Source organism: Lactuca virosa, chromosome 2 (genome assembly GCF_052849685.1).
Source record: "Lactuca virosa cultivar CGN04683 chromosome 2, Lactuca_virosa_CGN04683_v6, whole genome shotgun sequence".
Taxonomy (NCBI): domain Eukaryota; kingdom Viridiplantae; phylum Streptophyta; class Magnoliopsida; order Asterales; family Asteraceae; genus Lactuca; species Lactuca virosa.
In genome coordinates this window covers 287,224,626-287,284,101 of record NC_136427.1, presented here as the reverse complement: position 1 = coordinate 287,284,101, position 59,476 = coordinate 287,224,626, and the positions used below count along the sequence as shown (strand labels likewise).

At 34.1% G+C, this 59,476-nt stretch overlaps 4 protein-coding genes and 2 long non-coding RNA genes across 9 annotated transcripts; 3 read left to right on the top strand and 3 right to left on the bottom strand.

Moving 5' to 3' along the window:
* The first annotated feature begins 13,648 nt into the window (after positions 1-13,648).
* LOC145161333 (uncharacterized) lies at positions 13,649-17,006 on the top strand. Its single transcript, XM_079080837.1, has 2 exons — positions 13,649-16,301; positions 16,386-17,006. Exons 1-2 carry the CDS (start codon positions 13,667-13,669, stop codon positions 16,751-16,753), a joined length of 3,003 nt encoding a protein of 1,000 aa, XP_078936963.1. The 5' UTR covers positions 13,649-13,666; the 3' UTR covers positions 16,754-17,006.
* A 2,725-nt stretch (positions 17,007-19,731) lies between these two features.
* Positions 19,732-22,912, top strand: LOC145161332 (uncharacterized). Its single transcript, XM_079080836.1, has 2 exons — positions 19,732-22,343; positions 22,424-22,912. Exons 1-2 carry the CDS (start codon positions 19,844-19,846, stop codon positions 22,789-22,791), a joined length of 2,868 nt encoding a protein of 955 aa, XP_078936962.1. The 5' UTR covers positions 19,732-19,843; the 3' UTR covers positions 22,792-22,912.
* A 1,421-nt stretch (positions 22,913-24,333) lies between these two features.
* On the bottom strand, positions 24,334-28,235 carry LOC145157085 (uncharacterized). Its single transcript, XR_013737080.1, has 3 exons — positions 27,959-28,235; positions 24,851-24,963; positions 24,334-24,736 (listed from the first exon to the last, which is right to left on the bottom strand). It is a non-coding gene; the product is annotated as an uncharacterized LOC145157085 (long non-coding RNA).
* Positions 28,236-29,176: 941 nt separating this feature from the next.
* LOC145157084 (uncharacterized) lies at positions 29,177-30,983 on the bottom strand. The gene is made up of 3 exons (XR_013737079.1): positions 30,848-30,983; positions 30,045-30,102; positions 29,177-29,422 (listed from the first exon to the last, which is right to left on the bottom strand). It is a non-coding gene; the product is annotated as an uncharacterized LOC145157084 (long non-coding RNA).
* Positions 30,984-35,380: 4,397 nt separating this feature from the next.
* Positions 35,381-36,808, top strand: LOC145157083 (putative LRR receptor-like serine/threonine-protein kinase At3g47570). Of its 2 annotated transcripts, none has more exons than XM_079076226.1 (2): positions 35,381-36,264; positions 36,387-36,808. In XM_079076226.1, the coding sequence occupies exons 1-2, from the start codon at positions 36,018-36,020 to the stop codon at positions 36,632-36,634; spliced, it is 495 nt and encodes a 164-aa protein (XP_078932352.1). In that variant the 5' UTR covers positions 35,381-36,017; the 3' UTR covers positions 36,635-36,808. The 2 variants fall into 2 exon arrangements, with proteins under 2 accessions (XP_078932352.1, XP_078932351.1); XM_079076225.1 differs by having other exon boundaries at positions 35,381-36,306.
* A 1,330-nt stretch (positions 36,809-38,138) lies between these two features.
* Positions 38,139-41,306, bottom strand: LOC145161331 (translation initiation factor). 3 transcript variants are annotated; one of them, XM_079080834.1, is made up of 10 exons: positions 40,916-41,306; positions 40,705-40,772; positions 40,532-40,574; positions 40,347-40,431; positions 40,060-40,250; positions 39,113-39,451; positions 38,957-39,003; positions 38,803-38,865; positions 38,583-38,715; positions 38,139-38,390 (listed from the first exon to the last, which is right to left on the bottom strand). In XM_079080834.1, the coding sequence occupies exons 5-10, from the start codon at positions 40,175-40,177 to the stop codon at positions 38,374-38,376; spliced, it is 717 nt and encodes a 238-aa protein (XP_078936960.1). In that variant the 5' UTR covers positions 40,178-40,250; positions 40,347-40,431; positions 40,532-40,574; positions 40,705-40,772; positions 40,916-41,306; the 3' UTR covers positions 38,139-38,373. The 3 variants fall into 3 exon arrangements, with proteins under 3 accessions (XP_078936960.1, XP_078936959.1, XP_078936961.1); XM_079080833.1 differs by lacking the exon at positions 40,532-40,574; XM_079080835.1 differs by lacking the exons at positions 40,532-40,574; positions 40,705-40,772.
* Positions 41,307-59,476: the final 18,170 nt, after the last annotated feature.

The window sequence follows — 59,476 nt, the reverse complement described above, 5'->3', positions numbered from 1 at the left end:
CCATGGAACTCCAGTTTGGACCATCCTCATATGAAAACCATCAAGCAAGTCTGTTCAAGCTAAGACAGACCTCCACAGTGCAGCCTATCAAGCCGAGTTTGAAAAACTCAGTAATTGTGTCGATGGCTTAACACCTATAGCCATTCGTAATTGTTTCATATCGGGACTTCACAACGACATCCAGAATGAAATTGCCCTGCACCACCCCATGTCTCTCCATCAAGCCTATGGTCTTGCTAAACTAGTGGAAGACAAGCTTCATGCCCACTTTCCATCGTCTGATGGTCTTCCCGACCACCCTCCACCAACGAACACACCTTTGTTGGTTGCCCCCCCCCTTCCCCTACCCCATCACTTCCGATCAAGAAATTAACCCCAATGGAAATGCAAAAGCGTCGCGCCGAAGGCCTTTGTTACAACTGTCTAGCCAAATATCAACCAGACCATAAATGCAACCCACCGAAATTCCTTCTCCTTCAGTCGGAAACCGATCCACCTTGGCCTTACGTGACACAAACTGATTTTGACCTTAAGGATAAGGCCATTCTTCAGGGGTGGAGTATTGATACATTCTCATCCGTAGATCAGCATGTGCATCAGTCAACCTAGAGGACTTGGTCTAGTCACGTGCTTGAAGACTTAGTCTCATTTCAGTTTCTAGTAGAAGTTAATTGTAGTAAAGTAGGATTCAAGTTTAATTTCAGCATGCATATTTCCATTCATTTTTAGCTAGTCAGTAACTCCATGTTTTCTATAAATTGTAACCTGCATTTGATAAAAAGAGGAGAGAAAATCGTTCCAAAGATTGTGTATTGTTCTTATTTTATCAGGAGATTAGTCATCTCAAAATAGTCATCTCGAAAGAGACTGTATCAGGTTTCCTATTGTCAAATCTATAAAAGTATCGAGTTGGTGGTGATGGATCTGATGTATGTGCAGCGTGTTAATTGATATATTGGCTTGTTCTTGTATAAAATTTAGTGATAAATGATGTTACTATGTTTTGACCTATATGTATTGTTTTCATATATTTGGGATAATGAGTTTGGTTGAAACAAGGCCGAGATTTTGGAGACCGAGATTTTGGAGACCTTGTTTGATTTAACAAAAAATATGCCCTAAAAATTGAAAGATCTCAAAATTTAAGCAAAAAAATTATAAATTTTAATTTTCTATTTCAAATACATAAAATTAAAATTTCATTCAAAATGATACACACAAAAAAAGGCTTCTACTTAAAAGAGTCATCCTCCTAATATTCGTTGAAATGAACTTTTCAATAACATCTTCATAAGTAACTTTATCCAACATGTTACGGTCAATCATCATCAAAGTCAATCCATTAAGTCGTGCTTGATTCATTGTAGATCGTAAGTAGGACTTCAAAATCTTCAATTTTGAAAAACTCCGTTCTGCATTTGCAACAGGAGTAGTCAACATAATTCTATATTCAATAGATGTAATAGGAAAACAAACACGTTTTAAAAACTATAAAATATCAATTGCTATCATTTTTTTCCTTAGACAAGAGATGTAGAAGTAATTTTAACTCAATATATAAGTCATGTCCATCAATATCCGATTATTCATCTTTCTTGAGTGAAGTTTCAAGAGACTTACAACAACACTTTAAGGTTATATCATCTAATGAAAGTAATTTTTAAGAATTAAACAAAAAACAAAATATTTTATCATATTGTTGATATTGTTCAAACCTTGTAGTTAAAGAAGTAATTGCTTTATCAACAATATAAATAAAATATTTAACCCCAAATTTCTCTTGCGCGGATTGTGAAACACTACAAGAAGTATCGTTTGAAATCTCATCAAAATGTTTTTTATTTTAGGTTCACGTTTTTTAGGAAATATTGGATCAATGCCCATTTCCAAGGCAATATCTTTTGCAATTTGTAAAGCATTTCAAAAACCAGTTTCTCTATATTCCATAAAAAACGAAATGAACCTCTTTATTTTTCCATAGCAATGTCAATAAGCATATCTTTTGATTGTAATTGTTTGCTAACTAAATTAACAGTATTTAACATTTCATACCAAACTACTAATGCCAATACAAACTAAAAGTTACCAAATTTATTTTTTGCTAAGGATTTAGCTGCACTTGTTATTTTTGGATCATTATCATTTTTAGCTACTTGAAATAAAGCTTTTTGTATATAAAAAATTTGAAATCTTATAGCTTTAACACTATCAACACGACTCTCCCAACGAGTATTTATATTTTTAACATGCTCCATACTAGTTTCATACTAGTTTCATGCTCTTTAATTCTAGTGTTAAGATGTATCTGACCCTTAAAACCCTCATTTGCTAATTGACCCTTTCCACACCCTTTTTGAAATATTTTACAACAAAAGGAAAAAAAATATCAATTTCTTTAGAATAAACAATTAAATATCTATCACATTTTACTCCATTTGATAAAGTTTTAGTATATTTTGTTGCAGAAAATCTTCTCAAATATTTATCTTTAATACCTTTTATAACAGATAAATTTCTTTTAGGACCTTTCAATGCTAAAATATTTATCATGTTAGAGTCAAGAACATCCAAATTTCTTCGATCAAATATATCAAAAATGTGAAAGCCATCATTATCATTAACATCAACATTAGCATTATCATTAACATCAACATTATCATTAGCATTCTCATTAACATCAACATCAACATTATCATTATCATCACGATTAGCTTCATTAACAGTTTGTTTTTTATTTTCCAGAAAAGTTTTGTGTTTTTTTGTTATAAACTTATCCATAGATCCTGCTTGAGTTTTATTAAATTCTTCAATTTTTTGTTTCTTCTTACGATTTTCATATCCAGATTCATATTTTTTTAATCTAGGAGGCATCCTAAATTGTAAAAAAAAAAAAGACTTTATTTGCGATTGGTAGATTTCTTCTTGGTTCTAGATTTTCGACACTTCAAATCAACAAGAAATGGTATCAAAACTGTAGAAAAAATCAGAATCCAAATCAGCATGATATATTTCATTATCAGGAAAAAAAATGATATGCTTCTAAAGAAAGCCATAAATCAGAAAATTACCTTCTGATTTTCGACACTTCAAATCAGAAAAACAATGATATGCTTATAAAGAAATCCAAAAATCAGAAATCAGAAACAAAATCAAAATTTACTTCTTAGTTCTTACCACTATTGTAAAAATCTCAACTAGGTCCCGATTAATCTCCGATTAGTCCCTAGGCGTTACCCGACCGACTAGAACACGCCTAAAGATTAATCCCTTCCTATAAAATGAGTGAAGTAGTAACAAACGATAAAATTTCATCACTTTGAAGAAGTTATGTAACATTCCAAAAATTCAACAAATTTAAAACTTTTCAAAACAACCTTTTTTCTAATAGTAGTGTTACAAAACCATTGTTTTCAAAACATTATTTAAAATCAGAGTCTCCCAAGATCAAATCAGTTGAAAACCAAGGATGTGTACGGTCACGTCTTCGCCTTGCCACGGACCACTGAAGTACCTGAAACCATAAACCAAAACTGTAGGCACGAAGCTTAGTGAGTTTCCCCCAAAATACCAACACACAAACGAATAACACATATACAATAACAACATACTATGGGTCCAATCAACCATCAGGTTGGAATACCCCAGGCCCCTCAACCATCAGGTTGGAATGCCAACATACTATGGTCCAATCAACCATTGGGTTGGAATACCCCAGGCCCTCAACCATCGGGCTGGAATGCCAACATACTATGGGTCCAATCATCCTCGGGTTGGAATACCCTCGGGCCCATTCAACCATTGGGTTGGTATGCCCCGGCCTGTTGGCTTACGTACAAAGTAGTGAAGCCTTAGTCACCGACCAAACATGTACACATATAATAGGTAATCATATAACAATCTACATCCAGTCAAACAGATCTACAGATGACTAAGCATAGCATCATCCTATATACCAGGATACCGATCTAACAGATCACTACAGTACAATAGCATGCATAACATAATATCAATCCAATGGGCCGACATTGGTGCCTTCGACCCGCAAGTACAGTGAGTAAAACTCACCTCATAGACTGACGAATAGTTGAACAAAATACTGCTCCAACACCAGCTCTACAAGTCTTCCTGAATACCAGACGTAGACCAAAACCCAATCAATATCACAAAATAGCCAAAATACCCTTTTTGGTCAAACTTGGCCAAGGGTCAAGGTCAAACGAGTCAATCGAGCTGAACCACTTCGAACGCGGGGCGTTCCATGCTTGAACGTAGGGCATTCAAGCCCTTGACCAAAATCACGAACTCGAACCGGAACGCGTTGCGTTCCTCCCACTTACGCGGGGTGTTCCCGCTGAATCCCCAAACTTTCTATTAAGGGCTTAATACCTTAAGTCCTTTCGTCCAAACACATATCTACGTCCAATATGCCACTGGGGGCATGCCCATTAAGTGCTTAAAGTCAAAGTTCTAACCTTTTTAACCCATTAAGACCATCTAACACATGCATGGGTTGAATACAACACCCAAGATTACATTTTTATGCTCTTAATATCTCAATAATGGATAAAGTTTCCAACTTTATCCATTAGAATGGTCCAAGAAGTCAAGATCTAATCTTTTAAGTTAACAAGGGGACCAAAAGTGCATCTTCTCAACTCAATCCATTAAGTCTAAATTTCCAACTTCCATATATGATTTCAAGGGACTTCTTAAGTCATAAAGTTTCCAACTTTATGACTTTGCATAACTCAATGGGACCCAAATCAAAACCTTAAATCCCAAACTTCATCAAAAGATTACCAAATCATGCATGGAAGATTAATACTCATCAAGATCCAAACTTTATGACTCCATAACCCCAACAAAGACCATATATGAAGTTCAAAGGTTCTGGAGTAACTTCTACTCACAAGAACCACCACAAATGGACCAAAACCATAACAAAATACCACTTAGCTAGATCTATATCAAATAGTTGTCAAGGTTGAGACTTTATACCTCCAGAAGATAGATCTAGGTGTACAAGGCCTGGATCCAAAAGCTCTAAGTCAAGCAATGACTCTTCAAGAAGTTCCTTCTTCCTCCTCAAGCACCAAAAACACACAAAATCACAATGAAGCTCAATAAATACTCAAATGGAGGCTAGGGTTTTGTTCTTAGGGTTAGAGAGGATGGAGGCTGAAGAAAATGAGGATTGGAGTTGAGTTAAGGTCTTTAAATAGGGTCCAAGACCCTAAATTAGGGTTTTCATCTGGCCAACGAACGCCCAACGTTCCCAATGAATGCCCATCATTCCCCAAAAGTGCTCGCGTCCACTTTTCCCATGAACGACATGTGTTCCCACCTGGTACGCCCTGCATACTCGGTTTGGTCCAATACCCTTCTAACTTCAAATGATCATAACTTTTGCATCCCTTATCCGTTTTCGACGTTCTTTATATCCATGGAAAGGTAACGAGAAGCCCTACACTCCTAACAACTCATATCGGCCTTAAGACCTTCCGAACAAAAATCTAATTTCCATAAAAGCCCGAACTGACACTTTACCGAAATACCCATCGGCTCCAAAACACGACCCGAACACCTGGATCACCTCCATTACACTACTCGTACCCAAATGGGTCTAGATCTCACCTTTTTAAAGGCCCTAAACCTTATGATGACCGATCTTCGGCCACAGCCTCGAATTAGGAATCGATTTGGAACAGGGCGTTACAAGTTATGTCTCAATAGAAACTATTTGAGGAATGATTAGTGTTGTATTTATCATATTAACCTATTTTTCTATAATATTAGTGGTATTTAAAAACTTTGTTATGATATTTGTCACATTTAATTTTTTAAAATTTAACGATTTAGTAATTTATGGTCTCCGCTTAATTCGTCGATTAATCTCCGTCTAGCCAATGAATCTCTTAACCCCAGTTCACTAACTAGGTAACGCCGAGCGTTTTTTACAACATTGGTTCTTAGAATTCAGAATTTATAAGAAATGAAAAGAAGAAATTGATTTGCGTGTACCTTCAAGATTCAGAAATTGATTTCCTCAATTCCTTTTTCCTTCTGAGATCTGATTTATGAAACCGATATCGTTGTTGATCCGATTTACCGATTTGGAAGCAGAAAAAAGAAGAAGAAAAATTGATCAAAAGTTAGAAATAAAAAAAACTAAGCAGTGATCAGAAATTTGAAAAAAAAAACTAAGCAGAAGAAGAACTTATCAGTAACAAACCCATGAAAAAAATCAGAAATACTTTAATGTTACCTTCTGATTTCGAAACCTCAAGCAGTTAACAAATTTGAAGCTTCTAAAATCTTATTTTTGAATCGGTGGTAAACTTTGTAAGAACTGAAATTGATTGATATTGTTGTGTCACATCCGTTCCGAGAAGGTTTATTTCTAACCCTTAACTCTTTAAGTTTGCATTCCTGGTCCGTACCTCATGCATACTCGGGGTGTACGCATGGCGTACTCATGCATGAGGAACGTGGGTTCACGCGTGTACGCATGCATACTCAGCATGTATGCGGTGCATATGTTGATCAGACCAAAACCCTAATTTTGAGGGTTTGCACCCTATATAATCCCCTTTATGGCCCCCAAGACCTTCACCCTCATCATCCTCCACCTAAATATCATCCCTCTAGCTAAACCTAATCGTGGAGAGTGCACCTTGATCTCATTTGTGTGTTTTGGTGGTATTCTTGGAGAAGAAGAAGAAGGTGGTGGAAGGACTTTGGAGCTTGGAAGAAGTTTGGATCTAGGATTCTCAGCTTGCTAGCAACCTTCAGGAGGTAAAAATCTCCCAGCTTGATCATCTTTTCTTATAGATCTAGTTATTCCTTCATTTAAGGCATTTTTGGTCCCAACCTTGGTGATTCTTGAGCATGGCATGCTCTTAACCAAATAAGTCGTCCTTTCAGACCCATTGAGGGTCTTGAGTCATTAAATTGAGATCTTGATGCTTAGTTCTTCCCCATGCATGCTCTAGAATGTCTTTAGGGATTAAGAAGTTAGGATTGTTGGTATTAAGCACTTAATGGACATGCAAAGTCATAAAGTTGGAAACTTTATGACTCTCAGTGGTAATTTGGCCTTGGATCTATAATTGGAATGTAAGAGCTTAATGCATTAAGCTCTTATTATGGAAAAAGGGACTTCGGTGCATACATCGTGTATAGCTTCTTAGTACGCCGTGCGTACGAGGTCAACGGCCTGATCTCGGTCAAGGCTCGTGTACACCCATCGTACAAGCTGAGTATGCCACACATACTCAGCTGAGTTGACTGAGTTGACTCATTGACTTTGACCTTTGACCAGAGTTTTGACCAAGTTTGACCTAGGGGTATTTTGGGTATTTTGAGCTGTTAATTAAGATTAGGTCCTTGGTATTGATTAGGTGATCGTTGAGCTTTGGAGTCGTTCACGGCGTTGTGCATTTTTCCTGTTCTCGTTTGATTGTGAGGTGAGTTCTTCCTCATTATACTTGGGGGTCAAAGGCACCAATGTCGGCCCGATAGATTAGGTATCCTAGTTTGAAGGATATTGATATGCTATAATGACCTGTTAGATCTATATGATTAACTGTATTAGATGTTTATATGTGTGTGTGTGTATATATATATATATATATATATATATATATATATATATATATGTCAACATATGTTCATTGGGTTGAGGTCACTGCTTTGTACACTAGACAGACAGACTGGGTAAATCCAATCAGGAGATTATGGGCCAGGGCAATCCAACCAGGAGGTTGTGGGCCAAGGTAATCCAACCGAGAGATCGTGGACCCAATGTTGAGGCAATCCAACCGGGAGGTTGTGGGCCCAACATGCCTTGTATATGTCTATTTATATGTTGTGTGTGGTATCTTGGGGAATCTCACTAAGCGTTGGGCTTATGGTTTTAGTTTATGTTTCAGGTACTCCAGATGATCGGGGCACTGCGAGGGCGTGATTGGGCTCATCTTCCTTGATTTGATTTTCTGGGTTACTCTAATTTATGATTTTTCTACTTTTGAAACAATGATTTGTAAACAATAATGTTTTGGGCTGTATTTTTAAATGAAAAATTTTTACTGTGGTTTTGGCATGTTACAAGTTGGTATCAAATCCCTGGTTTGAGCGAATTGGACAAACATTCGTGCGAGTCCAGACTCAAACTAAGGATCTGCAAAAGTTTTCAAAATGTTTTTATAAGTTGTTTTCAAAATATAACCAAGGAAGGAAGAGGTGTGCACGATCAGTCGGAGCAAGAAGTATACCCAAGTTACCCACACTATTGTATGATTATGGTATCGTGTTAGAATTTCATGCTAGATTAGGCTAAGGATTATGTCTGATATTGATGCCTGGTAGCCTAGGGATGCTTCTTGTTTGCTTTATGAAATTGACATCATTACTATATTTGTTTAGTGTATGCATCATAATTGTACATAACTAAGATATTATAGTCTGAGAATGTTTGATTTAGTTTTATTTCTTGTTCCTTATTTGGTTGTGAGTTTAGGGTAGAATCAAGTATTCGACTGTCTATGGGGTCCAGAGTTATGTATGATTAGCACACACAAGCAGCTGCAGGGTTGGTGGAAGTTTCATGAGTGTGTGATTTGGTGGGTCGAATGAGGATTGGTAGCCACTCTTAGGAGAGTGAGTATAGGGTCTATACGTATGTGGGTTTGGGTCTGTTTTGGGTTGTCTGTGATGATTCTTGAGACAAATACGGGTATGTATGGAAAGTAGTATTGGGCCTATACTACTAGAAGAACTGGACTCGTACGCGTAGCAAGAAAGTCACAAGCCCAAGGGTTTAGCCTTTCGTAATGCGTTGAGAGGATTTAAATTGTAGGATTTTGATATCTTTTGGTTTATTTTCAGTATGGTGCTTACGAGAGGATATGGATCTAGTTCGGGAGTTGGCGGCTTGGATAGGTCGGGTTTGACGGACGATCAGTTGTGGGAGCTGATTGTTGCAGAGGTGGCTAGTGTTGTTTGGGGTGCCACCCCAGATTTTTTTGGGTCTATCAAGACCAACATGATCAAGTTGTTTGATGAGCGGCACGTCGCGGTGTCTAAGGTTGCTGTTGTTGTAGCCACGGTGGTTGTGGCTGCGGCTGCAACTGGTGTTAAGGTGAGGGGCTCGTTTCAGTATCGGGACTTCAACAACACGAAGCCCTTAGAGTTTGATGGGGTCAAGAACCCGATTGTAGCCATAAGGTGGCTTTCTAATGTGGAGGATGTTTCTTCACCTACTCGTGCCCGGAGGACTGGAAGGTCAAGTGCGCCTTGAACCTTCTCTACCTTGGCATGAAAGATTGGTGGAAGTTGATGACAGGCTCCTAGACTCCAGAGCAGAGGACATCGGTGACTTGTAAGTTGATGACAGGAGTACTTTGGAAGTTGATGACAGGAGTACTTGGCCCTGAAGGAGACGAATGAGACGGTGACTAAGATCACCAAGATGTTTACAGAGAGAGCATTGTTCTGTCCTGAGTATGAAGCCTCGGAGCAGGCTCAGATGACCCGGTACTTGAGCATGCTCAAGATAGATAATCGTCAGTTTGTATCCACTCAGCGTTATGGTACTCTTCTGGAGCTTCAGGACACCGCGCAGCGGTGGGAGATAGAGATTGAGACTTAAGTTAGGGAGCAGCGACCGGCTCCTATTCAGTCACAACCTTCAGCTAAGCGGTTCAAACCCGTTGATTCGAGATCGGGAGGACATAGGGTCCACACTTATGGTAGGTGCAAGAGAGTTCATGAGGGGAAGTGCAGATCGTCGTCAACTTGCTGCAATTGCAGCAAGGAGGGGCATTATGCGAAGGATTGTCGCCAGCAGGCTTCGCAGTAGAGTACCAGGATTTGTTCCCATTGTGATCAGGTGTGCCATGTGAAGGCCCAATGCCCACATCTCGCTGCCAAACCGGTCCAGACACCTGCCCCTGCTACTTTAAGGATCATTGACGGACGTCAGGGCAGGGTGGAGCCCCCGAGGGCTCGGGGTCGCGCGTGCAGCTTACAGCAGAGGAGGCCAGGGCGACGCTAAACGTCGTTACTAGTATGTTTCCATTTATTATTCGGTCGATTTATGTTATTTATGTTTATGATTATGATTCTGATAGGTACATTCTTAGTGGATTCTTTTCCTGCTCTTGTGCTTTTTGACTCGGGTGTGAGTCGGTCATTTGTATCTCTATCCTTCAGTGGGAGCTTTGATAGGGTTCTCAGGGAGTTAGATTGTCTGTTGCGAGTTTCTATCGCCAAAGAACACGGGATTTCTGCGAGTAATATCTTCAGGGATTGCACCTTGGAGATTTTCGGGGTATCATACCTGATCGACTTGATCCTTATCCCTATGGGGGATGTTTGTGTGATTATCGGGATGGATTGCTTGAGCAGGTTTGGCGTTGTCATTGATTGTGAGGGTGTCGAGGATTTCGTTGTATATTGTGATGCATTCATTACAGGTTTGGGGGCGGTTCTTATGCAGAGGGGGCGAGTGATTGCGTATGCTTCTCGGAAGCTGAATCCGCATGAGGCACAATATCCTGTTCATGATCTGGAGTTAGGGGCAGTAGTGTTTGCCCTCAAGATTTGGAGGCATTACCTTAATGGGGTCCGGTGTACCGTCTACACGGATCACAAGAGTTTGAGGTATCTCATGGACCAGCCGAACCTGAACATGAGGAAGCGTAGTTGGCTTAACGTGGTCAAGGATTATGACTGCGAGATCCTTTACTATCCGGGTAAAACGAATGTGGTCGCGGATGCTTTGAGCCGCAATTCGGCATTGGTGCCTTCGACCCATGAGTACAGTGAAGAGACTCACTTCACAGTCTGAAAGAATAGTTGCACCGATCACTGCTCTAAAATCTATCTCTACCGATCACCTATACAATTAACAGGAACCCAAATCTCAAACTATAAATCAAATTACCGAAAATGCCCTTAGGTCAAACTTGGTTAAAATCCTGGTCAAAGTCAAATGTCAACCGGGTCAACTCAGTTAAGTACGTTGGGCGTACTCAACACGTACGTGATGCGTACTATGCCTTGACCAGAAGTCGAGGGGTTGACCATGTACACGTAGTGTACCCTTTGGTACATCCAGCGTACGCGGTTTCCATCCTCCCAATCCATTAAGAGCTTAATCATTTAAGCTATTTAGTCCAAAATCCAGATCTAACCCTCAAATGATATCCTTAACCATAAAGTTTCCAACTTTATGGTCTTACATGGCTATTAAGTCTTCAACATCCAAAAACCCTAACTTCTTAACCCATTAAGACATCCAAGACCATGCATGGAGGAAAACTAGGGACCGATGTCACATTTTTATGGTTCCTAATGACTCCATAATAGATAAAGTTGGAAACTTTATCCATTAGAATGGTCCCAACAAACAAGACCTAGACTTTATGTCTCAAAGGGACCAAAAGTGCATCTTTTTCAACTTTTATTCATTAAGTCTAAGTCTCCAACCTTCATATTTGAATCAATATGATGTTTAGATGGATAAAGTTTCCAACTTTATCGATAACAAGGTCACAAACTTTCAAGATCTAAACTCTATGCACTTAAAGTGACCAAGGTCTCATAACACCCAAAACTAGCTAGATCTAACACTTTCATCGTCAACATTCAAACTTTATACCTCCAAAAGAAAGATCAAGGTGACAAGGTCTGGAGCTACAAGCTCCAATGCAACCAACACTTCTTCAATGAGTTCCTTCTTCTCCAAGGTGCACCAAGAACACTCCAAAGACTTAAAACACCTTCTTTTTGCTCACAAGGCTCAAACTAGGGTTAGGGTTTCAAGAGAGGGTGTTGGAGAGGTGGAGGTTGAGAACGGAACGGGTTTGGGGAAGTTAAGGAGCTTAAATAGGGATCAAACCATGAAAATAGGGTTTGGGCACTGATCGCATACGCCCAGCGTACTCCTGGTACGCCCAGTGTACTAGGGATGCCCTAGTATGCCCGATGTACTCTCCGTACACCCGGTGTACGCGGCTAACCCAAAAATCGTCCTAACTTCAAGCGATCATAACTTCCTCGTTTCAACTCCGATTTCGATGATCTTTATATCCACGGAAAGGTATTGAGGAGCTCTACAACCCTATATAATTACTTTTGACTTCAAACACATCGAACTAAAATCCATAATTCATAAAAGATGTCTGAAACACTACTTTTCCCATTTTACCCTTTGACTCCAAATCACAAACCGAACTCTTGGATCACATAATCTACATGACCCACATCCAAATGGGTCTAAACCTCTCTTGAATCTGACCGAGTAAGAGACATATCAGAGAAGTTACTACCAAGTCAAAGGTCTTCTAAGTGTGATATCTTACAAAATCTAAGTACTACCAAATCAAGTCAGATTCAGCCTCTTACCTTACCGGACCTAATAAGAAGCATATCAAACAATCCTAAGTGTTAAATATCAAAATCGTATCCAAAAACAAAATACATAAACAACATGAATGTTTTTTGTAGTTCATTCTAAATTTTATACTAGTTTTAGTTATTTTTAATTTGATTGGTTCTTTCTTATAATCGCCCTTGGGCATGCTTCTATTCTTGTTGTGTTAACTTAACTGTAGTGTGGATAAAGTGTGCATGTACACACTACTAAAAAAAACACGTCTTTTCTGAGGGACTATTTCCTCATTAATTCCTAGGAAACCATTTTCCGAAGAAATACCGAGGAAAACTTTTGCATAGGAAAAACCCTCCTAGGTAACTTTTTGTGACGGGTTTCCATGGAAACTTCCGAGGAGATATCTTTTGTCGAAAGTCCTGAGGCATTTCCAAGGCTATATTTTTCCGAGAAGTTTCCTAGAATATATATTTATGAGGAATTTCTTAGGAAATGTTTTTCCGGAGAATTTCCTAGGAAACATATTTTCGAGAAATTTCTCAATACCATACCTTTTTGATAGTTTTGGTGACACTTTGGTGACAGAAGGCTCCTAGGAAATGTGCAGCTTAAAAAAATTAAAAAGGTTAAAAAAAATGTTGTATGAACAAAGAAAAAAAAATGCAGTACGAATAAAGATAACAAAAAAATGTTGTATGCATAGAAAAATTTTCTTTATCCATATGAAATTGTGACGTGTGTCATATTTGAATAAGATTAATAATATTTTAATATATTTGTCATCATTTCAAATGGATAGAAAAGTAGGAAGATATTTAATTTCTCTAAATAAAACGACTTATATATAACATATAATATATACTCACCATAATTAACGGATAAAAAGATCAAAGACGGCTTAAAACTCCAACATATAAATTCAAATAAAATGTGATTTCCATTTCCTTGCTTCTAAAAGGAAATGATGAAAGCAAATAGACAGAGTCACGATCGCTTTAAAAAGCAAGAATTATCATATCTATGATTTCAACATAAAGCAACCATTCCATTATCAAAGCTATGATTTCAACATACAACACGCAGTGTCAGCTTTTTCAGATTTCAACTGGCAGCAAACATTATTTGAGGAATAGGGTCCTCAATGTCATGGTCAAAGTTGATAAGGAATTTGTGGATGACATTCATTTCACTATTTGTGCATGTCAAGTACATTAACATGCAAGAACTAAAGATAAATTTAAACGCCAACAATTGCTCTTCCAATTTCCAAAAATGAACTCTCTAATTGCTTTCCTCTTTTCTTATAGTATCGGTATATTTCTGGTTACCACCACCATCTCTGCTTCCGGTGGTGGTAATGAGACCGATTACAAGGCGTTGTTGAAGTTCAAGTCGATGATCACCCATGATCCAAATGAAGCTCTAAGCTCATGGAACGCTTCCTTCCATTTTTGTGATTGGAGCGGTGTTATATGTGGGAAGAAGCACAGAAGAGTCATTGGTCTAGTACTGATCTCACAAGGCCTACAAGGCTCCTTGTCTCCTCATGTAGGGAACCTAAGCTTCCTTCGCATGTTTTCTCTCACCAACAACAGCTTTCAAGGAACCATCCCTCATGAACTGGGTCGTCTATTCAGGCTTCGTTTCCTCTATCTTCGCTTTAACAAATTCAACGGAGTCATTCCAACTAACTTGTCTGGGTGTTCTGATATGGAAAGGCTTCGCCTTCATCACAACAAGCTAGCTGGAAGCATACCCAAAGAGATCAGTTTTCTCTCCAAACTTATTTTGTTTAGAGTTTATGATAATAAGTTAACAGGTGGAATCCCAGCTTTCTTGGGGAATATAACATCAATGATATCCTTCTCTGCTTCCGGAAATCCGTTGGGTGGGAGCATTCCAGACACCTTAGGAAATTGGAAAAGCTTAACAGTACTTCAGCTTGGTGCTTGTAACTTGTCTGGAACCATCCCTCATTCCATTTTTAACCTCTCACTCCTAACTTATTTTTCCTTGGGTGAGAATCAACTTACTGGTAGTCTTCCCTCAGCCATAGGTGCAATGCTCCCGAATCTTCAGTTCCTCCAATTGCGGGATAACAGACTGACCGGACCTCTTCCACCCTCGATATCTAATTCTTCAAAATTACAACTTCTTGAAGTGAATAACAACAATTTTAGGGGAAAGTTGACAATTGATTTTGCAAAACTGAAAGACATATATTTCTTAAACTTTGGTAATAACGTCTACAGATTCAAAGAGGCTGATGATATGAAGTTTATTGATACTATGAAAAATTGCAGCAAACTAAAGGTTTTGCAGCTTTATAATTGCAAGTTTCAAGGAGTGCTACCCACATCAATCGGTAATCTTTCTGATCAACTCAGCCTTCTAAATTTAGGAAGAAATGATATATATGGAAACCTCCCTTCAAGTATAGGTAATCTGGTTGGCTTGACCAGTTTGGTTTTAGCAGATAACCAATTCACAGGAAAAATCCCCTCCACCATTGGTCAGCTTCAAAAGCTACAAGTTGCTGTACTATCTAAAAACCAATTTTCAGGGCCGATTCCAGACGCTATCGGGAACATATCTTTATTGTCTAAGCTTTGGTTATCTTTCAACAGACTGGAATGGCATATTCCATCAAGCATGGGAAATTGTCATCATCTATTGGATTTGCTCCTTAACAACAATCAACTCAGCGGCACAATACCTAAACAACTTCTCCAACTTTCATCTTTGACCATAAGATTAGATCTTTCTCAAAACAATCTGTTTGGGTCACTTCCAACAGAGGTTGGCGACCTCAAGATGTTAACTTCTCTAGATTTATCTGATAACAATTTAACAGGTCACATTCCTAGTAGCCTTGGTGGTTGCACAAGCCTTTCATTCTTATCCCTCAAAGGCAACTTATTTCAAGGCACCATACCATCCTCATTAACTTCTATGAGAGGAGTTTCAACACTTGATCTTTCTCATAATAATTTATCGGGCCAAATTCCTAGATTTTTGGAGCGATTTATCTTATTAGAATATGTAAACCTATCATTTAATGATTTTGAGGGTGAAGTACCAGTGCTATTAGTATTTGCCAATGCAAGTGCATTCTATGTTTTGGGAAACAGTAGGCTTTGTGGTGGCTTGGCTGAACTTGGGTTACCCAAATGCAAGGAGATCACACAGAAACATAAAAAAAGGGTTCTTGAGTTGGTAATAGTCATTCTAATTGTATCCACACTTTTTACTGTATTGTGTTTAGTGTATGTTTGGTGTAAGAAAAGGAAGTGCCAACCTTCTCGATCACCATCAAGGGCCGAACGATTCATAAAAGTATCATACGGTCAACTTCTGAAAGCTACCAACGGCTTCTCCAAAGCCAATTTGATTGGTGAGGGTGGGTTCAGCTCTGTATACAAAGGAATATTTGATCATGGTCATAGATTTATTGCGATCAAAGTTCTTCATCTTCAAAATCGAGGTGCTCACAAAAGCTTTATAGCGGAGTGTGAAGCATGGCGGAGTATTCGACACCGGAATCTATTGAAGATAATAACTTCATGTTCAAGTGTTGACTTTCAAGGCAATGACTTCAAAGCTTTGGTATATGAGTTCATGTCCAACGGGAGTTTACACGATTGGTTGCATTCAAGTGCATCTACATCCACACTAAACCTTCTCCAAAGAATTACCATCCTCCTTGATGCCGCATCTGCACTTGATTATCTTCACAATCATTGCCTGCCAACCATCATTCACTGTGACCTGAAGCCTAGCAACATTCTGCTGGATGATGACATGGTGGCCCATGTTGGAGACTTTGGTTTAGCTAGATTTCTTGGAACAAATTCAAACCAAAACAGCACAAGTGGCATTAGAGGAACGATTGGGTACACACCTCCAGGTAAAGTCCATTTATTCCCACTTGCTCATATTTATTTGTAGTATATAATAACCTTTTCCTAAAGTAAATGCTTATAAGTTGCAGAGTATGGTGTTGGGAGCGAGATGACAAGTAGTGGGGATGTCTATAGTTTTGGAATACTATTGTTGGAGGTGATGACAGGGAAAAGGCCGACTGATGACATCTTTAATGAAGGCCTTAGCCTTCATAAATTTGCACAAATGGCATTGCCAGACTATGTAAATGATGTTATTGATGATGACCTTCTAAAATTTCTTCAAGATGATGCTATTGCTACACAATCTACGTTAGAATATGCAAAGAAAATAAAAGAATGCTTGTCTTCAACAGTCAAGCTTGGAGTATCATGCTCCATGGAGTCCCCACCACAAAGGACAAATATCAAAAATGTTGTCCATGAGTTGCAACGAATTCTGGATATGCTTCAATAAACTTGAGGTGCCATGTTAATCAATATTTTGGTTATTAAGAGTATAAAGTGATGTCAGACCTCCTTGACAAATATTAGATTTTATGATACCTAATTGGTTCACAATTTTCCATGTACTTCTCATTTGATCTTATTCAATTTTTTATCATTCTCTCAATTGTGTCTGAGAAAACCTTGATCCATGTTCATCACCATCTATGCAAAAAAGCCTTGTACATTTAGACGAAATGATTAACATGCAAGCATTTGATCAAGTAAGTAGTCATATATAACTTGAGATACATTTTTAATACATTGAATTTCATTATAGAAAATTATAAACGAGGAACCCTAAATACACCTAGACACATAGTAATACCCGTTTGTTGTAAAACCGGATAAATTTGAAAAGTTCCCTTTTGCAGAAATGAGTAATCTGAAGGAAACAGTTCATTTTTCCTCTGTCTCTGCATATCGAATCTTCAAATGAAACAAAGCTAAGCAAATGGTAATCGACAGTCTTAGGTGTTGTTCCATATTAAGTTAATGGACTTAATGTACATAGAACTTAATCCGGTAAGTTATATATGGGTACATTGAAAGTTATGTACCAATTGTACAGGAAAAAGACGAAAATATTTAGAAATTTGCTTACCATGTATTGCATTCATGTTTCCTCCATCAACTGTGTTTCATGGACAATTCACTATCTTTATCTTCCCTTTTAACTTCAATTGATCCATCTTTCTTGGTTCTTGACACGGTTAGGTGTGGAAGATTTCCCTCAAAATATTGAAGTAATGGAGTATCCACATCTCTAATCATTCTGATTGCAGCTAGCATGCTGGGGATCAACTGAATAAAAGCACGAAGCAATATTTCTATCAAACTAATGAAATATTGAAGCAAACTATATTGTTATTCATAAGATTAGTATACAAAGGTCCAGGATTTGAATAGACCTTACACTACACGTCTACAAGTAGCAAGTTTGTATTCATCTACTCGGTATAGGGTTTGGAGATCATAACAGTAGAAGCTTTATGTTTTTATAAAACAAATTAACATAGTGTCCCAAAAATACTCAAGCTACTGTCTTTATTGATTCTAGTACAAGGCATATAGCTACATGTCAAGTTCATATGTTAACGATTACAAATTTTGACTCTAAAAGTCAAAATACAGTATCTAACCTTGGAATGGCCTCTGGTGCTCAGTAATTAGAGTGTCTGCTAGATCCAACAATAAGAAAAATCGACAAAATGATACTTTTGGCAATTTAATCTAAGCCAACTTCACTGTAGAAGACGTAAATGTTAGGTGAGTATAAACAAAATATAAGACAAGGCGATTACTAGGGTTGTTCATCGGTGGATATCCAAAGTTTTTTATACAACCGATCCGATCCAATCATCCAATCAATATTTTGATATTGGATATTGCCAACCGACCCATTTCAGTTACCTATGCCCAATTGAACCGATCTAATAGGATATTGGATTGATTCGGTACTTCGGTTTCAACATTGGACATCCAATACAATAACAATTGATGATATTAAAGAACAGAGTAACATATACAGAAAGCTTATCAGTAATCCCTATTAGCCCCTAATAAAGAACTGAGTAACATATGAATAGAGCTTATGCTCAGGACCATATAAGGTTGACTAATTTTATTTGTAGTATGTAGGTTTTTTCTATTTTTGACTTCAACTATCAATTTAGGAATTGAGATATCCAATTCCAATCTTGATCTAATTAATTGGATGTTTTTTGTAATATCTCGTTGGCAGTATTATTCTTTAATTTGTAGTTACTTATTTACTACTAGGTGTGAGACCTGTGTATTACACGGGTTTATTAAAAATAAAAAATTAATATGAATATATAAACATTAAATATTTTATAAAATAATGTTTTTCCATAACTAAATGTAATATTTTGGTGCATTTATGAAAAAAATCAAATCCTTTGGAGCATTTATGACAATTTATTATCAAATTAATAGATTGATAACATATATATATATATATATATATATATATATATATATATATATATATATATATATATATAACGCATTTGAATTTTTTGGAAATTTATTTTAAGAAAATTGAAATCCCTAAAAAATGACAAGTGGAAAATAACTATTTTAAAAATCTTAGAAAATGACATTTGTCAAAATAAATGAGAAGATGACAAGTGGCAAAAGTATTTTCATTTATTAGGTAGGATTGTCCTAACAGTAACTGTTGAATGGGTGACGGATTGGCGGTATTATGCTTTAATTACTTGTAGTTTGTTGCCATATTAACTTGGTTAATGGTTGATTGGTTGTATCGCTATTTGTTTTGATTTGATTTAGTCCTTGAAGTATTAATGAGAATACTGTTTAGTATCCAATTTTGCATATTTTTGTGACTGCTGTTATGATGTAGTTTACATAAGAAATTAAGAATTATCACACTTCGTTAGAGACATCATGGAGTACTGTTTTTTTTTCTTTAGAGCTCACTTACATAACATTCTCACCATAATTAACGGATCAAAAAGATCAAAAATGGCTAAAAATCTCAACATATATATTCAAACAAAATGTGATTTCCATTTCCTTGCTTTTAAAAGGAAATGAAAGCAAATAGACAGAGTCATCACTTTAAAAAGCAAGCATTATCATATCTATGATTTCAACATAAAGCAAGCATTATCATAGGTATGATTCCAACATAAAACAATCACAGGTATGATTCCAACATAAAATAAGCAGTGTCATAGCTTTTTTGAGATTTCAACTGGAAGCAAGCATTATCATAGATTTTCAGATTTCAAAAGGCAAGCATTATTTGACGATTAGGGTCCTCAATGTCATGGTAAAGGTGAGAAGGAATTTGTGGATGACATTTATTTCACTATTTGCATGTCACGTACATTAACATGCAAGAAGTGAATATAAATTTAAACGACAACTAATTTCTCTTCCAAATTCCAAAATGAACTCTCTAATTGCTTTCCTCTTTTCTAATTTTGTTATATTTCTGATTTTCGCCACCATTGCTGCTTTTGATGGTGGTAACGAGACCGATTATCAGGCGTTGTTGAAGTTCAAGTCAATGATCACAAACGAAGGTCTAAGCTCATGGAACGCTTCCTTTCATTTCTGTGATTGGAGTGGTGTTATATGTGGGAAGCGCCACAGAAGAGTCACTGCTCTACTACTAAGGTCACAAGGCCTAGAAGGCTCCTTGTCTCCTCATGTTGGGAACCTCAGCTTCCTTCGTCTGATTTCTCTCACGAACAACAGCTTTCAAGGAACCATCCCTCATGAACTCGGTCGTCTCTCCAGGCTATGTTTCCTCTATCTTGGCTCTAACAAATTCAACGGGGTCATTCCAACTAACCTGTCCCATTGTTCTAACCTTGAAGATCTTAGACTTAATAATAACAACCTAGTTGGAAGCATACCTAAAGGGATCGGTTTCCTCTCCAAACTTACTTATCTTTTACTTGAGTACAATAAGTTAACCGGTGGAATACCGCCTGGCTTGGGAAATATAACATCAATCAAATTGTTCAATGCTGCAACCAATCCATTGGGTGGGAACATTCCAGACACCTTAGGCCATTGGAAAAGCTTAACAGAACTTTACCTTGGTGCTTGTAACTTAAATGGAACCATCCCTCATTCCATTTTTAACCTCTCACTCCTAACTGAACTTTCCTTTCATGATAATCAGCTTACCGGTAGTCTTCCCTCGGCCTTAGGTGAAATGCTCCCTCATCTTCGGTACTTTCAGTTACAGGATAACCACCTGACCGGACCTCTTCCACCATCGATATCTAATTGTTCTAAATTAGAATTTCTTGAAGTGCGTGGCAACAGTTTTAGTGGGAAGTTGAGAATCGACTTTTCAAAACTAAAAGATATCTATCAGATAAACATTGGTGATAACACCTACGGATTCGGAGAAGCTGATGATATGAAGTTTATTGATACTTTGAGAAATTGCAGTAGATTAAAGCGTTTAGATCTTCGTAATTGCAAGTTTAAAGGAGTGCTGCCCACCTCAATCGGTAATCTTTCTGATAACCTCAGTTTTTTTATTATACAAGAAAATCAATTTTATGGAAACCTCCCTTCAAGTATAGGTAATCTAGTCGGCCTGACCGGTTTAGGTTTATCAAGAAACCGATTCACAGGAAAAATCCCCTCTGCCATTGGTCAGCTTCAAATGCTACAAATAGCTCATCTAGATGATAACCAATTGTCAGGGCCAATTCCAGATGCCATCGGGAACTTATCATTGTTGATTACACTCACTATAAGCTCCAATAGATTGGAAGGGCATATTCCGTCAAGCCTGGGAAATTGTCATTGTCTATTGGAGTTGCGCCTTTATGAGAATAAACTCAGCGGTGGAATACCTAGACAACTTCTTCAACTTTCATCCCTAACCATAGCATTAGATCTCTCTCAAAACAACCTGTCCGGGTCACTTCCAACTGAGGCTGGCCAACTCAAGATGTTGACTTATCTAGATCTGTCTAATAATAATTTATCAGGTGACATTCCAAGTAGCCTTGGTGGTTGCACTAGCCTTTCATTCTTATACCTCAAAGGGAACTTATTTCAAAGCACCATACCACTCTCATTAACTTCTATGAGAGGAGTTGCGACACTTGATCTTTCTCATAATAATTTATCGGGCCAAATTCCTGGATTTTTGGAACGATTTATCTTACTAGAATATCTAGACCTATCCTTTAATGATTTTGAGGGGCAAGTACCAATGCTAGGTGTCTTTGCCAATGCAAGTGCATTCTCAATTTTGGGGAATAGTAAGCTTTGTGGTGGCTTGGCTGAACTTAGGTTGCCCAAATGCAAGGAGACACATGATAAACTTAAAAAAAGGTTTCCTTTGTTCATAATAGTCATTGTGATTGCAGCCACACTTTTCACCATAATATGTTTTGTATATGTCTGGTGTAAGAAAAGCAAGGGTCAACCCTCCGAATCATCAACACACAAACGATTCATGAGAGTATCATATAGTCAACTTCTCAAAGCTACCAACGGCTTCTCCAAAGCCAATTTGATTGGCAAGGGTGGTTTCAGCTCTGTTTATAAAGGAATACTTGATCATGGTGATGGATTTGTTGCAGTCAAAGTTCTTCATCTTCAAAACAGAGGTGCTCACAAAAGCTTTATAGCAGAGTGTGAAGTGTGGCGGAGTATTCGACACCGGAATCTGTTGAAGATAATAACTTCATGTTCAAGTGTCGACTATCAAGGCAATGACTTCAAAGCTTTGGTATACGAGTTCATGCCCAATGGGAGTTTACATGATTGGTTGCATTCAAGTTCAAGTACATCCAGGCTAAACCTTCTTCAAAGAATAAAAATCCTCCTTGATGTTGCATCTGCACTTGATTATCTTCACAATCATTGCCTGCCAACCATCGTTCACTGTGACCTGAAGCCTAGCAATATTCTACTCGATGATGATATGGTGGCCCATGTTGGAGACTTTGGTTTAGCTCGATTTCTTGGAGCAAATTCAAACCAAAACAGCACAAGTGGCATTAGAGGAACGATTGGGTACACACCTCCGGGTAAAGTTAATTTATTCCCATGTGTCTGTATATTTATTTAAATATTGCTATTTCCTAAAGTAATTGCTTATAAGCTGCAGAGTATGGTGTGGGGAGTGAGATGACAAGCAGTGGAGATGTCTACAGTTTTGGAATACTATTATTGGAGGTGATGACAGGGAAGCGGCCAACAGACAACATCTTTAATGAAGGCCTCAGCCTTCATAAATTTGCAGACATGGCCTTGCCAGACCATGTGACCGATGTTATTGATGATGACCTTCTAAAATTTCTTCAAGAGGATGTTAATGGTACACAATCTACGTTAGCATATGAAAAGAAAATAAAGGAATGCTTGTCTTCAACTATCAAGCTTGGAGTATCATGCTCCATGGATTCCCCACCACAAAGGATGAATATTGAAAATGTTGTCCATGAGTTGCAACAAATTCTGGATATGCTTAAATAAATTTGAGGTGCTATGTCAGTCAATATTCTGGTTGTTAAGAGTACCAAGTGATGTCAGACCTTGACAAATATTAGATTTTATGATATCTAATTCTTTCACAATTTTTGCATGTACTTGTCATTTGAGCATATTAAATTTTCCATCATTCTCTTAATTTTGTCTATGCAACTTTCTAAACGAAAAAACCTTAATTCATGTTACATCATCTATGCAAAAAAGCCATGTACATTTAGACGAAAATCATGAAATGGTCAACAAGCAGCTGATCGAGTAAGTAGTCATATGATTTTGAGATACAGTTTTAATACAATGAATTGCATTAAAGAAATTTTTAAACGGGGAACCCTAAAAACACCTACACACAAAGTAATACCTGTTCGTAGTAGAAGTGGGTAAATTTGAAAAGTTCCCTTTTGCAAAAATGAGCAATTTGAAGGAAACAGATCATTCTTCCTCTATCTCTACATATCGAATCATCAAATGAAACAAAACTAAGCAAATTAAGTTGTTTCATTTTACTTAATGGACTTAATTAATGGGTATATATATGTGGGTGTTGTCTTGTTACTTAATACAGAAAGAACGACTTAATAGAGAAAGATGAAGGAAAAATATTAATCAAAGATAAGCATTCAAGAAATTTTCTTAGCGGTGATTTGGTTGAAAGAAACATTTTCACAAACAGGTGGACTACAACAGACTACAAGAAAATTTCAATTTAGCTACGGAAAAATTCCATAGCAAAAAGCTAAAATTTCGTAGCTAAAGCTGAATAACTACGGAATTTGCTACGGAAATTTTCACTTAAACTCTGTTGCTTTTTTCCTTGTAGCAAAATGTTTAGCTACAGAATTATAATTCCGTAGCGGTTTTGCTATGACAATTTCTACGGTATCTATTTTGTTGCAAATTGAGTTCCGTAGCAAATTTCGTAACAATGTTTCCGTAGCAAATTTCATAGCAATTTTTCCGTAACCAATTCCGTAGCAATGTTTCCGTAGCAAATTCCATAGCAATTTTTCCGTAACCAATTCTGTAGCAATGTTTCCGTAGCAAATTACATAGCGATATTTCCGTAACCAATTCTGTAGCAATGTTTCCGTAGCTAATTCCATAGCAATTTTTCCGTAACCAATTTCGTAGCAAATTCTGTATTTTTCTGTAGCATATTCCGTAGTAATTTTTCCGTAACAGATTCCGTAGTAATTTTTTCGTAACAGATTCCGTAGTAATTTTTCTGTAACAAATTTCGTAGTATTTTTTTCGTAAGAAATTTCATAGCAACTTTTTCATAGCAAATTCCGTAGTAATTTTTCAATAGTAATTTTTCCATAGCAAATTTCGTAACAACTTTTCTGTAGTCAATTCCATAACAATCGTTCCATACCATTTTTCTATAAAATTAGGCTATTCAATTTGCTTGTTATATCAATTTACAAAAATACGATTAATATAAAACCAAAAGTAACAAAGTATTTCTATAGAAACTAAAAGAAATATCCAATACATCAAAAGATACATATTTCAAAATCAAAAATCGCTACAAATTAAACATAAAACATTATTCGATACATAATATTCTGTCATTGATTAATAAAAGTTTTGACATGTTCACTCAATGTGTTAATGACATTCATTGCTTGTGCAAGTTGTTCAAACTTTGCTTGAACATCCACATTTTTCAGCTGAAACTCCACATTCTTTTTTTGAGCATCCTCATATTTTTGCTGAACATCCTCATATTTTTGTTGAATATCATCATATTGTTCCCGTTGCGTCTCAACTAACTTCTTCAAATTCTCAATCTCGACTTTTGTCTCGGCATAATTATCCTCATATTGTTCGCGATGCGTTTCAGAAGATCCTTTACTAGAACGAATGTGCTTGCCATATCAATTTCCTCTCCTATCACTTCCAAGTGATCACATCGTTCCATAAAATCATCCTACAATTTTATAATTGTGTTGAGATAAAACTTATACAAAAAAAATTTAAAATAAAACTTACATGAAATTATTCAAAATAAAACTTACATGAAATTATTCAAAATAAAACTTACATTAATTTTTTTAGCTTTGTCAACTAAAAAAGTCACTCCATCGTGATTCTTAGTGTGTGTATACAAGAATAGTTCATGGTGTGTCGGATCATGTCATGTCCCCAAAGCTTCTTCTACATATATACAAAAAAAATCAATATTAAAGTAGATTGCTATTTTTACATTTAGGCATAGACATTTAAAAATGAAAGAATAGCAACTTACTTTTAGTCTAAACCCTTTTAAAAATCAAAATGGAACTAGATTGTTATTTTTTGCATTTAGGCTCTACCCTTTAAAAATAAAATATAAAATACCAAAAGATGATAATGTGGTACGGGATGATGATGACGACAATGTTGGTGTAGATAATGGGGCAGATATATTACCAACATATTTTGCATCATCGGTACGTTTGTTTATGAAACGTACATTTGTATGTTGCTTTCGTTTCAATAAAAATTGTGACATCTTTCCTGAAATTTTAAAAACTTAGGAAGTTAATCTGTTGGTTCACAAATATTATAGAAATATCTTACTAAAAATTTAAGCATACTACGTTTTACTTTAAAATACCAATTTACTTTTGTTTGCTTATTTTTTTTAACATCCTACTTTTTACTTTGAAAAATACAAAAACTAAAAGTATAATGCAATTACTTTAATGAAAGTAGATTGCTATTTTTTGCATTTAGACTTATCCCTTTAAAAATGAAAAAATAACAACTTACAATGTCATAGTAAGTATAAAAGATAAAGCACAAAGCTTAAACATGATGGTTTTGTTATCACCAGGATTGGATTGGATTGGATTGGATTGGATTGGAGTGGAGTGGAGTGGATTGGAACGTGGAACAAAGAAAAAAAATAAACTTTATCGCAACAAAAGAAATACAAAGAAAAAGTTGAAACAGTTCATGCCTTTAATTAATATTACATACATAGTCTCTTTCAAAAAAAAATATTGCATACATAAAGACTATTTGAGTATGATAAATGACTGTTTTACCCTTCACCAACTTAGCACATTATTACATAGATCAAAGGAATGGTAGGAATGGAAAAAGGGTTGTCTAGATAGTATATAGGGTACTTTACTCGCTTAACCCATTAAGACATTCCATCCATCAAGTAAATATTGTTGTATACATAAAGACTTTTTGAATATGATAAATGACCATTGTGCCCGTTGCTAACTTTACCCATCAAGATTCAAGACCAATCAAGACATTATAATATTGTGAGAAAGAAGGAAATAAAATCTTGAAAATGAAGGACTTTGGAGAAAAAAGACCAAAAGGGTATCAGGAAGCATTAATTTCTTGAAGAAATATGTACAAGTGTTAAAACACCCAGAATGAAAATTGCTTTGTGCATGGTGTGATTGCTATAATCTGGTAGATTATTTACAGGAGGGTGCTATAAGAAGCAAATATTTGAAAGCATATTGTCATTTAAATATCCGAAATATCAGATATATGAAGATAGGATAGGATGTCATTATAGATTTTGCAAAGTAGAATCATGTAGTAGAATGAAATGAGAGTAGTATGCATTAATAAACAAACATATGAAGGTAGTACATTGCTATTTTAATCATCCATGTGAAAAAAATAATATCATATTTTGATTGGTAATGAATGATATGATTATGGTATTGAATTGAATTGAATGGCTGGTGTTTTATGAGATTGTTGTGATGGAACCAAGTGATGTGCAATTTGGGTTGGATCTGCTTAAAGGAATCAAGGAAGAGATTGGGATTCGGGCATCAAGGAAAAGCCTTGATTTTCTTCTTAGTGTTCGTGTCAATGCCAAAGATCCCGACCGTTCTTTTTCTGTTTGGAAAGAATATCAGACGGCTGGTCTTAACTTACTTAAGGTTAGCTTTACCATAAATATCAAATATACTCCCTTCCCTTTGCTTTGGATGGGACGTAAAACTGTAATTTCAATGCTAGTATGTTGTTCCTATTTTTAACCAATTAAGTCATGTATAACTCTGAATGGGAGTAGTTGACCATAATTTTTCACAATATTCGTCATTTTAAACGTGTAGAGGAAAAATAAAAAAACAAGGGAAAAATAGTTGAAAAGTTTGTGTCTTAATGTATTAATAAAAAGAAACAGCCTTTTAGTCTATTATATCGGATGATGACTCACATGTGTGTGATGTGATTAATGCATGTCAAGCAACATATGGCATATCATCTGCCCTTGTGGAGAAGAAAAAAAAACAAAAAGAAATCAAAGTAGAATGTGAAAAGCTTTACATTATATACAAGATGTTTGCATACATACAGGTGCACAACATACATACATATATTGATATGTATGTATGTATATTTAACACCTATTAGCTCAAGTTTTCAGCCTATTCTATTTGTGAAGTTTGCGCAACAATCCAATAAGGCAGATGATTGAGTTAAGCACCACTCTATAAGCTCTTGGAGTGCAAATGATTAGTACAACAAAAGGGAAAAATATGCTTATTTATTGAACTTATCTAATCTAGCGGGATCCTAAGACTATGTTGTTGGGAGTGAAGACTTTGAATTCTTTGGTCCTGGCTGAGTTTATGGCTTGTTATTTTGGTAACTCATCAGTATAGTGATTTCGTGAGTATCTATTTATAGAATGTGTTTAGGGAATTTGGAAGAGAAGAAAAATGGATAAGGTGTTTTGGAAATGAATATTTACAAAAGTAGGCTGCAAAAACATTGACTGTTGAACCAAAAGAGCTAGGGGTAAAAATATTAACAAACAAGTGGAGTTTGATATATTTTAGCCCTAATAATAAAGGTGACATAATCTACAAAGCAGAACTTGACAAATATTGATGTATAACGTTAATGCTATAATTCAATATATAACGAGAATATAAAGCCATAAAGAAACTTATTAGATCATGTCAGATTGGCAATCACTGCATCAAAATCCATAATTCGCATTAAATGCAATAAACTCGATCAATCAAATTCATCAATAAAAATTTGGATTAAACTGTCCGTATGGATTGATAGAGTTAAACATTGACTCGCATTGGATTCAATGGAGAGATCAATATCCTTCAGATCATTGGATGATAGAAAGAGAAAATGGAGCAAAAAGAAGAGAGAAGAATGTTACCTGGTAGGGACGAAGACGATCGAGAAAAATCTACCGGTTGACGGAGCAGACGGCGAATGACAAAGCAAACGAGAGTGAGAAGGAGCTCCCTATAGAGTGAAGACCGATCGATAATGGCGTAAGTGGAGATTGGGGGAAACTGAGGAATGAGGAATTAGGTCAAAATAATGAGTAAAGAGCAAAAGTCCAGCCTAGAAAATTATTCAGACGTGATGGGGAGGCTGAGCAACGGCGCAGGTTGAGAGAGGGAGAGATGCGATCGGCAACAGGTCATGAGATCGACACTTTTCTTCAGTTTGATCGGGATACCTCTGATTTGGGGAAGAAGTATATTTGGGTCATGTGATTTGACCCATTTGCCCTTAATAAGAGTACTTTTTCTCAATTTTCTGTAGTTTGAACCTTCCAATTGAATATTGCACAATAATACCTTCCAATTGAATATTTCACGTTCTTTTACCCTAGCAACATATGCCCTTTACTTGTTTTATTGGTAAACATTGGATTTAATTTTAAGTCATTATCATACTGTGTGATTTCTATTTTTTAAAATTAAAAAAAAATAGAATTACAAATATTAAAAAAAACATTAAGGGTTTTTGAAGATCTGTCTTTTAATATCAACAAATAGAAATTTCTTTTATATTGATTTTTAATGTGAAAAAATATATTTTATTCAAATTTAAAATTGATTAGAATTTATTTTAGTAGTATAAATCTTTTTAATAAATATGTCAAAGTAGCACCAAACAGAATATGCTTAGAGTTAAAAATTATAAATACAAACATCAATATCATATATATTCGAGATCACTATAATCAATTATTAGTTACTATGATACAATTATATAAGGAAGATAGATAATTCTTGATTCACATGTTTACGTAATCATATAGAAAATACTTGAGGTTATCTTTTTTTTTTTTGTGTTTGTCTTTTTTTGCTCTCAATAAAATTTTCTTTTTTAGCTCTCGATAAAACTCAACCAATTGGAATGATCAACACATTGAAAAAAAATCTATTGCATGATATTTAAATGAACATTGGTGTTTCTTGAATTTGTCCTATTTATGAATCAAATGAACATATAGCATTGTGGTTTTGATATGCAGATATCCTCATTTAATCAGATAAAAAAAAATATTAATATTGAACATTTTTCATAGATACACATTAAATTTAATATTAAAAATATATCCATTTTTAAGAAACACGTTTACATTATAAAAATGAAATTTAATAATGAAAAAACTGCATCAAATTCATAGTGAAATATTGCATCAAACGCTCATACAACCATATTTGTAGTCTCTTCAAAAAAAAAAAAAAAACCATATTTGTATCAGATTACACCCCTATTCACATGATTCCCTTCCGGCCATTCCACCCCATTCCTTTCCAGCCATTCAACCCATGTTCACATGATTACATTCCAGTCCTATATGACTCCATTCCAACCAAACCTAATAAGACAGAAAGATATAATGAATGGGACAACATTGATATATTAAGCATTAAAAGGAAGATCAACAACATAAGCAGTATGAAGAAAACTCAAACTATTCATGTTTTTCTATTAGTTTCAATCTTGTTTTTCTTTTTAGTTATTTATCATTTGTCATGAAAACTAATAATAATAATAATATGTTGCCTTATTGGACCACTTGGCACCTGAAGATGAAAATTGAAGAAGAAACAGGTAAGCATTAGATTTAAAAGTGCTTTTTAGAGAAAATATTAGTATATAATGTAATCTTATGTATTAAAATTTACTTTGCATGTTTCTTCCAGATGTCTGTGAGTGATGGAGCCCTAACTATAGTTGCAAAAAATCAATCTGTAATGAAAGATTACACAAGTGCAAGAAAAAATACTTGACAAGAAGCTAAATAAGTATATAAAACTATTAATTCCTCCAGCCCAAAATAAATGAATGGTTTGACTTTTAGCCAAATATCTAAAATGCCCCTTGAGAAATAGAAAGACTATCTTGTAAATGCTCAAGGGTAAATAAGTAATATTGACACTAAAACCAGGCCAAAAAAAGGAAATGTTGCATTTATGTTGGGAAAACCCAAGACTTACTTGAAGTGGAGGAATGTGTCATTATAGTTAAGCTATCTCTTCCTCCCTTCGAGCTTATCTAAATTTCATAAACAGATACAATTTGTTATGCGTTAACTTGTAACAAAATTTTATAACTTTCAGAGTACATGAAATCAAATATCATTTGAAAAGTCTATTGACACCAAATGGACTAGAAGGATTATCTGGATGATCTGCACAAACCATCAAAAAGATCTTCAATAGCTTCTCAGAATTCAAATTATCAAGGTCATCAATGTTGCAGAATTTGAATTTCATCTCTGATCAGTTGGACCTCACTTCATCACTTGTTAGACATGGATCTTTCACATGTCCAGTCAAGACTCAATCAAGAATCACTAATTCCCAAAGATATCACCTTTCAGACCATTCAGACCATCTTTACCATCAAGGCCGCATAATCCCATATGGCCATATATACTTGCTTTGATTTTATGTATGGAATCATCTATCTTGTATCCTATCAGTTGTGCATGAGTCCCTGTATCTTGTTATAAATAAGCAATTTGGGACAAAATTTTCACTGCTTGTTTGTGGTTTCCATTTGCAATTTCTGGCAAGCAGTAAATATTCCTCATTACAATTATTCTTAGATTTACGATTATGCTAAAATTATATCTATGTGATTGATCATCCACAACAAACTAAATGAAACCAATTTCACAGAAAGGCATTCAAAATCTTCAAATAGAATCTTCGTGAGCAGTAACGAGCAAACAAACAACGACCTCCTACAGAATCTATGCAAAAAATACCATGATAGAACACATCAACAAAAATACCTCTTGAAATTGGAATGTTAAATAAATCGGAATGTTGTGAGCAGCAACGACCGGCGTGATGGGTGGCTGAGCAACGGCGGCGGCAGGTTGAGAGAGGGAGAGATGCGATCGGCGATGGGTTTGAACGGGATACCTCTAATTTGAGGAGGAAGTATATTTGGGTTATGTGGATTTACTAATTTGCCCTTAATAAACATTGAACCAAACGTTATGGCTCAAGTGCAATTCATTAAACCATTCTCTCTTCTTTTTTTGTACTAAAAACCAAAATAAAACAAATTAATTCTTTTTTTTTTAGAAACAATTGGTACAAAGCTGAGGGTAAATAAATTTTGATTTAGGGGTAATAATTTCTAAAGCCTCAAAACATGGGGATAATATTATATTATTATAAGAAAATTAGCAAATGTATGTCATCAAAATCTAAAAATTACAGCTAAAATATTTATAATGTAGAAATTATATTATAATCAAATTTTCAAAATAGTTAAAAATAATATTTTATTTTTGTTATTGAGTTTTCAAAGATAACTATGTATTTTTAATATATTTTTTCAATAATCTTCTATATTTTGCTACGAAAACATATTTCGTAACTACTTAACTACGGAATTTTTTGTAGCCAAATACCTACGGATTTTGATTTCGTAGCTATTTTGCAAATTCACATTTTTGTAACAAGTTCCATAATAGATTAGCTATAAAATTTTATTTTGTAGCAAATTTTCCTAGCATAATAGCTACGGATCTTAATTTCATAGCTAACTAGCTACGTATTTTTATTTCGTATCTAATTATGTAGCCAACTAGCTACATACATAGATTTTGTAATAAGTTTCATAGAGAACTAGCTACAACCAAAAAACTTGTAGCATTATTTGTAGTAAACTAGCTACGGATTTTAATTATGTAGCAACTATTCAAGATTTAGCTACGGAATGCAATTCCGTAGCCATTTCCGTAGCAAATTAGTTACAACCAACCATTTTGTAACATGATCCGTAGTAAAATAACTATGAATTTAGATTCCGTAACAGCTTTACGTAGCTATTTAAGATTTAGCTACATAATGCAATTCCGTAACCATTTATATAGCAAAATAGCTACGACAAGTCGTTCCGTAGCATATTCTGTAGTAAAATAGCAACGGATTTTGATTCCATAGTAACTTTCCGTAGCTATTTAGGATTTTTCTTGTAGTGAGATTCACAAGAGTAATACATGATTCCAGCCAAAACCTGACCGAATTGATATCATAAAGTTATAAAAGATACAAAAGAAAATCGATATGTGATTACAGGATGAAATTGACCATATATCTATTCTCCAAAAACCCCAAAAAAAAAAAAAAAAAAGCATTTATCCCGTAATATGCATCACTACTGTTACTATCACAATTGTTTATAAAGAAATATTCATTGAATCCTCATCAAAAGGAATCTAGATAAAAAAAAATTATCAAGAAATATTCAAGGTGGATACAAACCAGATGATAGAAATATGGAGAAATTGGGGATGAGAAATTTTCCTTTAGCCTTGTAACAGAGAAACATAGCATGAATGTTCGTCAATGAGAATGGCTTCCAAAAAAAAATTACTGAATCAAAGCGTTGAGGCTAATCAGGGAAAACTAAGGCAAAATAACTCAAACTTCGGAATTGTTGATTGGAGATCAAACGAGAAATATTTTTTACTTGATTCAATCTTCGTCTTCTTCCCATCTATTTGTTTCCTATAACAGAGAGTTAGATGAACACAGAAAGAAGAAAGAGAGGTGCAAGTGATTAGATTAAGAGAAAATCAAGTCATCAATTTCTTTCTGGAAGGTATCCCAACAGGTGTGGCGGTGGAAACAACGTGTCCCTGTTTCGGTGAGAGAGCCTTGCCGTGTCTTTCTTTAAGCCTTGTTCACGCGCTGTACGCGCTTTTAAAAAAGTTGGGCTCTTATATATATTAACGAGATGAGATATGTAACCTCAACCTTATTATTATATAAAAAAAACGTAGCCTCCGTCGTCATCATCATCGTACTCCTGCTGTCCAAAGTTTTCTCCATAGCATATTCCCCATCACTCCGGCATCAACGTATCAAGTAAACTTTCCCTTTCTCCCTTGTTTGTTTTTTTTTCTTCTTCTTTCTTTATATCTTATTGTATGAATTGATGAATTTCATAGATTTTTGTATCTTCTTTCTTTGTATCTTCTTGCATCAACGTACGTATAGCCTATAGGTTTTCTCCATCACTCCTGCATTCCATGTAATCTTTTACTTTGTATAGTCTTAGAGTTATATTAATTTTGCTGCTTTGATTTGGAAGGAACCGATCAATTGCTTTTCTTTGATTTCCTCTTAAACACGCAAACCTTATACACACGTTATGCAGTACACTGTGGTATCCTTTTTTTTAGGTTTCCTACCAGTAGCATAAAACGAATCACCCGCCAAAACAATAGTTTTTAACTCTCAAACTGTAGAAGCAAACATAATACGAACAAACGTATTTTTCTTTTACTGCACACAAGTAAAAGATTTTACTTCCAGTTTTTGTATTATAAAAAATTCATAAGTTCAGGAATTGATTTCATCACGCCAAATTATCATATATTGATGATGGTAGTTATGACAGAGGAACATTGGACCTTATGAACATTTAATGACACAAAGTTCCTAATTACCATAGTTATGCCATTTACTTAAACACGGGAACTAGATGTTACTGTTTGATGTTGAATGATTTGGTTATTCGTTTACATGATTAATTTATTTTTCCCGTACGTTTAGATAGCAACTGATAATCTGATAGCATTTGCGTTCTGTGATCACGACGCGATCAGTCCACTTAGGGATTAACATCGATAGAGCAATTTACCTATGCGATGAAATTAGGTTTTATTTTGAAACGTAATCCATGAATTTAGGTTTTGATGTTATTTCAATAGTTTTCGAGTTCCTCTAGTATCTTTTTTTGTTCGTTAAGTTATGGATTTGTTTACGTTTCCATTGCTTTCTCTTGGTTGTTTGTATTCATGATTTAACGCCTGAATTTGAATTTGGGTGTAGATGGCTACATCCAAGACTCTGATCTGCACCATCCACTCGTGTCGCATACTCAGCCTTATCAACAGGCTTTTCAGAATCAAGCCAGTTGTCGTAGTGTACAGATGCGATGGAGCCAGAAAAACTCAACAACATTACACGAGGTACGCCAAGCAGATCTTGGATAACCCGAGGTGGGAGGACACATGTTCATTTGAGTACAATTTGCCCATAGAAGCTGGGGAATATTTGTTGTTTGAGCTGGAAGATATGTTGGGCAATGTCTATGGCCATGGGAGGATTGACATAGTGGACCCTCTACCTCATACCACTACGATTCAACTCCTCAACTCCAAAGGAAAACTAGTAGGGAATTTGAGGATCAGTCCAAGATTGGAGGAACACAGAAATCCTATTCCTGTGCAATCTAGGACTAGCAGCCCTCAACCAAAGTCAGGAGGGAATGACAACAAGGCTTTCAAAACTCCCTTAGTGGATACAGATTTGTGGCTCATGGTAGATGTTGTTGATTAGCAGTTAGGATTTGGCGGCTTCAATAGAAAGAGAGGAGGCATAATCATGAACTAGAAATTTTGTGTTTTTCTTCATCTAAATCTAAATAATAAATGTGATGTGGTTGAAACTATTTTTCTTTCATTTCCGGTTTCCTTTGATATGTTTTGTTTCTACACTGGAACCATATTTCTTTCTGTTAAGTAGCAAGTACCAATTGTTTTCTATTATATTTGTTGTTGACTTGAGTGCTCCCTTGTTATGATTTTTTTTTCTCGAAAAAACGTTTCATTGATTTAGTTTCAAAAAACTTCCAAGAAAATATAAAAATTTCCTATCTTCCTCTGCTATGAAAATCCTACCTGATATCACACTAAATTTCCTGTTTTTTTATATACAATCTATATTCACAACCACTACATCCGTGTTCGGTTTTCTGTTAACCTGATCTTTTTTTTTTCCAAGTGCTCATCACTAACAATCCAACATTGATGAAACCCAAAACAAAAAAGCTATGTTTTACTCGTTTAACGCCTTTGAATTAGTTAGATCCAAATTTTGCGGCACCTTAGACACTTCAACGTTTGAATATTGAAATATGTATATTTGAATACAAATATGAGCTTGCTTATAATATATGCGTTTTTGTGTTATTTTTATTTGGATTATTTTTCTTGTGAGTATAGAGTTAAAACCTTATTCTTGTGTTGCTAACATTAGACCTTCATCGGAGTATGTTTCTACTATTTTATATTTATTTATTTATATATTAAATCTTTCTCAAAACAACCTGTTTGGGTCGCTTCCAATAGAGGTTGGTGAACTAAAGTTGTTGAGTTATCTAGATTTATTTGATAATAATTTGTCAGGTGAAATTCCTAGTAGCATTGGTGGTTGCACTAGCCTTGTATTCTTATCCCTCAAAGGCAACTTATTTAAAGGCACCGTACCATCTTCATTAATCTCCATGAGAGGAATTTCAACACTCGATCTCTCTCATAATAATTTGTCAGGCCAAATTCCTCAATTTCTTGGAACGGTTGATCTTATTAGAATATGTAAACCTGTCTTTTAATGGTTTTGAGGGTGAAGTACCGATGATTCAGTGTTTGCCAATGCAAGTGCATTCTCTGTTTTGGGAAACAATAGGCTTTGTGGTGGCTTGGCTAAACTTGGGTTACCCAACTGCAAGGAGACACGGAAACATGAGAAAAGGGTTCCTATCTTCATAATAGTCATTCTGATTGCATCCACACTTTTTACTGTATTGTGTTTAGTGTATGCTTGGTGTAAGAAAAAAAAAAGGCCAACCTTCTCGAGGGACGAACGATTCTTGAAAGTATCATATAGTCAACTTCTCAAGGCTACCAATGGATTCTCCAAAGACAATTTGATTGGTGAGGGTGGGTTCAGCTCTGTTTATAAAGGAGTCCTTGATCAGGATGATACATTGTTGCGGTCAAAGTTCTACATCTTTAAAACCGAGATGCTCACAAAAGCTTTACAGCAGAGTGTGAAGCATGGCAGAGTGTTCAACACCGGAATCTGTTGAAGATAATAACTTCATGTTCAAGTCTTGACGTCCAAGGCAATGACTTTAAAGCTTTGGTATACGAGTTCATGCCTAATGGAAGTTTACGTGATTGGTTGCATTCAAGTGCAAGTAAATCCAAACTCAACCTTCTTCAAAGACTAAATATTATCATCGATGTTGCATCTGTACTTGATTATCTCCACAATCACTGCTTATCGATCATCATTCACTGTGACCTGAAGCCAAGCAACATTCTGTTGGATGATGATATGGTGGCCCATGTGGGAGACTTTGGTTTAGCTCGATTTCTTGGAACAAATTCAAACAAAAAAGGTATAAGTGGCATTAGAGGAACAATTGAGTATGCACCTCCAGGTAAAGTTCATGTTATGCTAGATGCTTATACTTATTTATGGTGATACATTTTTTCTAAAGTGATTGGTTATAAGTTGCAGAGTATGGCATTGGGAGTGAGATGACAAGTAGTGGAGATGTCTACAATTTCAGAATACTATTGTTGGAGGTGATGACAGGGAAAACGCCGACAGATGGCATCTTTAACAAAGGTCTTACCCTTCATAAGTTTGCAGACGTGGCCTTGTCGGCCTATGTAACCGATGTTATTGATGATGATGATCTTCTTAAGTTTCTTCAAGAGGATGTTATTGCTAGGAAATATACGTTAGCAATGCAAAGAAAATAGAGGAATGCTTGTCTTCAACTGTTAAACTTGGAGTATCATGCTCCATGGAGTCCCATAAGTTGCAACATATTATGAATATGCTTCAGTAAATTTGAGGTGCCATGTTAGTCAATATTTTGGTTGTTAATCATTAAATATGGATGTATTTAATTTGAGTATTTGATGAATCTTGGATTTTGATGGGTATCAAATGTAAAATAATTAGAATTAATTTATAAAATACGGCAATTGTTTCTAAGGAAAAGTCAACGGTTTGAGGTACATGTAAAGAAATGAAATTGTGGGACAAACAGCAAATGTTGAAACTTTGAAAAATATATAAAAACCCATTTATTGGTTTAATACTTTTCACCGACAAGCCCAATGCTCTCATTTGATCATATTCAATTTTACACCATTCTCTCAATTGTGTCTTAGGAACTAGGGATGAGAATTTGGCCAGAAACCCGAACCGAACCGAAAACCGAACCGAATCGAATTAGACCCGAATAAGCAATTCGATTCGGTTTTCGGGTATCTATATAAGGCTTATTCGGTTTTCGGGTTATTCGGTCCGGGTTACCCGAATAAGGGCTTATTCGGTCCAAAAGGACCGAACCGAATATGAAAAGTCACATTTTTTTCCTAACACAATTGCTTATTCGGTCTTCTTTTCTATCGATCGTTACCCAACAAAACCCACGTAATACACCAAAAAAAATCAACGAAATCGAATTCAATCATCCGTATTACACCAAATCGACAGTAGTGTATTACACCAAATCGACGAGTCGACGATATTACTCTTTGATCGATTGAGGTTTTTCTCATCCTTGCGACATTACTCTTTGATCGACAGTTGCGGCTGCTGCCCTTGCGACTTGCGATAACCTGGAATCATTGATCGATCATCACTAGTTCAAAGTTTAAACTTCATAGTACATTCACGGTAAGAAAAAAAAAAGTCGGCCCTTGCATCTGGAAAAAATAATCGTCTCCTCATCCTTGTTTTCTAGTTTCTAGTGTGATCAAACTCCATTCAAATCATGGAAAATTGGGTTCCAAATCAAGAAACTCAAGTAAGTATTTGTATCTTAATCTACCACTCAATCTTTCAATGTGTTATTATGTATGTTACTCATTAAAATTGAATGTGTTAATCTACTACTCAATTTTTTAATTTGTTTCTTTAAAAGATTTGTTATGAAATCATAAGCTACAAAACTCATACAAAATACAATATTTATAATCACATTCAAAATGTTATTCGGGTTATTCGGCTTCTTAATCATCTTGTACATATTAATTGGGTTATTCGGGCCGGAACCGAACCGAACCAAATAATACCCGAACCGAACCGAACCCGTATTGCTTATTTGGTTCGGTTTTCGGTTCATACAATTACCCTTATTCGGTTTTCGGTTTATTCGGGTTCGGTTCGGTTCCGACCCGAATAACATCCCTATTAGGAACTTTCTAAACAATAAACCTTAATTCATGAATCATGTTCATCAACATCTGTGCATATAAAAAAGCCTTGTACATTTAGACAGAATGATAAACAAGTTACAAGCAGCTGATGAAGTAAATAGTCATATAATTTGAGATACATTTTTTATACAATGAGATCATGCATTCTAGAAATTTGTAAACGAGGAACCCTAAAAACACCTAGACGCAAAGTGATTACCGTTTGTAGTAAAACTGAGTGGATTTGAAAAGTTCCCTTTTGCAAAAATGAGTAGTTTGAAGGAAACAACTCATTCTTCCTCTGTCTCTGCATATGATATCAAATCATCAAACAAAACTAAGCAAATGGTAGTTGACAGTCTTAGGTGGTGTTCCATTTTTAGTTAATGGACTTAATGCACATAGAACTTAATCTGGTAAGCTATATATGGGTACATTGAATGTTAATGTACATAGAACTGTACAGGAAAAAGAGGAGAATATTTAGAAATTTGGTTACCATGTATTGCATCCATGTTGTTTTCCTTGAAAACACCAAGGGGTGAACCATGAACAGACAGAAGCATCTCACCCTGTTTTGGAAGCCTTAAAGTTTTAGGTGTCATACCAACAGACAACCTTTGACTTGTCACCTGCAACCATAACAGCTCCAAATATAAATATATATAAAAATTATAATCCATATAATAATGATACATTAAAAGCAATATATTATATACCCCAGGAGTTTGCATAGATTCTTCAAAGCCAAGAATATGAGTTTCTGATGGCTCCTCTAGAACCTAAAACATGAACCAAATAAGAAAAACACCCAATAACATAAAAGTAATGAGAAAACCTTTCTCATATCAAAATGCATAAACAACAACATACAAAATCCTTGATTTGAAGATTATCAGTGCCAATGAAGCTCATTTTCCCTGCCACCAAGATAAACAAAACCATTGATTCAACTGTGTGTAAAATGTAAATAAAGCCATAAATGCAAAATGAAAACTCAAACTCTTATTGCATACATACACAGCTTACCATTTTTACTTAAAAACTCAGAGCCACCAACAGATGGCATTGCAGTAGAGCAATCAGGATAAGCCATGGACATATGTTGTAAAAATGAAGTGATCATGTTTCCTCCATCACCTGTGTTCATGGACAAATCATCACCTTTATCTTTCCATTTAACTTCAATTGGTCCATCTTTCTCAGTTCTTGACACAGTTAAGTTTGGGAGATTTCCCTCAAAATATTGAAGTAATGGAGTCTGAAGTTGTTCCTCTCTTATATTGGATTTCATCAACCGCAAAGCAGTAAGTAACCTCTCAATCTCCACATCCCTAATCGTCCTGATTGCAGCACGTTGAGGTTCAACTGATAAGACCACGAAGCAATACTTCCCTTAAACTAATGAAATGTTGAATTAAATTATAGTATTTTTCTTCTTAAGAGTAGCATAACAAAATCTACAAGTAGCAGGTTTGTTTGCATCTAAAACAAAAGGTCATTGAGAAGGAAATGCTGGTATTGCTAACAAGAAACAGACCATCACTCCAAGAATCCAGACCAAAACTTGAAGTTAACAACAAAAATGGCATGATATAACTTTGACATGAATAATGTAAGTAGTTAATACAATAATGGATTATTGGCTAATGCCGTGTCCTAAAAATACTCCAAGCTACTGACTTTATTGATTCCAGTACAAGACAGATAGCTACATATCAAGTTCATATGTTAAAGATTACAAATTTTGACTCCAAAAAGTCAAAATACAGTATCTAATTTTCAAACAGCCACTGGTGCTCGATACTTAGAGTGTCTGCTGTAAGAAAGATCGACAAAATGATACTGTTGGCAATCTAATCTAAGATTCTAAGCCATCCAGAACAAGTTTGACTTTGACCAAACATGAACAAGAAATTTCCTTGGTAGAAATAGAATCGGACCACCAAATCATTAAAAGATAACAAAGCATATACCTTCTTGGTCAATAGAAGCATTTTCTTGCAGAAGCCGATTTGCATCAATGTCGCACACAGTATTATTCACATGAGATAAATCAGGCTGTTTTGCCTTTTTCGCCTTCCGTTTAGGCATCACAAATGCAGAAAATTTGCTCAAAATACAACTTAATTGAACTTCAACACCGGAATTATAACACAGTGCACCTCTGTGCCAGAAATTGAACATCAGTAACACAGAATTGAGATTGAAAGGAAAAAAAAAATTAGAAGAATAAAAACAAAAGATAAGACAGGACACTTACCTAGGGCTCTAAAGATTCATTAAGAACATAGGAAGTAGTTGAGCGCCAATAATCTGGGGTTCTACAGGGGATTGGTTTTTGAATTCTGCAAGATTATTTGATCCATCAATATGTATTTTAGAAAATAGGAAATGATCAATATAGCTTTTTGGTCCATCACAATCCACATTCATGAGCGAACCTACATTCAAAGAAGTTCATTTGGTTCCAGATGTGGGGGACATTGATCTACAGGAGAAGAGTATTCAAGGTATAAAGCAATATATATAACTTGAAAAAGAGCAGAGAGAATAACTGGAAGAGTGATATAAATGATGATATTGCCTATCACAATCCACAATCAGATATAGAAGCTCACATTTAGTTGCATTTGATACTTCTTCCTTATAAGTAATGTCCACCGCTCAAATTTAGTTAACAACATCCCTGTAACAACCCACATTGAAACGAAACTCAAACTAACCGAAACAAACAAAGCAAATCGATGAACCCAGCTGATCAAACACGCAAACAGCTAGCAATTAAATATTAACACACAGTAACACAACCACAGTGGAACGAGAGAATACCTAAAACATGGAAGCCAAAGTGTAAAACTGATCTGAACAAAATCGGACTCTAACCGGGTTTCTTGTGCGTGAGTGACGGATGGAGTTCAGATGCACGGAGGAGCAAAAGGTCGCCGCCCGCCTGCAGCTGTCCGCCGGAGTGGAAAGAGAAAGAGATGGTGCGACTGTGAGCAGAGAGAGACGAATTAGGGAGCGGATGCGACTGTGAAAGATCGGCGCCAGATGTATGGCCACGTCTTCGTATTTGACTGAGAGAGATAGAGTTACCGGTGACGATGGAGGAAATATGTGTGTATCTTGGACTCGATTGAAATTTTGAAATGTTGAATGAGAATCGCGCCTGATACCCCCTTTTCAGCAAACCCTAGTTTCGATTTAGAAAGGGAAAATGACTGACCAATTTTATTTTTGTTCATTTGATATTTTTTCAATTACATTATCTATAAATTTATGTAAGAAAATACTCCTAGTCTCAAAATTATTGTCCACGTTTGACTTTTGAAGTCTTTCTATGTCAACTTTGACCATAAATAATTTTATTTGTGTTATATAATTTTTGATGAAACTTATAACAATGAAAATACATTTAAAAAACATTCAATTCATATATTTTGCATAAAAAATTATATAACAAAAAATAAATTATTTAAGGTCAAAGTTAAACAAAAAGACTTAAAAAATCAAACGTGGACAATAATTTTAGGACGTAGAGAGTATATATATATATATATATATATATATATATATATATATATATATATATATATATATATATATATACACACAGAGAGAGAGAGAGAGTTACATTCATGTGAGACGGCCTAATTTTGTGAGACCGTGAAACGCAATCCTAGCCACTCATTTATTAGATAAAAAAACATTTTTAAAATGCAGAAATCTTTGAAAATTTTGGAAAAAAAATTTCAAATATTATTTTCGGAATTTATATTTTCCAAAAAAAAAATTAAAAAAAAAATATATTTTTTTATATATTCTAATAGAATATTAGAATACTAGTTTATAACCCGTGAGAACCACGGTTATAAAATTAATTAAACTTTCATAGTAAAAACTTAAAATAATTAATCAATTATTTCAAATAAATTGTTTTAAATAAATTATTAATTAAGAGATATTTTTTTAGTTATATAAAATTATAGTCGTTAATTTAAATAAATACATGAAATTATATCACCTTCAAATATATATTAATTTTATTTTATTTTTTATTCTAATGTTATTATTAATGTGATTAGAGTGTGAAATTTGAATTTGAAATTTGAAATTAAGAATCAATTATCAATTATTAATTTAATATAATTAAAGTGGAAAATTTAAAATTTAAAATGGATAAATAATAGGTTGACATGTGGTATATAATATTAATGAGGATTTCTAATATTGTGACACTTGTCAATAGAAGAATAAATTTATTCATTTATTAAAATAAGAAGATTCTACATATCTGACAAATCTAGTACAATACTCTAACATTCTAAAAATCACATTAGAATATTTACAGTGTAATATTCTATTACAATATTTCACGTATTTTTCAAAAAAAAAAGGTAATTTTTTATATTTTTTTTATTTTTTTAGGTAATTAAAGTTCCGAAAATAATAATTAAAAAAAGAATTTTTGGATTTTTCCTTTTATTTTGCATTTTAAAATTATTTTTAAATTTGGTCTCACGGTCTCACAAAATTAGCATGGTCTCAAATGACTCTGAACTTATATATATATATATATATATATATATATATATATATATATATATATATATATATATATATATATAGGGGTGAGATCCGTTGAGAACTCATAGTTTCCCGAAAACCCGAGAACTAAAGGTGGAGCGTTAGATCAAAGTTAACTCATTAAGGGTCTCATCGTCATCTTACCAATCTCATTTAATGTTTATTTTTTTGTGTTTTTGAAATATTAATAAAAATGTCTAAAATTTAACATAATAAATCAAATTTTCAGATTTTTTTTTAAATATTAGTTTTCGGTTTTCTTTAAAAATGTAGGTTTTTGAATTTTTTTTAGAAAACATGGTTTTTTTAAAAAATGAAAAAAAATACTTTTTTTTAAATATGCAATTTAAAAAAAAACAGTAAATATTTAAAAATCTATAAACTTTTAAATAAAAAACTGGAATATTTAAAAAAAAAATTATAATTTTTTTAACCAAAAAGTTGACGTTTTAGGTGCATATATGCATATTTTTTCAAGTGTATATATTCATATTTTTATACTATAATATTCGTAAGTAGATCATAAAAAAAGTTATTTTTATTTACTAATCTATAAACACAACACTACAATATTTTGTTTGATACAAAATAAAATATAAAAAACCAAAAATGTTACAAAATTTCAAAGAGTTTTCATGTTTTCGTGTCAAAATCTCCATATTTTCTTCAATTGATCACTTTTCATATCTTCAATATTTTAGACAAATACTTCCAAATCTATAAGAAAATTTTAAAAATTTTGATTAATGCAAGAACACTCGTAAAAATGCATATGTGTATATCATGCAAGATTCACATGTGATTATATAATGTGATATTCACATGTGATTGTATCTTTTAAGATTCAAGTGTGAAATTCACTATAAAATAAAAAAAATAATTAACGAAGAACACTCACACAAAATGCATGTTTCCATATAGACTCTATTTATATGTGATTCACTTGTAATTTACATGTGAATCACATGTAATTCATATGTTATTCACTTGTGATGCAATTGTGAATCACATGTAATTCATTTGTAATTTACATGTGAATCACATGTAATTCATATGTGATTCACTTGTGATTTACATGTGAATCGCATAATTCATATGTGATTTACGTATGAATCACATGTAATTCATTTGTAATTTACATGTGAATCACATGTAATTTATTTGTAATTTACATGTGATTCAAATGTAATTCATATGTGATTCACTTGTGATTTACATGTGATTTACTTGTGATTTACATGTGAATCACATGTAATTCATTTGTAATTTACATGTGAATCACATGTAATTCATATGTAATTTACATGTGAATCATATATGATTCATATGTGATTCACATATAAATTCATTTGCATCAAATTTTATTTTCAACAAATCATGACACCAAAACTTAGTCATCAATTTTAAAACTAAGAAAATGGATTTCTTAATGTAATAAAATTGCACCTTAGAAATTAATTTCAGGGAAACTGTGAATATATTTATTCAAGAATCATATTTTGTAACTATGTTCTAAGTTAGAATAGCAAAATGAATAATAAAATAAAATGTATACAGTGTAGACATAAACTTTAAACTTGCCCAAACAAAACAACAAAAAGTTGCTATTGTACACTAAAAACAATTTTTAAACAATGTCATAATTAATCATTTACAATAGTTTTGATATTTATAATATATATTTTCTTGATGATTTATCAAAACTTCTTGAATAATTCCAATCAATATGATGAAAAAAGAATGTTTCTAAATTATGGTGAATACTAATTTCTAGAAGAGAACACATCTCTTTCATTCAACAAACTTTTCCTACTTTCTAGAAGATAACACATCTCTTTCATTCAACAAACTTTCCCTACTTTCCAATATCACATTGAAATTGATCACTAATTGATTCCATGAATTCTTTAGGTTATGTAGGAAATAGAAACCTAATTATTTTCGGTTTATGCGAAATCAATTTAATTGAAGCATATTATTCTTCAAGCGTAAGTTTACCAGAAATCAATTTTTGCTTGTAGTCGGTTCATTTCATATGCATAATCAATTTAAGTTTAATAAGTGAAAATAAATATAAAACCTAAATTTTCGTGAACAGATAACAACAACAGAAAATCAATTCAAATCCAACACAATTGTTAATGAAAGAGAAGAAGAAACAAACTGATCGGAATCGTTTCCTCAAGAACATGAATTGCATATCGATAGAAATTGTTGAAAACTAACGACGATCCAACAGTTGGATTGACCAAACCGATAATCAAATTCAACGACTCACAATCACTAACAAAAATAGATCTACATCTAACATCAAAGAGAAGAAGGTGAATAGATTTACGGATGTTATTAGTTGTATGGATCGGTAACTTCACTGTTGTCGTTTTCTGAAAGGGGCTGCTTCGAGGAGATTTGCGCCTCCATGTTCGTGGTTAAATCATGGAGGAAATAGATGGAAATCAACGAGGTGTGATCGTTGTGGAGACCGACGATGATCTGGAAGGCAGAGGGCACCGATATGGAAGGCGGAAGGATCCGATCTAGAAACAATCGCTGATGAAGCTTTGAAAGAAAGAGAGACGTTGAGTGAGACAATCGATGACTTTGGGAGAAAAAGAATCGATTGGATTTTGGGGGAATGATCTAATTTTCAGATTTATTTTTTTAGTTATTTCATATCGATAATACCCTTATGTTTATGTTTAGAGAAACCTAATATGCCACTAAAGATAGTCATATTTACAAATATGCCATTGATCATCTAAGCCATCCAAATAATTAATCCAACGCTCCACTTTTAGTTCTCGGGTTCTCGGGAAACTATGAGTTCTCAAATGATCCTTGCTCTCTCTCTCTCTCTCTATATATATATATATATATATATATATATATATATATATATATATATATATATATATATATGTGTGTGTGTGTGTGTGTGTGTGTGGTTTGGGGAATATGTGGCTGTTATGTACTTAACATTAGGTATAAAACCATCAAAAACTACATAATTTTAAAAAAATTCAATCAAATATCTCTACCATATTTCTTGTATCCTCTATTAGAGCTTATATTAGGCTTTGTATATATTTTTATGGAGTTTTATAAGTTTAATTTTGCACCACAAGTCGTGTATAAGCAAATTTTATCAACTAGATGTAGTCCGGTATATTGAAATTTATTATAGAAAACTATAGTGAAAGATTGAAATTGTTTATTAAAAACCCGATAAACGTCTTCCCATAATCCATAAAAAAAAAACAATGCAAGTATACATAAGGTAGGTGTTGGAGGAAGTTATGAAGCTTCTACTAGATATCTAATAAAAAACACATTCGAAATACAAAGATGTTGGTATTGAATTACAAAATAAAAAATAATATAAGTTCAAAAGCAATAGGAAGAAGGTAACAGTGAAAGAAAATTGTGTTTTTTAATCAAAATGAAGTTAATTTAGATGGTTCTATACCTAGGGGTGTTTGGCTTGTGTTTTTGAGAGGCAAAAGTCTTTTTTGGAAAAGTTACAAAAAGTCAGATTTTCTTAACTTTTCCAAAAAGTCAGTTTTCCTTGTATCCAAAATCCAAAAGTAGCTTTTAAAATGTTTTTACCAAACATCTTTTACCTTTTATCTTTTCCAAAAAGGACTTTTGCCTCTCAAAAAGACAAGCCAAACACCCCCCTAATATTACATACATGACACCCACATATTCACTTTTCCTATATATATATATATATATATATATATATATATATATATATATATATATATATATATATATATATATATATATATAACCCGTGTTCTACACGGTTGATAAAATAAAATACATAGAGACAATAAAAATCATAATCACTAATCAGGAATTTACAAACAGTTATTTTTATACAAAATTTGATGTTTTGTTTGTAAAATCTATCATCGTTATTACTTAATTAATCTCTAAAATTGTTATTTTCAATTAATATCTAAAATTGTTTTAAACTTCAGACTAATCAATACCATTGTATTATTTAAAAGTCTAAAAGTAATGTAACCTAACAAACATACATGAATAATAGACAACAAAATTCAAATCTATATAGATAAATAAAAGCTAAGCCATTAAAAATCAAATAATATTTAGATTGGAAACTGATATTTGAGTTTGAGATCCAGTTAAACCAAACCAATTTCGATTTCTCTTACTTAATTTGATTACACTACTTTTGAATTATCCATTGATTAAAATATATAAAGTTGGCAGATGTTTCATAAATTATAAATTTTATCATTTAAAAAAAGAATATTGGAACATAAGTTAGATATTAGTCCAAAGAACATGAAGAAAACACTAATGTTTTATATAAAATCAAAAGTGTATGTCCGTCAACAAAGTAGCATGGTAGATTTTCCTTTCAAAGAAAATTTCAAAATGACAAATTTACCATATGTTCTTGAAAGGATGTGTTGACTTCATATCATAGCTACTAACATAATTGAATAGTATATTGGTTGAGTTGACCAAAAAGTCGCAGTCGCTGGTTATAGAAGATATGCATATACTTTCATTTCTAGCCCTCTGGCTAATATTTCGAGTCCTGTACTTTGAGTCATGTATAAGAAAAAACGACTAATAAATAAGTAATCAACTTGCTTTCAAGAATCATGTTGCCACATATAAGTCTTTTCAAGGTGAATATTTATTCTGAAATTAGAGAAAATGATATAACATGATAAATGTATGTGCCTACCCTCCATCGTACGTCCACGTCAAGGCATAAATAGATCATACACAAGTCAAAGTACCTCCCTTTGATCAAAAGTTACCCATACATTAAGAACTTTATGAGGTCACACAATGAAAGAACGACATTGAACATTTGATAGTAAAGTGCTATAATTGGGTAGTTTTGCAATCTTTAATTGGTCATACTCTTTATAGCTCATTACAAGATTACCATATACATAAGCGGTTAAAGCCTCTAGAAAGTTCTGTTCATAAGATCATGCAACGTGTGTAACACAAAAATATCATAAACAAAGTACATTGGGTGACAACTTGATGAGATAATGGTTTGGAGGGTTTGATAGGTGACATGAAAATTAATTCAAACATTGGGTTATATCCAAAGCCAAATATCGTAAACATAAAATTTAGTTCAAACTGGTCCAATTAAAATTTCCCTAAAACATTTGATTACCTGTAAAAAAAAGTCTATCAGTAGTTTTGCCCTTTATGACATTTATCCATAACAATGGCCACACATACTGGAATGATTTTTTCGAATTCAAGGGGAAACATTCAGTTTTCAATGAATACAGTTATAGAAAAAGAAAAATAGTTAACGAATAGGTTCGTATGAAAGTGAAATGTGCAAGAAATACATCTGGAATATAAATTAATTGAATTACCTTCGAACAACCATGGTGATTTTTCCAACATCCTCATCATGTTGCATTATCTTCTGATAAGAGCCTGCATATATTACTCAAAATCAGGAGCGACAGTTGAATACCACTAAATCAAATGTTCAATCATACTCTCACAATACTCATTTGATAGTTTTAACTGCAACAACTCTGACTTTTCTCTCAAACATTTAATCAAACAGATTATGTGCATCAGAGAATCATGCAAGAGAACTTACAATACCAGGGAAAGGGTCACTAAAAACGAATGTGTACACATTCTTTTAACTAACAACAGAATCCTCAGAAATTGCTTCAACAAAGAACTTGAAGCTAAAAAGATTTTTTCTTAATTAAACAACACTACCAGATTAAAAGATTTATGTTATAATATCGAGAACAAACACAATCCAATTCTAAAAACTGAGCAGACGATGATCAAACCCTATCTACTTTCTGATATCTACACGAAAGAGAAGATCTTGTTCTTTGGATATATGAAGCCAAATTTAAAATTCATAAAATTAATATGAATGAAGCACTTACATATAGTTATTTTGCAAAGAACATGACCGATGGTGGTGTGGGAAGATAAAAGACGCTCTGATCTTCTTCCAGACAAAGGCTTCGATACACTCTAAGTTGTGGTGGTGGTGGTTGTCTGCTTTAAAGTGATTTAGGCGAGGGGAAACTACATGTCGTTTTAAATAAAAAACAAAATCTTCAAGATATGGGGATTTGATGTATTTTAAAATTTGAACCACTGATTTGGTTTCCAAAACTATTGGAGAAATTGCAGAAGAAACGGTTGAACGATAGAAGGTTTCCAAATTTCTTGCTATATATATATATATATATATATATATATATATATATATATATATATATATATATATTGGATACTATCGATTTGAAACTGCTGAAAAGGAGTATATGTTAGACTGTTGGGCAAATGTGGAATTTCACTTAGGTGTTTTGAGCGGGAAAATTAGATTGGGGAGGGGCTTAGCAATTGCCACGTGGCAATAGAGGTACTTATTTATTAGGATTAGGGATATATATATATATATATATATATATATATATATATATATATATATATATATATATATATATATATATCGTACTATATTATTATACAAACCTTACTATTTCTAAAAATAGATTTAAGACATCCAAGTGTTTAAGCTAATAATACAACAACTCAGTGTTTATTGTTTAATACACGTTGAAACATTCAAACCTACGTCCGTATCTTTCCCAATGAAAAAGATTTACATTTAAAAAAAAATCCCTTTTGACCCAGCTCTTCCCATTAATTCGTATTTGCCCCGTATCCGGGCATTCTCAATTCATATAAATCGGAAGACTCATTCCCCCTCGACACATTGATCTTCATCGGTCTCTCAAGAAATCTCAGCACATCATGTTTAAAAAACCCCCGTCGTTGGCTTCTTACTACATCGCCTTTCGTTGCTCCGCCTCAACCACCACTGCTATTCACCACCCACAAATGTTATCTTCTTTTCTTTCTCCTCCACGATAAACACTACTGTCTTACCCTTACACCGTCGTCAACCATCACATGTTTCCTCTCCCTCCCTATAATCATCCACCAACGCTTCCGATTCTCTCTGCTGAAATCCTAATATTTGTCGTCTTCCTTCACCAGATACATAACCCACCATCGATCATCAGAACCTAAGCCAGGTAACCTTTTACACCATTCTCGAGTTATAATGTTGAAAGAAATGGATAACTTGCTGTTTTTTTTGCAGAACTGGTTGAAGATTTTGATGATGTTGTAATGTTTTTTATGTCAATGATTTTGTTTTATTTTTCCGTTTTTTTTTTTTTGTTCGGTTTGATTATTAAGATACTAACATAATCTCCAGAATGACCATTAATAGAACACCCGCTCATTTCTTTGCCTTTGTCTCTCTCTTAAACTATCATGCCTAAATCCAATTTCGCTATTAAAGCTGCAGAACCAAGCTCTAGCTTCGAAGGCAAATAAGAAGACGAAGTAGATTATTCAACAAATGCTTGATTCAAAACTGAAATTAATAACATTCTAGAATGTAAGCAATTACATGAATTTTTTTGTAAAGAATATATATGAATCGGAATTAGGGTTTTTTTCTTGTTTTTGAGTTCATCTGATTGGATACAATCGATGTATTTTTGGAATCCCCAGTGAGAAGAAATCTGACGTTGAAGATATGGCGAATGTCTTGGGAGTCTCTAAATCCAACTCCACACCCAACTCTCGACCTCTATAAGGTCATATCATTGAACTTCACTCTAACCATTGTTTTTGTTAAATTTTTATATCAAATATGAGGATAATTGTTGATTGGTAGTTGTGTAGATGCTACAATACAATTATAATCATGGGATCTAGAAGAAGGAAATTTGGATTGAGAGATTTCATCAATTTTTGCAAATTATTGATATTGCTAAGGTATTGTGATCTTGGTCTCCCCACAGTAATGCATTGTTATTAATTTTGTGGTAGATGCTTGAGCCGTATACATCTATAATTGTTTGCAGGGAGATGTCATAGAAGCATTTGCTTGCTTAGGTGAAAAAGCCTACTATGATTATGATTCGATCATCAAGGTAGACAATTGCTACTCCTTAAGCAACTACATGTTTGAAAATGGAAATGCATACTTCATTACTGTCCCACACAAAACCATAATCAAGTTTGGCAAGGCCGCACAATTACAAGAAGTACCTGATGATGCCTTTCCTGTGTACTACTTTCCTTTTTTCTTCCATGTGATCAATTAGGTGCAAGACGTGATGACCATAATATACTTACAAGTATGTAATCATTACTGTTATATAAATATTAAAATCACAAATCGTTGAATTTGTGTTGAGATTACATTGGGAAAGTAGAAAATGTCTATGAAGTGATAAGAACCACCCAAAGAGCCACAATTCAGAAACTCAAACTTGAAATTTAAGGTATTTACTATCACATATATCCAAAAAGGATAACAATCAATACATATGTCTCAGGATAACATTGATTGGGACAACTTTCTGGGAAAGGCAACTCAATATCAAGGTTTATTAACCACATTAATAGCTTAAAATTTAAAATTATAATGCTATAACTGTTTTTTTAAGTCCTTATGTCACAAAAAATAAAAAGTAAACCTACGTTGTATAAAATATTTTGACCAGCTTCAAATTATGCACCTTGGTGATGTCTATATACAACAATGGCCTTTTAGGACTTTATTTTTTAATTCATGTTTTTGTCAAAAAAATTTAAAGCTTGTTACAACTAAAGTTTGCATTTTTCATTCAGTTATGTTTTGTTGTTTATGGCATCTTTTGTCTTTTCATTTAACAGGAAACTTGTAGCTGACAACACTCCAGGATCATATAATTATATCAATCCCGCAATTCCTGAGGCGGTTTCAATGACTGCTGAGTAAGTTCTATATTTATATTATATAATTTCGTAACAAATCCGACAAATTCATTTACCTTCTTAGGTTTGTTGTACCAGATAATAAAAATCTTGTACTCAAGATACAATACCAAAAACCTAAAGATGTAGAGAAGTCAAAAAGCAAAGAAACCGATTTACATTGACAAAATCTAAGTATTTTCTTTCTTCTTTAGATCTGTTAATTATATTAGTTTGTTTATAAATTAGTCGGAATTGGTGTGTGATTGTTTACTCATATAGTGAGATATTTTTCTCCCTATAGCAATCCAGAAATTTTGATTGATATAATTCAGTCATTCTATATCTATTTGTATTTGGTGTTGCGTGTTGGAAAATTATGCTTATTCTAATTGATAAACTGACATTGATTTTTGGTTATGTTGGTATACTTTCAGTTATTGGGGACTATCACATGAAAGAACTAAAGCAACATGCATTAAACAACTTTGTGAGTTAATTATTTTGAGAAGCGTCTATGATTTGTTGAGTTCGTTGATATTGTGACTTTGTGGGTATTCTTCTTATGTTTTTGTATGATGATTTCAAGTGTGGTGTTTTGGTGTTGAGTTGCTTTTTTTCCTGTGATGTTCCTTGTGAGTTTAATACGTCTGAGACATCCTACATGTGTTATTATATGTGAGGATCGGTTGTTGAAGACTGAAGAGCGGATAATAAAAGCATATTTTTAAAGAAAAACGAAGAGATGATTGATCATTTGAAGTTTCTAATAATATATGGATATGAATTTTGTGCTTTTGAATTCAAAGGGTATTTTCGTCAATAAAGTTGAATTAATGAGTAAATGAAGTAAAATTAACTTTGGTTGGGTGAATAAATAGTAAATTATAGTTTTTGTATTATCATTTTTTTATATGGTATGAATGAAGTTTGCTATTTGTGTCCATAAATAGTTAAATTTTATCCTTTTTCATCCATGTTTTGTCCCATGTTCATTGTTTTTGTAGCTTATTCGCCAAAAAAAACTAATTGATTCAATATGCATGGACACATCAGAGAGTAAATATATTTAGTTCCCATTTGTTGTAGTTAATTGTTAAGATTTATGGAGTCATGAACAAATTGACAAGTTCTTAAGAGTTCAAGGGCCATAAATGAAACTTGGAAATTAAAACAATTGAATTGTTGAATGGACTGTGGAATCAATTGTTTAATATTTATTGTCACTATCTCTAATGTGAACGCAACAATTGAACATTTGAATTGGACGCGAACTTTCGGTGGAATAATCAATGGACGGCTAAAGAAAAATCTACGTATTTTTCAATCTTTGCGGCAATCTTGTGCATATTGCGGCTCACAAATATACCTATATATATGCATGTATGTTTTGCATATTTTGTGTGCAACATGGGCCACCATATCTGTTAGGTAAAATATGAAAGGTTGAAAACATGCGGCTTTCACATTTGAGTACTATTGTTACGACGACTCAACATTTGCGGCTTTCACATTTGAGTACTATTGTTACGACGACTCAACATTTGCGGCTTTCACATTTGAGTACTATTGTTACGACGACTCAATTTCATGTGCAAATTACGGCTCTCTCACCTATATATATGCATGTATGTTTTGCATATTTTGTGTGCAAAAACTTGAGAGAACATCAAGTGTAGAGTGTCAAGCCAATTGTAATCTTGTGAGTTTTAATAAAATTCTCTAGTTGCAGCCCGTGGATGTAGGATTTGCACCGAATCCGAACCACGTAAAATCCTTGTGTTCTTTATTGCTTTATTTTCTCGTTTCGTTTGTGAGTGTGTGATAGTGTTTCCGCTGCGTGTACCCGGTCCGGTTCCTAACAACTGGTATCAGAGCTAGATTAGCGAGGTTTGGAGGGTACGATCGTTTTTTTTATCACGCACGAGTGTACCTGATTTGTATCTTGTTTGTCATAATGGCTGAAGACAAGGTGGTAATCGAGAAGTTCAATGGTTCTGATTTTAGCTGGTGGAAAATGCAATTAGAAGCATTACTATGTCAGAAAGACTTGGACGTGGTATTCGGAGACAAACCGGAGAAAATGGAAAAAGCTTTTGAAGATGCGTGGAACTCAAAGGACAAGAAAGCCAAGGCGGTTATAACATTGTCGTTGACGAAGAGTGTTGCTTTCAACATCATGAATGAAACCACGGCGCGTGGTATGATGGAGGCTCTGTCAAATATGTATGAGAAACCATCGGCGGCTAACAAGGTGTTCTTGATGAAGGAGTTGTTCACTACAAGGATGAATGAGGAAGGCTCAGTTACGGTTCACATTAACAATCTAAATTCAATTCTGTCCAGATTATCATCTGTGGGAATTAAATTTGATAACGAGACTCAAGCATCACTGCTACTAGCTTCTCTACCTGATAGCTGGTCAGGAACAGTTACTGCTGTTACGAGTTCCGTGGGGACCAGTGGTATGACTTTTGAAGGGGTTAGAGATTTGGTTCTTGGTGAAGATATCAGACGCAAGAATCAAGGTGGATCTTCTTCTTCTGATTTATTAAATGTCGGAAGAGGTAGAGGGAATAGCAGGAGCAGTGGGAGTCGGGGAAAAAGTTCTTCTAGAACTTTGAAGAATGTGAAATGTTGGAACTGTCAAGAAGTGGGACATGTTAAGAGTCAATGTCCAAAGAAAGAATTAAACATTGCTGGTGCTGAGAGTGTGTCTGAGGATGATGCACTGATACTCAATATGGAAAGTTCTGTGGACTCTTGGGTCATGGATTCAGGGGCTTCGTTTCACGCCATGGACAACGGGGAAACGATGGTGAATCTAAAAAAAGGAGATTTTGGAAAGGTACGGTTAGCAAATGACGAGATGCTTCAAGTAACGGGCATAGGAAATATTGATCTAGTTACTTCATTGGGAACTACATGGAGCCTGAAGAATGTCAGGGTTATTCCGGAGCTGAAGAAAAAATTGATTTCTGTTGGTCAGCTGGATAAACAAGGACTGGAAGTAAGGTTTGGTAGTGGTAAATGGAGGGTGGTCAATGGTGATCTGGTGATTGCTCGTGGTATGAAGTGTGGGTCATTGTATATGGTTGAGGTACCTGCTGAGGGAAGTATGACCGTCTCTGTTAAACAAGACAAAATCTGGTTCGCTAAATCTACGGCTAAGAGAGTTCATTTTGCAAACATGAATTCTGGAGCCAAAGAGATGTTAGCTGAACGAGTTCGAAAGTCTAAACCATTCAGGGGATTCTGTGACAGTGGGAGCACGGGACGTGTTTCGGGTACAGTTACAAAGAGCCGTTGGGTTTTGAAGACTAAGACTGAAAAATTCTCTCCTGTTGAAAGTTTGCAAAGATTGGAGAGTGTTAGTGGTCCTCGGTGTATCTCTGGATCTGGTGGAGTGTCCAAACCGGTTGAGACAGAGGATGAGTCGGTGGTGGGATTAGCCACGACTGAGTTGGAGCTAGTGGGAGCTTCAACTGGCCCTTCTAGTACTTGAAGATGAGGGGCGGCTGCAATTAGAGAAATCAGACTAAGTTTTAGCTTGTTCTTTGGAACTGGAAGCTTGAAGGACTTGGTTGTTTTTCAAGATTACTGGAGTAATTGAGAGTTGGATGGCGGAGAAAGACTAATTTGTTCAAGTCTCCAAGTGGGAGATTGTTAAGATTTATGGAGTCATGAACAAATTGACAAGTTCCTAAGAGTTCAAGGGCCATAAATGAAACTTAGAAATTAAAACAATTGAATTGTTGAATGGACGGTGGAATCAATTGTTTAATATTTATTGTCACTATCTCTAATGTGAACGCAACAATTGAACATTTGAATTGGACGCGAACTTTCGGTGGAATAATCAATGGACGGCTAAAGAAAAATCTACGCATTTTTCAATCTTTGCGGCAATCTTGTGCATATTGCGGCTCACAAATATACCTATATATATGCATGTATGTTTTGCATATTTTGTGTGCAAAAACTTGAGAGAACATTAAGTGTAGAGTGTCAAGCCAATTGTAATCTTGTGAGTTTTAATAAAATTCTCTAGTTGCAGCCCGTGGATGTAGGATTTGCACCGAATCCGAACCACGTAAAATCCTTGTGTTCTTTATTGCTTTATTTTCTCGTTTCGTTTGTGAGTGTGTGATAGTGTTTCCGCTGCGTGTACCCGGTCCGGTTCCTAACATTAATATGTAAGAGGAGCACTAGCAAGACTGAAAGTATAACACTAGATAGTTTGTTTTCAGTTTATAATTTAAGGACAATGTGCTTTTCAACTTTTCCAGCAACAACCAATAGAGATAACTAAACCAATTAATACCAAATCTTTTTGATGGATAGCTTTTTATGCATGCAATATAGAAAATAAGGGAATTCATGATAAATAAATGGGAGCTTAATAGTAGGAGACATGGAAGAGAAAATGTCGAGAATTTCAATGGAAAGAAAATTTAAACAAGTACGCATATGAAAAAAAGAAAAGGAAGACAGGTTGGATTAAAGAATGTGAAATGTATAAAGCATACCAGGTTATGAGTTTGGATGGATTTCGCAATTTAAGTTAAATTGGATGATTTTGCCGCTATTGATGGTTTGGAGTTTGAGGTCATTAAATAAATCTACTGTTGGTTGGATATTGCTCAAATGGATTGACATATATAAATTTGTCATGATTTAGACGATATTACCCCTAAGGTTGATGTCTTAATTGGATGATGATGTTGACCGGATATAAATACACACAATTAGTGTTTTTTGGAGACTAATAATTTTGATTTTAATGATTTGGGTGCCTTATTACAAATTTTAAGTTACTCTGCTAATTGGTCTTCATATGTGGTTATGATGCTTTGAGATCTCAGGACCAAGTTCTTACTAATTTTGAAGACAAACAGTAATAGATAATGAAATTGATAGTTTCCCTTTAAAGATCTAAAATAGATAGTCGTTTATAAGTTAAATAGTTCGAATTTTGTCATTTTTTGTTTATAACTTAAAATAAACATGAAATGTTTTGATATATCTAAAATGCAGATTTAAACATCATGTTTAAAAAAAATATTTTTTTTGATTCTTCAGCGTTAAAGAATCGTAAAAACTAAATAATTATCAATATTTTGTAACATGGTTAATACTTAATGATTTTTATGGTTTGATTTGCTAGTCGTAAGAAAACTATTCATCTAAATAAATTAATCAACCGGAAACTATTCGCCGCCCGTCGCATTGTGCGGGTAACGTCTAGTGTGTGTGTGTGTGTGTGTGTGTATATATATATATATATGCATGTATCTAGTGAGGACACTAATTTCGGTGGGGACTGCGAGGACAAATCTCAACCAATCGAACTCATTAAGGGCATTTTTGTCGCAAACAAGATCAACAACGGTTGGGTTTGGGCTCATTTTTAAGCACGGAAATTTAAAATGGATTGATTTGGCTGGAAACATATGCATTGGATTGGGCTACAAGTTACTTCAATTATCAACGTCATCATCCTCACTCAGCTCCAATCGTAGATCATGAAGCAAAGAATCCGAAGACTCTTATTCAATTAGGTGAATCCTAAATTCGACTAATAATCCGAAGACTCTGATTCAATTAGGTGAATTTGAATTAGATATTACATATTTTCATCAATTGATTGCATCTGAAATGTTAGTTCATAATCTTCTCCTAACTATGGGTTTTTTTTACCAAAATCGATTTTTGATATCAAGTTAATTCAATTAATACACAATTTTGTGTTTTTCTCATAATCATGTTACTTTAGATTTTTTTCATAAAAAAACATGATTTAAAGTTTCATTCTTTCACGTACTCATGTTTTTTATTTTTAGGTTAAAAAATAACATTTTTTTATTGTAGCATGATGTTTATCATATTAATAATGTTAATCTAATAAATTAGTTGCTTTTATAGGGATTTATATGTTTGCATGAAAATTCAGTGAAAATTTTTGAGTAAATTACACGAATGGTCCCTATGGTTTAGGGTAATTTGCGCGTTTGGTCCCTAACTTATTTTTTTAACTCGGAAGGTCCTTACTGTTTGTTTTTGTTACGCGTTTGGTCCCTATCTTACCTAAAAATACTATTTTGCCCTTCATTTTTTAATTTATTTAAATAAACATACCCCCAACTCCACCCTCCTCACCTTACCTTATCTAACCCACCATTTTTCCCTATTTAAATAATAGTCTTTTTAGGTAAGATAGGGACCAAATGCGTAACAAAACAAACTGTAGGTACCAAGTGCGTAACAAAAACAAACATTAGGGACCTTCCGAGTTAAAAAAATAAGTTAGGGACCAAACGCGCAAATTACCCCAAACCATAGGGATCATTCGTGTAATTTACTCAAAAATTTTAAAACTATAACAGGGTTACCAACTTATATTTGATAACACCTTACAAGTGTTTGATGAAATGTCTAAGAGAGTTCATAATTTTTATAATTGTGTTCGTATTTCCAAGCTCAAGTTGGTGTTTAATGGGTTTCTTTTGGGCATTCTTTCTTTCAATGGCGTGAAAATATACAGGTTTCACGGTGTTGTTTATGATCTTATTGATGACTTGATGGTTCAACATGCTCCATAATCATGCTCTTATGTTCTAAAATTTATGTTTGGTGGCTTCTAGATGTCTTTATAACTTTGTTTGTGGTGGCCTCCTTTTAGTTCTATGGTTAGTTCTTTCAAGATCATATGTAATAGATCATGATCGAGGGAATATGCTTTCTCTTGGGTTCGTCTTATTGGCATCAACCATCAATGGTGACTTTGGTATCTCAATATCCACTACAAACTCGGTTCCTACTGTTGCTTTTCTATTATTTACTATAAGTGCTTAAAAATGAATTTATATTACTTTTGACATGTTAATTGTGATGGAATGTCCAAAACTCATAGCAATTTTAGCTACTAAAGATGTTCTTATAATCATCATTATGGATTAAAGTCAAATGCTATTACCGGTAGGGACACCAACATTTACAAGGCTTTTAAGATGCATATTATTCACCAAATAGCTTCATAAGTGCAAGGTTTCTCAGGGTTTTAAGGCAACCTTGTTGTCAAGCTTATGTTAGGTACGTTTATGGTTCAAAGTTTCTTGGCTTATCACATGTTTGAATCAGTTATTGTTGGAACTACAACATTGTATAGTTTTAGATCATAATATCTTGGAATCATAAAATTTTTGAATCACATAACTGATTTGTTATATTGTTTGGGATTAGATAAAATCATTTATTTGTTTATCACCTCATTTGTAGAATAGGATCATAAAATGTTTAGATGAAAAAAAATTGGAGTGTAAACTGTTCAAATTAGATCATTTTAGAGTTTAAGATCATCATATATTTGTAGATTTAAAAATGGAGCATTGTAATTTTTTGGGTCATAACAACTAGGTATAAGACCCATGTATTACATGGGTTAATTAAAAAAATATATAAATGGTCTATTTATTTAAGAACTTTGGATTTATAAGAAAATAAGAAAAATAATGAATTATTAAAATTGACTTTTTTTAATCTTTAAATTTAAATAAATAAACAAAATAAACTAATGAGCTTTAATTTGAGATTTTTTTTTTAAAAAGAAGGTAAGTCCATTAATGAAATTGATATTCATTTATTACTACATTTATTGTAATTATTACATTAAAGTATTATGTAGTATTTATTAAAATAAAAAAACCCATAAAATGACATGTGGAAAAGAAATTAATTCAAAATAACCACAAAATGACATTTGACAAATTGAATGAGAGTGTGACATGTGGCAAAAAAACCTTCATTTATTAGAGTAGAGATTTTGTATCATAGCAGGTTAGATCACAATAATTATTTATTTTTATCTTATTATTTGTAAAATTGGATCGTAAATGTTTGAATATTATTCTTATGGATCATCTTATTGTCAAAGTTTTGAATATTTGAAAGGACAATCTCCCTTAAGAAAATGTTTTGGATCAAACA

Excerpts from the sequence above, each read along its gene's own strand:
- LOC145161331 (XM_079080834.1), bottom strand. The coding sequence starts at position 40,177 with ATGCCTAAACGGAAGGCGAAAAAGGCAAAACAGCCTGATTTATCTCAT. Across the intron at positions 38,866-38,956 it reads ATCTTCAAATCAAGGATTTT|GTTCTAGAGGAGCCATCAGA; the intron begins GTATGTTGTTGT and ends TTCATGTTTTAG. Across the intron at positions 38,716-38,802 it reads AATCTATGCAAACTCCTGGG|GTGACAAGTCAAAGGTTGTC; the intron begins GTATATAATATA and ends TTATGGTTGCAG.
- LOC145161332 (XM_079080836.1), top strand. The coding sequence starts at position 19,844 with ATGATCACAAACGAAGGTCTAAGCTCATGGAACGCTTCCTTTCATTTC. Across the intron at positions 22,344-22,423 it reads GATTGGGTACACACCTCCGG|AGTATGGTGTGGGGAGTGAG; the intron begins GTAAAGTTAATT and ends TATAAGCTGCAG.
- LOC145157083 (XM_079076225.1), top strand. The coding sequence starts at position 36,018 with ATGCCTAATGGAAGTTTACGTGATTGGTTGCATTCAAGTGCAAGTAAA. Across the intron at positions 36,307-36,386 it reads AATTGAGTATGCACCTCCAG|AGTATGGCATTGGGAGTGAG; the intron begins GTAAAGTTCATG and ends TATAAGTTGCAG.
- LOC145161333 (XM_079080837.1), top strand. The coding sequence starts at position 13,667 with ATGAACTCTCTAATTGCTTTCCTCTTTTCTTATAGTATCGGTATATTT. Across the intron at positions 16,302-16,385 it reads GATTGGGTACACACCTCCAG|AGTATGGTGTTGGGAGCGAG; the intron begins GTAAAGTCCATT and ends TATAAGTTGCAG.